The sequence below is a fragment of the Lytechinus variegatus genome, chromosome 3 (genome assembly GCF_018143015.1).
Source record: "Lytechinus variegatus isolate NC3 chromosome 3, Lvar_3.0, whole genome shotgun sequence".
In the NCBI taxonomy this organism is placed as follows: domain Eukaryota; kingdom Metazoa; phylum Echinodermata; class Echinoidea; order Temnopleuroida; family Toxopneustidae; genus Lytechinus; species Lytechinus variegatus.
The window spans coordinates 7,650,691-7,712,363 of NC_054742.1; the positions used below are offsets into that span (position 1 = coordinate 7,650,691).

At 34.8% G+C, this 61,673-nt stretch overlaps 2 protein-coding genes across 3 annotated transcripts; one reads left to right on the forward strand and one right to left on the reverse strand.

Annotated features, from left to right (window-relative positions):
• Positions 1–31,643: 31,643 nt before the first annotated feature.
• Positions 31,644–34,533, reverse strand: LOC121412174 (putative uncharacterized protein YGR160W). Its single transcript, XM_041605081.1, has 2 exons — positions 34,469–34,533; positions 31,644–32,498 (listed from the first exon to the last, which is right to left on the reverse strand). Exon 2 carries the CDS (start codon positions 32,483–32,485, stop codon positions 32,120–32,122), a length of 366 nt encoding a protein of 121 aa, XP_041461015.1. The 5' UTR covers positions 32,486–32,498; positions 34,469–34,533; the 3' UTR covers positions 31,644–32,119.
• Positions 34,534–42,277: 7,744 nt separating this feature from the next.
• On the forward strand, positions 42,278–50,415 carry LOC121410119 (WASH complex subunit 1-like). Of its 2 annotated transcripts, none has more exons than XM_041602002.1 (6): positions 42,278–42,394; positions 45,116–45,698; positions 46,820–47,043; positions 47,659–48,018; positions 48,715–48,888; positions 49,701–50,415. In XM_041602002.1, the coding sequence occupies exons 2-6, from the start codon at positions 45,175–45,177 to the stop codon at positions 49,862–49,864; spliced, it is 1,446 nt and encodes a 481-aa protein (XP_041457936.1). In that variant the 5' UTR covers positions 42,278–42,394; positions 45,116–45,174; the 3' UTR covers positions 49,865–50,415. The 2 variants fall into 2 exon arrangements, with proteins under 2 accessions (XP_041457936.1, XP_041457937.1); XM_041602003.1 differs by having other exon boundaries at positions 48,715–48,885.
• Positions 50,416–61,673: the final 11,258 nt, after the last annotated feature.

Here is a 61,673-nt window from a genome sequence, read left to right on the forward strand (position 1 = left end):
GCACACTAGGTAACCGTGTGTCAAATTAGACCCAGACTTAATACTACAGCTCTGCATTTTCTTTTAAATTGTAAAAATCCTCTATTCACAATGGCAGCTTTAGGGAATGAAGGTGTTAGCATGCTAGAGATGTCAATTATTTGTTATTCACTGGTGCATCCAAATGTGTAATCACTATTTGAAAAGAGTACAGTGTACTTGCAAATGGCTTCTACTTGAATGAAGACATTCATTTGATTTTGTAGTTTCCAACCAATATTTTTTCTTATTTTGAGAGATCAATTTTGGAAACTTTCATCAATTGATGAAATTCATGTTAGACATGCAAATATTACATTATGAACAATAAAATCAGATATAAAAGAATAGCAACTCAGTAATCATCGATTTAAAACATAATTCAGATATTCTGAAATTTTTAGAAGAAAAAATCAGCAATGCAGGAACATCAGCATAAGATGTATACAAAGTAGATAAGGCATGATACAGATATGTATCTAACCGAACCAAATAGATCAACATAACATAAGTTGTTCATATAATTGCAATCAAGAAAATCAAGAATGTAAACCACACTCACCATTCGCCAACTTTAACTATAGATGTAACTTTAACGTTTGAAAAAAAATGTGCTTTCAGTATAAGATGTAGACTTACTACAACTACCTTTGCTCTCTTTTACACAGCTTTCCACAACTGATGCACTATAGTACCTTGGTGTAACAAATAAAAATCCACCATTTTCTTTAATTTTTTTTTTCCAACTGTAAACAGGCTTCCAAAAAGTTTGAAAATTTGTATGTGAGTTATATTGTCGTATAGGGGGACTATGTATGCACACAAAATATAAGCAAAAATGAAGAAAATTATAGAAAGTGATCATCATTATGTTCTGGATAAAGCAACTTGCTTCACAAATTCAAATATTCAGAATGAGCATCCAATATAATACCAAATTGTTTTGTTGATAAACAGGTTAAAGTAGAAGAATTGGTGAGGATACTACAAGGATATATAAGTGTCCAAGAAGCCCTTAACAGGTGGTATGCCTGTGGGAGACTGGACAACAAACATGTGATTAATTGAAGAAGCTGAGAGGGTGAGTGAGAGAGATAAGAAAAACCACCAAGAAATCAACTCATCCATCTTGGTATGACATGCCATTTAAAAGCACTCAGCTCTTGGCAAACTTAAAACCATGCATTTCTCAAATATATCTATTGCACTACAAGGCCACTATAGACATGCATCACTATCACCATACTAGTAATATATGTTAAGGTATCATAGGTATAGTATGCAATGGACAATGGTATTATTAGCTTTCTCATCTTTCTCTTTTTCATTTCATTTCTGTTTTGAGTTATTCGTTTTTTGTTTTGTTCACATTTTAAAGAATGATTAAGAAAATATAATGTCATGGGTTCTCAGTATTCTATTCATAACTAAATTTCTAGGCAGCAATTCATTTTAGTTTCTGAGATGTGAGGGGATTTTCCCAGCAATGCCATACAAAGTTATAATAAAATGCACAAATCCCATTGGAAATGTGCACTGTAGCAGAGCGATACAACGTTTTGACTGAGCGAATTGAAATCGCAGTCAGGGTTGTTGTATACCCTATGGTCTTTCCAACCATGCATTTTTCTAGCATTGATTATGTTGTTGGGCTAAGGGAAGCTAGGAAAGTGTGGAAATTATAGTAAACTTTGAATTCGATTTTCTCTGAAATGTGTTTGCATCATCGTATGTGTAATTCAACGGTTCAGATGACCCACGATATCACCAGTTTATCTGCATATTACTGAAAAAATTCACCATTCTCATAATTAATAATTTCAATGCGCATTTCACTTAAGTATTCACTTTGCAGTTGAGTAAAAAGCAAAGACTATGTTATGGTAGGCTCCTTAATAAGAAGAAAACTAAATTTGTCCAAGACAAACTGTAAAGAAAAGATCCCACAAGCATCTCCTTTTTTTATCAAATTAAAATATAGTTGTGAGCTACTACTTTCACTCAAGAGAGTGAATGAGTGCAAATATTTGCCATTTATGAAATTACCCCACATAGGTTTATACCACACCACTCCGACTATTCTACCTCACACAAATCAATAGATTAAACACTGTAATACAGCATCGTTCGTCACAAGCATACATATCTAATATTCATTCTATTTTTACCACTGACCATCTTCCTATAATAAGTTCCCTTATGGAGTGCCTCTAGAGCTCTTCGTGCTTAGCAAGACAAATGAATTCCCTGCCTTATTCTGAGCAAAATCAATCTACATATCTTTTTTTGAGAGATCTATCTCCACCTTCAAATAACAATATTATAATAAAAACTAATTAAGCTGTACCTTACACATTTAGAAATACAAAATAAAACACTGTTTCACCCTTTTTTTATAGTTGATTCCTGTACCATGTACAAGCAAAGTGTGTTATACATAGCATGATGGTTATTATGCTGTTAGAAGGCAGGACTGCACTAGAGCAATCACATGCCTCGTCTACAGAAGATTACATTTCAGCAGAATGCAATGCATATTTACACCATCCAGTAATTGGATTTACTGAGATCAGTTTTTTTTTCTCTAATGCACTAGTAAGTAATGATTCCTGGGATACAGAAGATACTAAACCAATGAACATGAATAAGTCCACTACTTCAATTTCTGATTATTTTCTAAAACAAACCTACAGGTAAATTTAAAGCACCTGCATGTATTTCCTTGATTTGTTTTTTTTTCTTTCTGATAGTCTGATTATCAATATCTTTGGGTTACTAGTACTTTAAAGCTCATATCCCTTTTTAATATTTCCTTTTATATTTATGATAAGCATAGTGTCTACTCAAATGTATATAAAAATCAACCATCTCCTATGAAACATGCATAATATGGTCATCTTTGTCATCCTAAAATAAAATACTTCATTCATTAAAAATCACGCACAGTTTTATCATATACCAGTTTCATTTTTCATTCATGAAAAACAATGAATAATGTCATCTAAGATAAGCAAAATGTTCAAAAATATTTTTTTACATTTCATACATTTAGGCCTATTTTTATTCTTTATAAAAAAAAGCATTAAAATGTTTAGCTGTATGTATTAAGTCTGATACATCAATCAGTGTCTACAACTTTTATGAATTCATAAAATGCTACACAAATGCTATAACTGCATTAAAACAAATGGTATATCATACCTGTGAAAGCCATACTTCATGGGTAAAATAGAGATACCAGCAGTCTCTTTAGTTCCATAAAAAGCATGTGTTGAGTTGGAACACATTGGCGGCATATGGACTACTCTAATGGGTTTCTAAAAGCATCATCATTATGTAAAGTCATTGTAAAAGACTAAAGATCACTTGGGGAATAGATATAACATTACCGTATGGAATATCTAGATCAAAACGATTTAGCGGATAGTTTGGAAGCTATTATGATGCTTTTGCTGGGAACATTGCATATCATACACCATCAGAAATGTCAAAAGAATAGTGCATGAAATAAATGGATGTTTTACACAATTTAAATAGAAATTGACTTTGTACTACAGTACAGACATTTGGTAAATTTTTCATAATAGCTGTATTGTCTCATCATTATCTTAACCAGGATCCATTGTAACTGCATTGTCTCATGATTATCTTAACCAGGATCCATTGTAACTTCATTGTCTCATGATTATCTGAACCAGGATCCATTGTAACTGCATTGTCTCATGATTATCTTAACCAGGATCCATTGTAACTGTATTGTCTCATGATTATCTTAACCAGGATGCATTGTAACTTCATTGTTTCATGATTATCTTAACCAGGATCCATTGTAACTTCATTGTCTCATCATTATCTTAACCAGGATCCATTGTAACTGTATTGTCTCATGATTATCTTAACCAGGATCCATTGTAACTGTATTGTCTTAAGATTATCTTAACCAGGATGCATTGTAACTTCATTGTTTCATGATTATCTTAACCAGGATCCATTGTAACTTTGTACTACAGTACAGACATTTGGTAAATTTTTCATAATAGCTGTATTGTCTCATGATTATCTTAACCAGGATCCATTGTAACTTCATTGTCTCATGATTATCTTAACCAGGATCCATTGTAACTGCATTGTCTCATGATTATCTTAACCAGGATCCATTGTAACTGTATTGTCTTAAGATTATCTTAACCAGGATGCATTGTAACTTCATTGTTTCATGATTATCTTAACCAGGATCCATTGTAACTTTGTACTACAGTACAGACATTCGGTAAATTTTTCATAATAGCTGTATTGTTTCATGGTTATCTTAACCAGGATCCATTGTAACTGTATTGTCTCATGATTATCTTCAACAGGATCCATTGTAACTTCATTGTCTTATGATTAACTTAACTAGGATCCATTGTAACTTCATTGTCTCATGATTATCTTAACTAGGATCCATTGTAACTGCATTGTTTCATGATTATCTTAACCAGGATCCATTGTAACTGTATTGTCTCATGATTATCTTAACCAGGATCCATTGTAAATCTATTGTCTCATGGTTATCTTAACCAGGATCCATTGTAACTGCATTGTCTCATGATTATCTTAACCAGGATCCATTGTAACTTCATTGTCTTATGATTATCTTAACCAGGATCTATTGTAACTGTATTGTCTCATGATTATCTTAACCAGGATCCATTGTAACTGTATTGTCTTAAGATTATCTTAACCAGGATGCATTGTAACTTCATTGTTTCATGATTATCTTAACCAGGATCCATTGTAACTTTGTACTACAGTACAGACATTTGGTAAATTTTTCATAATAGCTGTATTGTCTCATGATTATCTTAACCAGGATCCATTGTAACTTCATTGTCTCATGATTATCTTAACCAGGATCCATTGTAACTGCATTGTCTCATGATTATCTTAACCAGGATCCATTGTAACTGTATTGTCTTAAGATTATCTTAACCAGGATGCATTGTAACTTCATTGTTTCATGATTATCTTAACCAGGATCCATTGTAACTTTGTACTACAGTACAGACATTCGGTAAATTTTTCATAATAGCTGTATTGTTTCATGGTTATCTTAACCAGGATCCATTGTAACTGTATTGTCTCATGATTATCTTCAACAGGATCCATTGTAACTTCATTGTCTTATGATTAACTTAACTAGGATCCATTGTAACTTCATTGTCTCATGATTATCTTAACTAGGATCCATTGTAACTGCATTGTTTCATGATTATCTTAACCAGGATCCATTGTAACTGCATTGTCTCATGATTATCTTAACCAGGTTCCATTGTAAATCTATTGTCTCATGGTTATCTTAACCAGGATCCATTGTAACTGTATTGTCTCATGATTATCTTAACTAGGATCCATTGTAACTGCATTGTCTCATGATTATCTTAACCAGGATCCATTGTAACTGTATTGTCTCATGATTATCTTAAACAGGATCCATTGTAACTTCATTGTCTTATGATTATCTTAACCAGGATCCATTGTAACTTCATTGTCTCATGATTATCTTAACTAGGATCCATTGTAACTGTATTGTCTCATGATTATCTTAAACAGGATCCATTGTAACTGTATTGTCTTATGATTATCTTAACCAGGATGCATTGTAACTTCATTGTTTCATGATTATCTTAACCAGGATCCATTGTAACTTCATTGTCTCATCATTATCTTAACCAGGATCTATTGTAACTGTATTGTCTCATGATTATCTTAACCAGGATCCATTGTAACTGCATTGTTTCATGGTTATCTTAACCAGGATCCATTGTAACTGTATTGTCTCATGATTATCTTAACTAGGATCCATTGTAACTTCATTGTCTCATGATTATCTTAACTAGGATCCATTGTAACTGTATTGTCTCATGATTATCTTAACCAGGATCTATTGCAAAAATTTACCTAATCCTATATATTTCATGTACATGTACATGTAACATCAAATTATCTCTTTATTTCACCATACCCCTTGATTGTAGAAAAATGTATGGACAAGGCTTTATGTGAAAATGAATCAATACTGTCTTGTGCACCATGCAAAGGCTTTCAGGTATACACAGTGAGCCTAAGAACTGCAACTGGTGCCAAAAGAAAAGCAACTTTGATAAATCATATACCAATCACCAACATAATAGCTACACAAAATAAAGCAATGCAAGGTTTATGCATTTTCTCAAATTGGCAGCTAAGTATTTTGCTTGAAAAAATCAAATAAGCTGGAGTCAAACAAACGCTTTATTGTGCTTTTCAGCAGCCTCAAATTATGTGGCGCCATAAGGAGTAATGTGATTCCTTAGGTTTGTACAGAAAAAAAAACAGGATATTAAGGAGCGCATTAAGCATAAACCATTAATACTACGCAGGCAAGTAATTAATATGCATTTGACTTATACATTGTCACGCTTTGTACATTAAAGGGTTTTGATCTATCAATTTCCTTTTAGCTACTTTTTAGATCTTTAAGTGGAGGAAGGGATTTCTTACAACTGAACTGCCACATCCTTGTAAAGTCATTCCCATTTGCTTTATTCATCATGTTATCCATGTGGCTTGTCAATATTTGTATCATTTCTAATTTATAAGCAAGTTGATTTCATTACATGCCAAGTACCACAGCAACTCATCCAGTACAAGCCATTCATACATTGTTCATTCATTCATTCCATCTTCAGCATCTTTGTATAGATCATTCTGATAATCCAAACAGGCAAACATGCTTCTTCTGGTGAGCAAGGTCACCCGATAACTACTCCTTTTGTATTTATTACATGATATATTTCTATTCATTATATAATGTGAAACAAAGGGTGGTTTAAGACCGCTTCAAAGTTGTAAGTTCCAGGTATTTAGGCAGTGTGAAAGAAAATGTGTAATCTCCCAGAAAGAAAATTCCTGCTAAATCATAGGTACTTACGAAAACTTTTACATAGATTTTTCCAAGGTCGCAGGTAATTTGGGAGTGTGAAAGCAAATTATGGGAACTTTTAGCCCAGTATGTGGTTAAGCGCGGGCGCCGTGGTTGGCTGCTGAGATAAAGAATTTGAACCTCACGCCTTACTTGCTCATCAGACCATACCGCTCATGCTCATAACTTCAGGGAACTTATCCCAGAGGATATGTTTCGGGGCAGTATGAATTCAAGAATAATTAACAGGTATTTTTTTACCTGAAAAAGTTCTTGTAATTTAACGGGGATTCTTGTGATCGAGGCGGTTTGAAACCACCTACTGTGAAGTGGGGTATATAGTGATTTTTTTTAGATGATTGATCACTGAGGAATAGCAAAGCAAACAATGCCCAATTATACACTCTAATGAACATTAGTCATGTATACACTGTACAATGGTTAGTCATGCTTTATAAGAACAGGATAATCAAACCTGGTATAAAGGAAGGTACTCCAAAAGTGAATAATAGTCAAATACACATATCATTGTACATGTTCTTAACTATATGCACAGCAGATATTGTAATAATAATAATACCAACATGCTTATATAGCGCATATCACTGCCAAATGCGTCCCTATGCGCTCCATTGGATATTATTACCCTGGCTGTAGCCCCGCAGCCTTTTACAGCGGGGTGGCATTTCAAGGAATAAATTCCTGCCAGGTACCCACTTACCTCACCTGGGTCGAGTGCAGCACAACGTGGACGAATTTCTTGCTGAAGGAAATTACGCCATGGCTGGGATGGGATTGTAAGCCTATATGTACATTTATATACCTCATAAGTAAATGTTCAGGAAGTATGTAGGCCAAGGGTCTTTAAGTGTTTTTCGATGTTCAAATGTGTTTGTAAAATTGATTTCTATGACAATATTTTATTAATACAAATTGGTTTGCACAGCAAACCTTGAAACTATATTTTGTAATTTGTCGATTTTTGCTCCTTGTATTTTTCAAGTTCGATTTTGTCACTTTCGTGCTACCATGAAGTTTTTGTTTATCTTTTGCCGATTCTGCTCATGAATGTGTAAATTTTAGATGCCATTTTGATTTTGTCAAGCACTGACGTTCGAGGGACGAAAGTCTCTTAATTTGTATCAAGTTGGCCAGGAAATGCCGCCCAAGAAGTAAGTTTGATGATTAAAATACTATATATTATATTAGTAATAAGATATAAAGATAATTTCCACAGAGTATTAAGAAAAAGTACGTTTAAGATAGTGTAGAGATTCTTGAACTGTAATAAACACGTGCGGCGTGTAATAAACGCTCGCAGTATGCGTGTCTGTGTAATGTACAGTAAATGGATGTGAAATGAACTTGAGTTGCGTTGCGCACTTGATTCGGCAAGGTAGTTGTACTCTATGAGCCGAAGTGTGAAGTTTAAGAGTATATTTGAACGTTATAAAGACATAAGCTTGATAGATTAATTCAGGAAAAGTAATATGAGAGTCGTATGAATATTTGAGTTTTTGAAGGGAACAAATGTTGAATTTAGCGGCGTGATGACGTCATAGGCGAGATTCGTTAGGGCAGGCATATGGGCGTGGTCTCATGTATTGATTGACGTTTGTTTTCGTTTTAATTCTACCAAAGATAGGTGAGGTGTATAAAGGCACATTTAAAAGGTTGTACAATGACAGTTTGAGTAATTATCCGATTTTTAGGAACTTTTAGTTCAGTAGTTTTGTCAAACAAACGAAGCTTTAATTTATGCAAGGTCAGTTCAGGGTCACCCGTTGCCTTTCTTTTGTGTTTTTAATGTTAGTTTGCAAACGCTAGCTAAGAAGGATGCCTGTTAAGTTGAGAATATATATTGAATGTTTTTAAAGGGTTTCTTATAAATTTAGTCGGGCTTAACTATTTATCTGGTTAATAAAGCTTTTTGGCAAGTTATCATTAGGCTCATTCATGATATAACTGAAATTAATAACGGATATATTTGTTTGTTAATTGTGTTATTTAATAGTAAGTTAAGAAATATGATATTGTAAACGGAAAGCTGATTTATTGGAAATTTATGAAGCATTTGACTAAGACTTAATGCAAATACATATGCAAATGAGGTTTATTTCTAGTCTCTTTTCAAGACGTTTTAAAGATTATGTGGATTAATTATAAACCGTTTTTTCTTATATAGATGAGGTTTTAGTATTTGTTTACATCATCCACTATATACAGATGAATATTTATATTTATATTTCAAGTTGTTTTAAAGAAGAAAAGAAGTATTTCTGGTATGTAATGACAACAGATAATTCTTTGCGTCAAATCATTGGACATATGTTTATGATGCTTTTCCGTTTTCTGTCTTTACAGATTGAATAAAATAAGGTATTGAGCCTGCCTGACTATACAGTTTAAAGCGGCCTTTTCTGGTGTCTGTTATCTCTGAGTCTTCGACGATCCATCAACAAAGCTTATCAGCTAGAAGCAGAAATTTGATCCATTCATAAATCAACCCAGTGCACATTGCATTGCAAAATACACATTAAAATTATCAATTTTGAATTTAGGCTCTACCTGCTACAGCTCACAAGATGTTTGATTTCTATGAATTCCCAACATACCACAAATAGTTTCGTTTTCAACAACAATGGACATGGACCCTGGCATTGTGCACTTGTCCATGTTTACAAAGGAGTATGGTACTGTTCATGACCCTCTGACCAGGTGAAACATAAAGACTACCTAATATCATGTACAAAAGAAAGGTCTCCCTTGGATCAATGCACTTTCACACACCTATGGCTGGATGCATGGGGGAAAGATATCATGCATCAATAGAGTGATTTCTTCTTTGAAAGTGCAATTTGACATCTACAAAAAGCTTCTCCCATCTTATCTGAAGTAAAATTCTTAGACCCTGTTCTTATCATGCTTTCTAAAACTAGTTTTCTGGAAACCGGTTCAGGAAACCAGTTTGGAAGATCACTTCGCTAGCGTTCCCATTTGATCACCGGAAAGTGGTTTTCAAAAGCACTTCACAATAAGTGATCTTGTTTCGCGTGAAATTTGAAACCGCAGCATAGGCATTCTACACACAGTGTGTGGAGTAGCGCGCTCAAATGTGCGAAGTCACTTCACTAAAACCAGTTTATCGAGGCAAAGCTATCTTGAAAAATACATCGCGAGGGGGTTTTATTAAACTGGTTTGGAAGATCGCTTTGACCATTCTCATTACACGTTAAACTAGTTTCCACTATATCTAGTTTTAGGAAGGTAATGAGAATTGTGTCTCATTCAACTGCAGAGAAAGGAAACACTTCAGAAATATCAAAAAGGAAGGAAAACTTGGGACTGGGAATCTTGGGATTAAGAGGAATTACACTCACATGTTTTCATTTGACTATTATACAGCTAGTGCAACAGGAAAGCAATAATATGTACCCTGTATGTACCCTTTATCGATCATGAATTTCATTTGATAATTAATACAAGGGACTAAGATTGAACTATCAGGCACCATTCATAGATCCTACCAGTGGCTGCGCATGACCCCGGGGGGGGGGGGCACTCAGTATATAATGCATAGTGGGTATGTGCCGCGGAGGGGACCCCCATTTTCACACTCAAATTTCCGTTCCAAGGCATAGCATTTTTGCCTTGTTGAGAAAAAGAACAAAGAAAGCCGCTCCAAGGCATAGCATTTTCTTCTTATCGAGAAAAAAGAGGGAAATCCGCTCCAAATTAAGCTTCGCATATTTTTCTTTACGCCGCTCCGATCGCATTGAATGAGCTGCAATTTTGGTGAAAAGCGGCCGCAGAGCTCCCCCGGCGGAGGCCGCGCTAGCTGAATCATGCACGCATGGCCGTTCCATAGGGATGCATACGCACTCACACGCTGGCGATCCGTTCCAAGGACCCCCGTTTTCACAAACATTTGTCGTTCCGAAGCCGTTCTGAGGACCCTCCTTTTTACAATAAGCCCGCTCCAAGGCCCCCGTTTTTGTCTCGCCGGCGGCACACCCCCACCACATTTTTGGTCGAGTGCCCCTCCCCCCCCCCCCCCCGCGCATGACACTGGCACTGATCCAAATATCCAAGACTGGTAAAATTTCTATTGGGCCAGTAACTTTTCACTTTCAGAACTAGCCAGATTTAATGATCTTACATGTACTTGACCAGTAAAAAGCAATCAAACTGATACTAACGATATTTTCTTCGCTTATGTAAATTATAAAAGTGACTCTGGTGTCTTAAAAAACTGGCTCTCTAGAATTGAGTAATGGCTCAAAACTGTGTTGTGTTATGTACATGTGTGTACTGTCTGTTTGTTTGTTTGTATGGGGATTTTTAGGTGGGCAATAAAAAGCAATAAAAGATAGCAAAATATACATGTACTCAAGTCTTCTTTTATATTTTTATTTATTCTAGGGGACCAGTAAATTTTGTGTTCAGACCAGTAAAACTGGTCCAACATGAACAGGTTGGACCAGTAGAAAAAAGGGTTAATGTGGAGCCCTGCCAATGGTCTGTGTACAAGTAGTTGTGGGAAAAGTCCACAGAGAAGAGTAGCATGCAGGGAAACAAGGTCAAGAGTTCAAATAAAGACTGCTTATTGACCTCAGCTACCCTTGTGACCTTATGAGGTCATGGGTTGTCAACAGGGTATCAAGTGGGTGTGGCCTAAGGGTGTTACTGTCTGGCTAATCTTACCCCCTTGGGAATCCTTATCACTGACTTTGTTGTCATCCTGTCTGGCTATTCTGGTAGTTTGTGTACATGCCAATTACAAGGAGGCTTTAAATGGTATAGATTTATAGCAAGGCAATAAAGCAGACTACATGTATCCTACAATCTAGATTGTGATCTGCTATGTTTGTCCATTGTACCATGGGTCAAGAGATCCATGGAACCATGATAAATTGATACTGGGTTGCTTTGCAACGTAATCTACGTGTACATGTCTTTGTTGTAATTATTGAATAAAGTATCTGTAACTTATCTACTTTCGGCATACAGAAATGAATGTATTGACTTGATGAGAACAGTTGAGGTCCCTGAAGTTTTAAGCAATATTGCTAATGAGGGCAGTTTGTACTGGGCCCTATTCATCATTTCCATATTCTTATCATCCTGAAATATACAAGCACAATGTAATTTTTGACAAAAAGCTTGACATGCTGATCAAAACATACTACATGTACAACAAAATAAAATACATGTATGAATACAGGTTCCAGTATACAAGTGAATGTACAATTTATGATCAGTCAAGCCTTAGAAACATAGAAGACTGATATGATAACAGGAAGTGGTGATAAAATAAAACAATCTCTTAGAGATGTGTGATGGACAAAACAATATTTCTTCCTTGTATGGGAGAAAAGCCTTGGATCTGGGTCTTAGGGGGAATTCCCTCTTTTAGTTTGCATATTGATTGTTGCCAATCCCAGCCTTTCCTTTCTTCTCTACAGGTAGTACATCAAGGTCTATCTATGACACAATTTACATAAGATTTTCCTTCATGTACAGGACATCCATAAGTTTACAATGCGGAATGTAAACATACCTTAATAGCTTGAACATACCTTGAACTTGAAGTATGAATACATCTTCATTATCTAGATGGACATTAATATGGCAGGGTTTGGAGGCTTTGTAGCCATTAATAAACCCAATTGGGATAGTCTTTGTTTGAAAGTGAAGTGTGTAGGTGACTCGATTCCTGGGATCTTATTCTAGTTATCAATGTTTTTCAAATCAACAATACTTAAAAAAAAATAAGTGTTAAAATTCATTTCATTGCTGTGATTTCTATTTATTCACAATGTTAACCAATTTGGCTCTATGGATACATACATATATCATTGGTCATATTGAGGAAGCAAAAGAAAGTACTCAGCCTCTGTACATAGTATTTATATTTGTGTACACAATCCAGGCAATTGTAAGACATATACATATCTATGGCTAGTTCAGGAATTGTTGAAAGACCAGTGGGATCATTTTCACCACAGGAAATAACAGTGGTATTCATTCATCTATCTACATCTAGCCTAAAAACCAGTCTCAACCCAAGTCAAAATACAGCTTGAGGCCATTACCATAGCAACCAAACCATACCTTCCAAGAATAGGAACATGTATTGTTCTATAGGCCATTTCTCTTTATATCTCATAAATTATTTTCTTTTTTTTCACTGCTCTAGTCCAATTACTGATGCATAAAAACCACAAGCTACCTGCTGAAAAGTTCGTGCACATTTTTCAAAGGTTTTCTGTCAGAAATCTCTTATTCTTTGTCTTTATATTATGACCATAATTGCATTTTCAGACTGGATTTCCCATCTCATGATCCAAACCCTTGTAATCATATCCTAAGTAAAAACACTAGTTCAATTTAGACAGCAGTAGACATACACTGTATGTAATAAAGTTGAAGTTCTAATGCCAAATAAATAACATGAAAACCTTTCTCTGTGTACATGTATAAGTAGGCTACATGAATGTATATCTGCACATACATCATTTTCACATACACATGACATTGTAAAACAAAGTCATTGGAAAGAGGTTGTATAGTAACATTTCTCTCTGTTTTGAAATCTAATTCTATCTTGTAAATGGTATTACCAGTAAGTACAATACACTGTCAAGATAAAAAATTGATCATCAACCCCAGGTTCCTCAAATATTGAAATGCATCTTACTGGTAAATCTCCATCTAAAAAAGGGGAAAAATACATGACCTTGTTGAAAACTGAAAATTTTATTCCAGTTATTAATATTGTGCTTGAGAGGGATTTAACTAGAAAGATAAAAACTAACAGGTACGGAAAAAACAATATCGCTTAAATAATTTGTTTTTAATGATTAATGGGCACATATGAAATTGAAACAGACTACCATGCAATATTCAGACCCGAACATACATACTGTACATTACAATCAATTTCAGAGTGGTCTATAAGTAGGGGAAGACGAGCATAGGGGAGCATAGGGGTAAGCTGAGCCATCACCCCCAGTCCAATATTGAGTCACACATTGTGGTGGTGTCATGTATTCATGACCCATTGCATAACCCCTAAACCCCATCATATTGTTTTCAATGTTGAAACAACATAACTTTTTCAGAGGGAAAAATACAAATTTATTTCAGTCAAAAAAGTAAACAAGTGGAGCAACTCTGACAGTCTCACCTGCATCACACAATTCAATATAGCAGCAGTGCTGACTTTGAAAACTACTATAAAATAATTCACAAAAAACCCATTAATAATAATATGATAAAATTATATGTTACATGTGTAAGCGACCCTATATATTTGACCTTGATCATGTGACCTAAGACTTGTCAGTGATACATATGTCCAAGTTTCATGAACTAGGTCCATATACTTTCTAGATTCATGCTGTCATTTCAAAAACTTAATCTTCGGTCAAGATTTGATGTTAACGCCACCGTCGCTGTCGGAAAAGCAACGCCTATAGTCTCACTCTGCTATGCAGGTGAGATAAAAAGGTGTGAAATAGATAAGCACTTTTTACCCACACAAATCTTTGAATACAATAAAGACATAAGAACAATATTGTTAGTCCAGGTATGGATCCTCATTCTTGTCAGTCTTTTACATGATGGATGGGTAAGAAATGTGTGGATGTGAAAATATCGCATTTAGTTCGGATTGGGGTAAGTTGAGCCAGCCAACATGGGGCAAGTTGAGTCATGGTATATATTATTTTATAAAACAAAACTTGAAATGTCATCGATATGCAGGCAGAAAGGACCAAATTCACAAGACAGTTGTTTTACTTTTTTAGAGGATATTATTTATAGAGAATTAGCAAGTGAAAAGACAAAAGACTTTTTAGTTTTTGTGACTCAACTTACCCCAGGAGGTGGCTCAATTAGGTAGGGCAAGTTGAGCCATTTGACATCTTTGTTTTTTCAAAGGTGACAGTGATTTTTAGTCTGGGATTTGAATCTAAAAATATCAGGTAAAAAATGTTTCCCAAGAATTCAATTTTAAGGCAAGGTACTTACATGTATTTCTACATGATTATGAATCAAGTTCTATTAACATGAAAAAAAAATTAAAAATGGCTCAACTTACTCGCCTTTCCCCTACATGTAAAGAAAAATTGATCTATCAGTATCATGTAATATATTTTCATGGATCTCATGTTGTCATCAATACAATGGGTTATAAAAACATAATTTATTTTCATAGTTGTCTTGTTTCTACTGCAGATCACTCTCAGTAATAAATAATATGTACTTTCCTCTATACATGTAATTAAAATTCAAGTTGTCATATCAATAGTACAACTCTCTATTTCAATGTCCTCCAAATTTTAGTTTCACAATCCTTGAAGCCTGGTAATCTATTTTAAAGCAAATTGACAGTTCTTTGAATTTCCCATCAAAATTACACTCGAATTCAAATAATAAAGCAAATATGACAGTATAATTTCTGAAACTGACATGTCAAACAGAAATGTAGTATGTAGGTATGTATAATGACTGCAGAAAAAAGGGTATGTAGTCTACAATGTATATAGGAAGAGGACAACAAATGAATTTGATTAAATAAATTAAATTCAGACAATATTTTACCAAGCTATACATACACTTAATTCTCAAGCAATTTTTTACAGACCATTTATCAGGGGGGGGGTGAATCTTTGCTATCAAAATATTTCACTAGAACCATACAAATTTATACAGTGTCCCAAAAAATGAAACCAAGAAGTAATGATAGCTACATGTAATTGTTCATGTAACTTATACCGTGTTTACACTTATCGGCTTTTGAATCGGCTGATGCAGCATCAGCTTTTTCAAAACGTGTAAACGCAATTAACTTGCATCGACTCGCGGTTCAGAACTGGCAATTTGCACCACCAAAGTAGTAGGTTCTGAACTGCAAGCCGATGCAGAATCTGCTTTTTTACTATGTGTAAACAGAAAGCCGATTCTGCATCGGCAATTTGTGCGCAATTCATTTACTTTACCATTGTGACATAATTGTAAGCGCACTGATCCAGCATTTTCTTTATTATGACGTATATCATTGGTGTGCGTATTATTTCAGGTTTTTGCATCGGCTTGCAGTTCAGAACCGTGTAAACGCAAACAAAAAGCCGATTCTGCATTGGCTTTTGGTTCTGAACCAAAGGCCGATCAAGGGTCAACACAGTCTTAAAGTTCTAGTCCACCTCAGAAAAACGTTGAGTTAAATCAATAGAGAAAAATCTGGCAAGGATAATGGTGATAATTTCATCAAAATCAGATGTAAAATGAGAAAGTCATGAATGACATGTTTCCCAAAATACATCTACTTACGTTTTTTATGTTTGAATTATACAATATTTCATTAAAGATTTGAAATAAGGACCAACTTGACTGAACCATTAAATATTAACCAATGATACTTCCACATACTCCAGGAGAAATAAAACTTTGTTTCACAGGACAATGAGAAAATGAGAATATTTCATATACCGGTAATAAAATACAAAAGAAATAGTGAGTGATGTCATCAGTTCCCTCATTTGCATATCGAACAGGATGTGCATATAACTTAAACAAAACTTTGAATTGAAATGTCATAACTTTCTTATACCCCTTTCATATTGTGCTTTTCACCGGCGAACTTCACCGGCGAAGTTCGCCAGCGAAGGGGAAAGTGTCCAGTATGAAAGGTACACAGGAGAACTTCACCGGTGAAGTTCGCCGGTGAACAAAATGCTGAAAATTTAATCAAAATTGGATAGCAAATAACAAAGTTATTGAATTTTTTAAAGTTTATCAATATTTTGTGAAAACAGTTAAATGCACATCGTCATGAATATTCAATAGGTGGGCTGATGATGTCACATCTCCACTTTCCTTTTTCTTATGTTATTACATGAAATCATAAATGTTTCGTTTTTTTCATGCATGTGTAAATGGTGTGTCTCCATTATGATGAAATAAGTTGCGGCAATAAATAACTAATGCACTTAATCAGTTGTCAATCCAATCGGTTTAGTTCTAGGTAGAAAAAATTTAAATAATCTGAATTTCATATAATAAAATACAAAAGAACAAGTGGGGAATATGATATCATCAGCCCACCTAATGAATATTCATAAAGACGTGCCGAGAACTGTTTCACCGGAATAATGCAAATATTTAAAATTCAATAACTTTGTTATTTGTTTAGATATAGATATTTATTTATGTAGATATAGATATCTCCAGCCTGGACCATCCTTTAAGGGCAAGTACACCCAAATAAAAAGTTGATTTGTATCAAAAGAGAAAAATACAACAAGCATAACACTGAAAACTTCATCATAGTCAGATGTAAAACAAGAAAGTTGTGACATTTTTAGGCTTCACTTGATTTCTCAAAACAGTTATATGCACATGTGCATATAACTGTTTTGTGAAATCAAGTGATGCCTAAAAATTTCACAACTTTCTTGTTTTAAATGATATACAAATGAGGGGACTGATAACGTCACCCACTCACTATTTCTTTTGTATTTTATTATACGAAATACATGTAAGAAATAGGCAATGGGCAATTTCGCACTCATTACAGCCCAAATCATCCCTTAAAGTCCCCCAAAATGCATGCTTTGGGGAGACCATTCTTTCTACAGTCGTCCCCAATATCTGTCACAAACAACATCACAGATTATTTAGAAAATCTATATTCTATCTATGGCAGAATAACAATATTTTTTTTACTTCATAATTGCTTGTTACGACTAAAAATTAAAAAAATAAAAAATAGCCCCTAATTTTTATAATTACCCCAGTGTAGAAAATAATAATAATAAAACTTGTTTCCTAGCCTGATGAAATATAGAATACTGCAAGTTTCTCCTCAAGGCATGTGAAACAAAGTTTTATTCCTCCCCGCATACACTTATGTAGAATTAATATTGTTTTATTATTATTCATACAGACAATTTTAGAGCCCAAATACAAGTGTTATTTTGTGCGGGTGCACTCGACCCACTTAAAAAGTTTGTTGAACTCGCCTAATATTTTTTCCGAGGTGACACAATATTGAAAATATTGGACAACTAGAAGGGGAATTCCCGAAGTGTACGCACCACTCATCGCGCGCGCATGCAATTTTCAATGGCAAATGCGCACTGTGTGTGGAACTACTGTGACTGCAGAGTGATGAACAATTCCTATTAAATTTTTTTCTACAGAGGCTGCAGTAAATCTCTAAATGCAGAGAAAACCAACAACTGTTAGGAAGTTTGGAGTTATATTCGCTTTAATTTCATTTCATCCTATAATAATTTGAACATATTTTAGAAATTGAGGCACAGGAAATATTTTTTTGCATGATAAATCGAGTGCGTAGCTTTAGGACCCCTTCTACATCGGGCGGCGAAATTAAGAGGTTTTGGAAAAACATGATGGTATTTTCGTATTAGTGAGTTTTGTGATATTTTCTACTTGGTTAATGATCTTTAGAATGTTTGCCACAAATTAGTGAAATATAATTTGTTGAAATATTAAAATTGGGACAGTTTTTATGGTTTGAAAACAAAGTGCGTAGCTTTAGGTCCCCCCCATCATACAGCAGAGTCAGAGTCTCAGGGCGGGAGGGTAAGTTAAAAATTATTTGCTAAAATTCTCTGTATGAATAATCATAATACTGGATGTCCCATTTTTCGGTCAATACAAGGAAATATAGGACTCGCTTTGCAAAATATTGGACTCGTCTTCGACTCGTCCAATATTTATGCAAAGCTCGTCCAATATTTCCTTGTATTAACCTCAAGGCCATCCAATATTATATAAATATTATATGGTTCAGTCAAGATGGTCCCTATGCCATATCTGTGAAAATGTAGAATTGTACAATCAAACGATAAAATACAAAACGAAAGAAATAGTGAGGAGCATACATGTAATCGACTGTCTCATTAATTTTGCTTAGTTGTGCATATAAGTTTTGTGAAAAATAAGTGAAAATTTGAAATTTCATAACTTTCTTATTTTACATCAGATTTTGATGACATTTTCAGTGTTATGTTTGTGAGTTTTCTCTATTGACTCAAATCAACATTTTTATGGGGTGGACTTGACCTTTAAGAAAATTATCAAAAAATACCAAAGTCCTGTTTATTTATCTAATGCTTGAATTGCAATAACTTTCTATAATGAAGAGATTTTACAGGTAAGTATTTGGATTTACTCAACACTCTATTTTGTTGACGATCAGTCATGCATTACATCTTGTTTTTTAGCAATGCAATAGCTATAGAGTATGGTAGTCAAACTGTGATACAGTTTCATAATGAAATTCTGAAATGTAAGCAATATTTCAAAGACAAAGATCATTATTTCTTGACCATTTCCTGTGATTGAGGTGTCAAATTACATTTAAAGAGCATATGTTGAACTGTTTTTTAGACTTTGACTTCCTTTTTGAAATTCAGATATTCACCCGCCAAGCAACATTATGGTATCCTTTCTTCAAATTCTTTTTATTCACTAATGCGTGAATGAGCCATTTATCTACATTATAACAGATGAAAGATGGGATTATAATCTAAGCTTAACAATGATAGGTCATTTGTTCTATTCATTTGTGATTAAGTTTTGATAAAGTCAGCAATGATTCTCAGTTTCGTTTTTGTGGGACACACTGTATTTCAAATTCAGAGGGCTTTGTGTGATAAATTCAATACAGGATGGTCATTAAATCGTCAATGCAAAATGCACAAAGTCCAATAAAAATTTCCTCATTCTACTTCATTTTTTCCACTCCCTTTGATATCTTTTATAAGGCACAAAGGGAAAAGGGTCATAATCTCCTCACAATTCAAAAACATCCTTGATGAGATTATCCTGGCAGTTCAGAGAGATATACTTTTTACTTTGTGGAAATACATGCAGAATAATTGGCCAAGTTATTACCACTCATGCATTCATGGCAAAGATATTGCAGGCTTTTGACTACCGGTACATACAATAATCATTCTAATAAGAAAAATGCATAATATACAAGTTAAAATCTGATGTGAACTTTCATTAACCCTATTTATTTCCATTGACAGGGAAACATAACGGAATGTAGTTTGAATTCTCTAGAGAGATTTAAACTACATGCACTGGTAAATAATCCCTTCAGCTTCAACATCTCAATATCTAAAAGAATTTATTACAAAAATTGAAGATGAATTTGAGTAACAAGTCACTGAATTGAGCAATGGAGTTACAAGAGAAACACTATAAATCCTGGTTAATTATTAGCACATTCAACATAACTAATACCTTGGTCACATTTGCTCTACTGCGGCTGTACGGCGAGTCGAAAACAGCCGTTTTATTCATTTTTATGCAAACCACCCATATCTAGCTCGTACACAAAATGTTAAAACGGCTGATTTCGACTCGCTGTACGGCCGCCGTAGAGCAAATGTGACCAAGGTATTAAGATGTACATGTAGGAAATTTTATACCATGGAAAAATTAACCATCTCTGTATAAAAGGCAGTAGAGGAAATATAGTATTGGCTATCCAACAAAATCTGTCACAATCTGCAAAATTACCAAATCCTATACACTGTCACCTAAATCATTATTTATATGCAATACAATCATTTTTTTTTTATTTGAATTTTTCTTTTCAATCACTCCATTGGCATTTGAGGAACTAAAGACATACATCAAAGCTAAAGCCATGCAGGATAGTAATACGCAGTGCTTCGAAACATGCATTGTCATATCACTGTTGCATATTATTACATGTACATGTATAAGGTTATCATTATCCATTATGTACAGAACATTGATTTGAAGTCTCCTTTTTCACCCCCTGTCCCCTATTCTCTCCACTCTCCTTTCAGCATCCATCCACCCCTCTCCCCCTCTCTCCCTTACCCCTATCCTCTCCTATCTCCTTTCAGCATCCATCCACTAACTTTCTCCCTCTCTCTCTATATCTTACCCTTATCCTATCTCCTTTCAGCATCCATCCACCCCCTCTCCCCTCTCTCCCTTTCCCCATCCTCTCCCATCTCCTTTCAGCATCCATCCACTCCCTCCCTCTCCCTCCCTTACCCCTATCCTACATGTATCTCCTTTCAGCATCCCTCCATCCCTCTCCCCTCTCTCCCTTACTCTCCTTTCAGCATCCATCCATCCCCTCTCCCCCTCTCCCCCTCTCCCCTATTCTCTCCCATCTCCTTTCAGCATCCATCCACTCCCTCCCTCTCTCTCTTTCTTCCGTTCTCATTTCTCTTCCAATGATAATGAGTCAGCAGGACACTCGCCCTCCCTGTACTTGGCCTTGCTTTGAATAATGCACATTATGCATAGAGAGTGTTCGTTTCCACTTGGGCTGGATTCACTACCAGTGGCCAGCTACCATGTACATGTAAGGGTGAATACACTATCACTCATTCACACATTTTACCCATCCTCTCACCCTCTCCTTTTCTCATTTCCCCGACAATTTTAGCAATAGATTTATTGGCATTACGACCAAAGACATTGTCACAAAGTTCACAACTGTGCTCTTGCCTGTAAGAAACTAACAATGTTGTATCAATCTCAGCTATTATTGATGAATTTTAGAATACATGCAGTTGGTTGTTTATCACTGGCTTTATAATATTTGCATGCACTAGTAGAAACTGCATCTTGTAATAGGCATCACCTTTCATAAATGAATTCCATACACGATTGCAAGAATTCAATGACTGGGTAATTATAATTGCAATGAAAAATGCTTAGAAAGAAAGTGTATTAAGTGCTACATAAATGTAACTAAATAGTAATAATAATTAACATTACTTGTATAGTGCTTATCAAAAAATTGTTTCTAAGCTCTGAATTATTCTCATTATTTATTGAAATTGAATAAATTAGCTTGACACACTTTTGATAATGGCATTGTAAACATTTGTAGAAAACCAAGAGGCCACAGAATAGACGTTGGCACTTACAACCAAATTCCAAAGTTAATCAAATAGTTACATGGTTAATACTTGGAAAGGAATACAGGACGAAATACTGTAAAGCAATAAATGAAAAATAAAGAAAAAATGTCTTGCTGAAAATGAGCTTAAAAATCTTTGAAAGCACAACATTACACTTGAAGGAATGTGAGAGTGAGTTACAAAAAAAATGAACCCCACTAATAAAGAATGCGAGAATAAATCTACATTCCGAAATGCTTTTAGATTTAAAGATGCATGTAAAAATCAGTCAAATATTGCAATGATTTTCCTTACAAGTATCTTACATCTTATTGTATATTATTTTATTATCTTACCTTATCTTTCTTTCATCTCACTTTAACACCATGTACCATATGGCTCAGAATGAAAGCATTTTCACCCATTGGCCCATATTCTAAATTAAGTTTAACTTAGACCATGGTCTAACTCTGTGCTAAAATCATGGGGAGCCAAAAATTCAATGATTCTGCTTATATTGTATATTTCTTACGTTTACAATTTTGTTTCATTTTGCTTTCATAATGAAGAAAAATACTTAAGTTATCATTCCCAGATGATTAATAAATTGAATGTGTACTGGTAGGGATTTGTGCTCCAACTGGCTCTCCATACTTAAACCACAACTTTAAACTTTAAACCCGAGTTCAGAATACAGGCCCTTGAGTCTGTGACAACAGCATGTCCAAAATTACATCTCATCTCCTCCCTTTCTTTCTTGATAAATTTCTTATTGTTACATGTACTGGGGAGACCAGGTACAGATTCAAGACAATATTGGAAATGAAGTAGCTCTGTATGTATGTTCATGCATATTCATATTCTGTTATAATTCTAGATATTCTATCAAACCCAGGTGGAACAATAAGTCTAGATGTACAGCATAGAAGAGAGCCATAAGATGTAATTAGCAGAAGCTGGCTTTTCAGGGCCAAGGGAACATGTGAAGTGAGAGAGAAGAAAACACACACAGCTATAGCTCCATGGAGAGAACATGAGGGAATAAGGAGAAAGACAAAAATGTGTGCATAGGTGTGCATAGAACAAAAAACTAATACATCATTCTGTGGTTTCTACAGGATCTTTAACATGACTGAAAAACTTAACATAAAATGAGCACACCACACAAAGCCCTTTGAGCCGCACATACTGATATCTTAATGATAAACATAAGGGGGGAAATCTAGGCAATTTTCAAGAATAAAGGCTGGGATGTGGTACATGGGGTTTTTTAGAGTTGATTTCATATGCATGTACTGTATGCAAGGTCATGTGTATATTCCTGAGCTGGCATCTCTTGAATCTTGTTAAAGCAAGCATGTACACTACCTAAAATCATTCTCATTTCAATTTACTTGTACAGTAATAATAACAAAAGAAATGAACCATTAAAATTTGAAGCAATAAGAATGTGGGATTTAAATGGTGATCAATAATATCCCCTATACAATGTAATTCTCCATATTTGTTTTTGTTCTGTTAGTGCTGAACTCAAGTCATAATCTCATTCTTATGTATGGTTAGACCTATTGTTCAATTAATAACAGTATCTGTCTCAAGTATTGGACTTAGTAAGTCATTGGAAATCTTGTATTTTGTGAATAATTATCATCTCCAATCTTCTGTAGTGAAGTTTAGCCATGTGATAAATAATAACCAACTATTCAGTGTAATAATTAAAGAGCCTGCAATGAAGAAGGCTCACATGTGTTCCAAATGCTTTTTGCACTTTTTGCACTCTGGACTTATTACAGCTGTACAATAAAAAAAGAAAAGATCTGCATCAAAGATGAGAATTTTTGGTCAATTACAAAGTAGGACCTGTGTTTGTAGTTCAGTCAAATAATTAGTTTTAATCTTAAACTGCATTTTACCTGCATCATACTAATATCTGAACATCATGATCACTATTCCAAGCATATATCAATATAACTTATATCTAATTTACAAATGCAGAATTGAATTCCGTACACAAACTCACTTTCTTCTTACAATGTATTTTTCACATCAAATATGATTTATAAGCCATCAGGGCCTAACAAAAAAGCTTGTTGTTTAATTCAAGCAAAGATTTATTCAGTTAACAATTCCATTGCATTATCTCTAAATCAGTTTCACTTCGCTTCACTAATATGGTGGTCCTACTTATTCTAATTTTATTCATTTATTATTTGAAGTTTGAAATTGTTTTGTTTTACTTGTGTCTAATAAAATGTCCTACTCTAAGTTACAGTACAATGATTTAAATTCATCGCCATTTTGCCATGCCACTATTTCTTTTAATGAATAATCCAATATATGGCTTAAATCTTTCTACTGTTGGATTATCACATTATTAGTCATTACAAATTATACTTGAGTCTAACTGACCAGTCCATTGGAGCCAGCAGACATTACAAAATAAAGAAATATAAGAACAATTCAAAGAGTAAGAGATTTTTGGTGGGCACCAGTAAACAAAAACAAAATTATGACTAAGGCCCATTACAGGCTCATCACAAAAACAGAATGTAGGCCTCTATGGAATCTGCAAAATATTGGTCATTCAATCAACTTTATACTTTCTCATTTTCAATGATAACCAAATCTTTAACAATCTTCTATTCAAAACCAAGTACAAATAAAATAAAAACTTTTCTAAAATGTATGAAGTAAAATCAAACCAAAAATCATTATTTTGGAAAAAATACAACATGCAAAACAGATTATATATATCCGAATGTGATTTTTGATGGATTTAATAATCCTTCTTCTTTTTCTTCTCCCCCTCCTTCTTCTTTTTCTCCTCTTTCTCCTACTCCTCCTCCTCCTCCTCCTTCTTCTCCCCCTCCTCCTCCTCCTCCTCCTTCTTCTTCTTCTTCTTCTTCTTCTTCATCTTCTTCTTCTGCTTCTTCATCATCTTCTACTTCTTCTTCTTGTTCTTCCGTTTAGTACAGTCCTCTTTATAGAGTATGGAGTCGTACTTCAATGAAGCCACAATCACAAACTATAAAGAGATATAGATTCACCTCAGAAAGGCATTGCAGAGCATTAAAATCTTTTTGAGTATTTTACTTAATAAAAGCTAAAAATACTCAAAAGGATTTTAATGCTCTAAAAAGCCTTTCCTACATGTAGGTGAATCTATGTCTCATACACTGTGCAATTAATAGTAAAATCAAATGACAAGAGCTGTACAGGGGAGGATCGAATCCCTCTTGCTTAGCCTGGCGGAAATCATCAGATATTGATAGATAGTACCATCATCAAACTAAACTAAACCAACCAACAACAAAAACATGTGACATTTGGTACAACAAAACTAAACTATAGTGCAAGTAAAACTTTGCATATCAACAGGAGAGCTAATGGAGGGTGAGTGGTTCCAGGTGGCTCCTGAAAGACTCAGTTGAAGGAGCCAAAACCACTATCATAGGCAGGACATTCCACAAGCAGATGATACTTGGGGAAAAAGCTGTATCGGTAGGGGAGGATTCTACAATTCTGTTGTTTGAATTGTAGGCAACGTCCTCTGGTTGGTTCAGAACTTCAGTTGGGGCATTAAGGCAAGGTGGTGTAGCTGGGATGGCAAGGACCGATTATACCACTGACCATTCTGTACTTTATGATGATATCATTGTGAGCTCATCGTTCATGAAGAGACTGCCAACATAGTCCTTTCATCATCCATGTGACAATGCCCTGTCGGTATCACCTTTTACAAATCTAGCTGCACACCACTGAACCATTTCAGTCTTAAAGAAAGCTCTTTGGTATCAGTCTCCCGACCCAAAGAAGAGTACTCAACAATTGCGCTCTCTCTTTTATGCTAGCTGGGCATTTCCTCAGGTTGCATAGAAGGAACCAGAAAGTGCTGCCTGTTACTCTTTTACAGATGATGTTGATATGGGGGTTTCCGGTAGTCACTTTCCAGCTGAGGTTTCATTGAAGTATATCTACAAGATACCTCACTTCATCAAGGGTGCGGAGAGCAGTTTCATGGCTGGAGTAAGGAGATGCTCCAATTATGAGATTTCTTTTGTTTGAAATCCTCAGATCATCACACTTGTCAGCATAAACGACATAAGCCATTTCCTCTCCCATAAATCCCCAACACAAAACTATTACATATGATATGACTATTTCAAACAATGGCTTCAACAGTATCACAAGAAAATGAATGATGAATAATGATGTTGATGTCATGATGCAATGCCAATAATGATGATTGAGACAACTATGAAATTATGATGATAATAATCATACCATTACACAGAATTACATTTCTAGGACTAGGCTACTTTCCTTTTCTTCAAACTCTGTTTTTCATTTACTTGTTTACTCAGTCACAAATAATTTTTCTTCAGACTTGCACAGTCTTCCAACAAATAACAAACACAATGTCTTAGAGTCACTCAGCATTGTATTTTGAAACATTAACAATGTAAAATCAACTTACAATTCTTCAAATGCATGGCATGCTCCTTCCAGTGTATCTTCCACTTTTCTCTCATAATCATCCCCAGTAATTGATCCATGACCAGCAACAATATGAGATGCATTGACTCTAACAGTTGATCCATCGCCTCCTCCTAAATTCCGTCCAACATTCCCAAATCTTGCTGGCACCGGCTGATTCTGAGTTATACCTAACGTTACACGGTTTCCACGATTAGCAACAGCAGCAGGAGCAGCGTTACCGGTCCTTGGAGGTGGGATCGGCCGGACACGTCGGGATGGAGAACCTTCAGACGGCACTGATCGCACAACTCCCGGTCCTACTCTCGAAAGTCCACGACCGGTGCTCGATTCTGAGTTCTCTTTCGAAGAATTCGATCTATCTTTTACAGCTTTATGTCCAAATGTTTCCATGGTGATTCAAACGATAAAACAAGAAAATACACCTTTCAGAATAATGTCATTATAAATGTTCGAGATGAATCATTCACCACCAACTGATGCCGTCCTGCTGATGTTGTGTGAATTGAATGAATTACCGAAACGGGTCGCGTGATGGCGCTAGCGTAATTTAGGCCAGTTTTCCTTCATCATTGTAAAGCATGCATCGTTTACCAATATGCTTCACATGTATTCATCTCGATAACATAAATAGTACTTCTTCCGCAGGTGATTGAGGCTTTGTCTCGTAAAAAAAACACCATACTGCATGTGATTATAGATATGAAGATCAAAAAGGGATCGGTGTCGGTTTAAGGTTTTAAAGGTTTTGCCAGTATAAAATAAACTTACATCAGGAAACTTATCAAAGAAAATAAAGTGGCAATAAAGAGGCAGTGGTAGAGCAAAAGTGAAATGAAGGATAAACTGTGTGTGCTATTATTAATATTTTTATTATTAATAAGATTAATATATTATTGTTTATAAGTAGCAGCAGTGATACTGGTAGTTAGTAGTAGTAGTCAGGGGCGTAGATAGCGGGGGGGATGGGGGGATGCATCCCCCCCAGAATTTTAGGTGGGGGGGTGGTGTGTACAATCATCCCCCCAGGTTTCTGTGGGGGAAGAAGCAAAACTATACAGTAATAAAGCAATGAATGCTAGTTAAAATCAATCAATAATAATAGCAGTAATAATCATAACGTACAGCAATGACAAACATGATCAAAATTGGACTTTTATTCAGAGTCAATCATCTTATATGCATTTACAACTTGCAAGTTTTAAGTAATAACAACTGTCTTGCGTCGTCATATACATTTAAGGATCGTTAGGCTGTTTTTCCTTCATGTTGGGCATTATAATCCTTTACTGTTAAGGACTGTTTTGCATAACTATATTGGGTGAAAATAAACGTCTTCCAGTTTCAAGAAGAAGTAAGTCGAGGCGCAATGTATTTTGGAATTACTTATACCAGTGATTTCTGTACGTGCGCAGTCTTCTAGGTTTAAGGGTTATAAACTGTTACATTTCCTTACCTATGTTTTTATCATAATCATCATAACAAGGTACATAATAAGAAATGAATCGAAATTATAACAAGTTACTATTTATACAGTTTACTTCCGACAACCCGGTGAGGTTTATTTCATTTCCATACTTAATTCAATCAAGCCTTTGTAATCATGGTAATTTTAAACAGAGTGTGCTTATCATTTTAGTGTCCGCATATCTGCACGTGGATAATAAATATAATGTTGAGCTTTTTTTTATTTTACCCCTATTACTATAATTGTAATTGATATTTTTTTTAGTTATTTGGCTGTTTATTTGTTTATTCCTTTAGTTGTTGATTCATTCGTTTGATCATCAACAATATCGCTACTTTTAAAAGAGTATACTACTATACTAGTAAAATAAGGAATACTAGTTATTCTAGATCATGTTTAGCAGGACTGTCATGACCAAGATGATAACTAGACATCCGACAAATGACATTTCTCTTATGATCATCTTTACTCATTGTCATTAATCAAACAAAAGATTACTGCCATGTAAAATGTGCAAGGAAGTTTGTTTATTACTGGATGCCCTGTTTATTGCTGAAAGCAAAGTGATTAAAAGACACACGAGATAATCCATGAGGCAGATCGTGTTATTTTGTTATCTTTAACTCGTCTGCTTTGGCCCATGATATTTTGTTTTTATCGAGTACGTTATCTCCTTCATTCTTTATATTTATATATTAATTATATATATATATGTATATGTATATATAAATATATATATAATATATATATATATATATATATATATATATATATATATATATATATATATATATATATATATATATATATATATATATATATATATATATATATAAAGTATGACCCAGCTAGGGATCATCCCCCCCCAGGTCTAAGGACCTGTCTACGCCACTGGTAGTAGTAGTAATAGTAGTAGTAGTAAGAATGAGGGATCTGAAATCAAATTTACAAGAAATCTGGATAAATGTTTTTAAGGCCTTCTTTGAAGGCATCGATATTTTCTAATAATTTCATGTGATGGGGAAGGGTATTATATTGAGATGCACCTCTGTATTGGATAGTGCGACGAGAGTATTCTGTTTTGGGTTTGGGTAAAGCAAAGTTGTGACAATTACGTAGTAATATTGATGGAAAGATGGCTGAAACATATCGGACATGATTGGAGACAACATGTTATTGACTGATTTATAAACAAATATAATGAGATTTTTCTTACGTCTAGATTCCAGAGAAGACCAATTTAAATCTGAATGAATTTGTGCATTAGAGATATGATCATATGGGTCGACTTTCATTATTATTCTGCGAGCACGATTCTGGAGGGTTTGCAATTGTTTGGTAAGTTTTTTATTGAATCAATTAAAATATCCGCATAGTCGAAAAGGGGCAAGATAATGGATTTGTAAATCAAATTTAGATTTGTCTCAATAAAATAGCAGAGTCTACCCGAATATTTGACTAACTTACCGACCGTTCTACATAGGTTTTCAATATGGACATCCCACTTCAGTTTATTGTCAATTACAAATCCGAGATATTTAACATTAGTAGACTGTTGAATTGCAATGTTATTGATATTTGCTTTTAAAACGTTACATTTACTTAACATATGTCTCGAGCCAGTAGTCGCAGTAGTAGTAGTATAGTAGTAGTAGTATAGTAGTAGAAGTAGTAATAGCAGTAGTAGTAGCAGTATAGTAGTAGTATAGTAGTAGTAGTAGTAGTAGTAGTAGTAGCAGCAGCAGCAGCAGCAGCAGTAGTAGTAGTAGTACAAGTAGTATAGTAGTGGCAGAAGTGGTGGTGGGAGTAGTAGTAGAAATATGAGTAATTGTTTTAGTAGAAATCAGGGAAAAATTGTATGTGTTACTATTATCATTATAACTAAAATTATCATCATTATGATTTTAATTTTTATATGTAGCAGCAGTGGTAGTAGTAGTCGTAGAAGTAGTAGTAGTAGTAGAAGTATATAGCAGTAGTAGTAGTAGTAGTAGTAGTAGTAGTAGTAGTATAGTACTAGTAGTAGGAGTAGGAGCAATATTTTTATTAGAACAAGTATTTCTATAGTGGTAGTGGTGGTAAAAGTGGTAGTGGTAGTATTAGTAGAAGTAGTAGTAGTAGTAGTAGTAGTAGTAGTAGTAGAAGTAGTAGTAGTAGTAGTAGTATAGTAGAAGAAGAAGTAGTAGTACAAGTAGTATAGTAGTGGCAGAAGTGGTGGTGGTAGTACAAGTAGTAGTAGAAGTGGTGGTAGTAGTAGTAGTAGTAGCAGTAGCAGTAGTTGTAGTAGTAGTAGGAGTAGTAGTATACAGTAGTATAGTAGTAGTAGTAGTAGTAGTAGTAGTAGTAGTAGTAGTAGTAGTAGTAGTAGCAGTAGTTGTAGTAGTAGTAGTAGTAGTAGTAGTATGGAGTAGTATAGTAGTAGTAGTAGTAGTAGTTGTTGTAGTAGTAGTAGTAGTAGTAGTAGTAGTAGTATATAGTAGTAGTAGTAGTAGTATAGTAGTAGAAGAAGTAGTAGTACAAGTAGTATAGTAGTGGCAGAAGTGGCGGTGGTAGTAGAAGTAGTAGTAGAAGTGGTGGTAGTAGTAGTAGTAGTAGCAGTAGCAGTAGTTGTAGTAGTAGTAGGAGTAGTAGTATACAGTAGTATAGTAGTAGTAGTAGTAGTAGTAGTAGTAGTAGTAGTAGTAGTAGTAGTAGTAGTAGTAGTAGTAGTAGTAGTAGTAGTAGTTGTAGTATAGAGTAGTATAGTAGTAGTACATGTAGTAGTAGTAGTAGTAGTAGTAGTAGTAGTAGTAGTAGTAGTAGTAGTAGTAGTAGTAGTAGTAGTAGTAGTAGTAGTAGTAGTAGTAGTAGTAATAGTATAATAGTATTAGTAATAGTAACAGTAATTTTCTTTGACTCCTACTTCAATAATATTACTATAAATCTCTATCTCATTGCTTTACCCCTGTACTCCTTTTCCTTGAAGTCCCATTTTACTCCTACTTTAATAATATTACTATAAATCTCTATCTCATATTCCTTTACTCCCTTTCTATCTCGCAGAGCCTGGGGGAGTCTGGGTCAGTTTTCTATAATTATGTACTGTCCTTTGTTAATTGCACTGCCCCTTTTTTACATCGTGTTCCTATATACTTATCTCTCTCTCTCACTATTTCTCCATTACTTTCATAACTTCATTATGTATCTCCCTATATTGTTTCGTCCCCTCTCGCTTCAAACCAGAGGGGTCCCACCCCCACCTCCTTCTATTTTCCCTCCTCCTCATAATTATCAAAATTATCACTATCATCACCTAGGCACGTACTTTCCCCTCCCCCTCTCTCTTTCTCTCTCCCTCTCCACTCCCTCCATATCCTTCTCTCTCTTTGAGTATTTCCCTTTGCATACTTGCATTTCTTTATTGCACATATTCTTAACCCCCCTTTCGTTACCTCTCATTCTGCATATAAATAATAATTTCCAGATTCTGAGAACAAAGAAAGAATAAAACGGACTTGTTTACCTTCATCCTTTTCTCATCTCATATCCCTCTGTCTATAAGTCAAAATATGAACTGCAGAGTCTCCTTTTTACTTTCTTATTTTTCTCACTTTTTCTCTCCCTGATAGACAATTGGCCCGTTTCATAAAGGGTTACAACTGTGATTTCTTTATCTTTATTACAACTACCAGGATAGTAACAGGGCTTAGTTAGTAGAGTTAATCAATCAGTTTTCCATAGTAGTTACAATAATGATAATGTTACTCACGTAACACTTAAAAGAAAGGGATCAATCGTCTGGTTTGTTATCCTATCATGAACTTTTTATTTTATCTTTTCCTCCTGATTTCCAAAAGCATTCGCCATGGAATCATAGTAGTTTACATTTTTTTCATATCACTCTCATCTCCATCTTTCTTCTTCATCTTTTTTTTTCTTGGCAGGCGGGGGGTCATACACTCTGTTGAACTTTTCTGTTATCATGGCGTGACACAATTAGTATTTCTATATCATCGGTGATTTTATTTCATATTTTGACCAGAGTTCTTCTCGAAAAACTTCATGAATGATTCAAAGAATAGAAAATGTATTTATGAAATCTTTGAAATTTCGAAGAACTGCTACTAACACCAAAAATAAAATTTTCTTTATATGTTGATATATCATATTTGGCCAATTGTGTAAATTTTTATAGACTCTATCATAAATGAAACGGCAACTTATCATGTACGATAATTCGACAAATCAGTGTAGGCCTATGTGGTGACTTTCTTATAACTATGCAGGCCAAATCAGTGATGACTTTCTTGTAGATGAAGACGAATCTATAGACGATGGTTCACTGTCACTTGATGACTCATTATCTTCAGAACTTCCTTCATCTTGGTCTTCTTCCACATCATCGTTGCTTTCGCTGTCATCGTCATCGTCTTCATTAGAATCGGACGTCTGATATTCTCCATCAGCATCCTCACCGTCATCGCTAGCTCCTTGATCTTCATTGTTGCTGCCATTATAGGTTTCCTCGTCCTCAGCAGTCGATCCACTCGAACTACTCGAACTACTCGAACTGGAAGCCTTCACTGAGTTTATTGCTAGGCAAGTGATGCCCAGCAACATAAGGAAAACAATGGTTGTCTTCATGTTTGGTTTGTTTCTGCACAAAAAAAATGAAAAGGGTGAATTTGATACAGTACTTAAAAGTTAATAATTTTTTGGTATTTATTGAACTTAAAAATACATGGATATCTTCATATGATATTATATATTATGCAGTTGTGAACACATAACAGACTATATTTTCAGTACAAAGTATATATATAAAACACACACACCCACACACCCATACTCAAACACCTACACCCACTATCACACACAATATACATGTGTGTGTGTGTGTGTGTGTATATATACATATATATATATATAATTATTATATATATATATATATATATATATATATATATATATATATACATAACTTAGCATGATACCGGCTCCGGCGACAATTGCTATGACGGAAAATCAGCCATCCAGCCAAGTACTAAAAACCTAACCACCAAAACTAAATAAACCCTAATCCTCATCTTTACATTTTTCGGAATCTTAATTCTAACTCTAATTGAAATTATCAACAGTAGCGTACCGTGGGTCACGGTATTGGAGGGGCACTAGCAAAAATTGGAGGCACTTAGTGGGCGCGCGAAGAGGGCTCAATTGCCAGGTATATTGTAGTAGAGAGATTTTAAGGACTCATCAAACAATACGAGCGCGAAAGCGCGAGCTGACAAACTTTTTATATTCAGACCTAAAAAGGGACATAATAAGCAATTTTTTATCATTATAAGTTCCTGTCTATCTAAAGAATAAATGTGAACACAAAGCGTGAGCTGAAATTTTGACTATATTGACCCCAAACAGGGATTTTTTAAGAATGCATTAAGAGTATTTCACCATAGTTATCTACTAATGCGAGTGCCAATCACTTGCAAATTATATACATATATATATATATATATATATATATATATATATATAAAATACAAAAGAAATAGTCAGTGGATGATGTCATCAGTCTCCTCATTTGCATACCAACAAGGAATTAATCTTTGTTTCACTTGACAATGAGGTGAAAATTAGAATATGCAGTATATATATACATATTTATATATATATATACATATATATATATGTGTGTAAAGCTTTACATGATTGTACAACAGCTTTTGGCAACTCTTTTTTTATTTAAATATTGTAAAGAAATGGATGAAGAGAACAATGGTAGGCGTAGCTTAAATCAAGGTTCCCCAGAGCTATCTACCCTTTAGAAAAATTGGTGATGCCGGGAATCGAACCCGGGCCCCCAGCTTTGAACGCCGGTGCTTTAACCACTAGACCACAGAGACGGGTTAATGGTTAGGGCGAGCCAGATCCGATTGACCGTCAGATAGACAGATTTTCGACACTATACCAATTATATTTTCCTTTGTCGGGTGAAGGTGAGTTTTGAACAATGACAAGCCGCCATGCCTCAGCTGGATCGGAGCTATTGCTTTGAGACAGTACACGTATGAGAGAAGAAATACAAATGTGTAAAGCTTTACATGTACAACAGCTTTTGGCAACTCTTTTTTTATTTAAATATTGTAAAGAAATAGAAAATTTAATATAAATTATAGATTTGACATTTATATATTTTTATGAAACGATGTTTGAAAATATAAAAACTAACAATAGAATACAATGGCATTTAATATTTCTTTTTTTCTTCAAAGAAAATTCCACCTGAAAATGAAATATACTTTGATCTCAACGGTATTCCAATCATGTGGAAGAGCTCAATACATGTATGCTCTTTCATTTGATACCAAATTCTTCATGGTAGTATTTATATTTCTGAAGATATAGTAAATTTAACAATGTTTGGCAAGTGAACGAATTTCATTGAATTCCATGGGTGTATGTAAACTTTCGGCCTCAACTGTGTATATATATGAGTAAAGAAAAAGCTGCATTAAGAAGGTAGGACCTGAACATGAATTTTGAATCTAGAAATATTTAAGGAAAATCTGCCCCCTTTAATGGTTTAACCATGATCCCCTTGAAGCTGTAAAAAAATATACTCACTAAACTCGGAGCTCGATCACAGGTATTCTGGCTCTCTTTGAATGGTGATGAAATGATTATAAAATTCTCAAGTTTATATACAGTACATCTCTCCAAGTTTCTCTTGATTGATTTTTTTCTGATCTGAAATCTAGCACAATTACAATTTGATACTAAGAGCTGCAAACATCATATTTACTGCAGTCTAGAAAAAAAAAATTGAACACCACCATGACCATGCGTGCTAATTCACATCTGTGTACATGGAGATAAACATAAAAGGAAACATTCGTTTGCACAACCCTGAAATCTCATTAAAAGTAGGTTTATCACAACATCGATCTACCCCTGTCCTAATATATTATATCTTACATGACGTATAAACATATCGACAAAGTACTCTTCTATTTTAATTTATGGAATAAATTGATAATAACTACGCGAAAACAATTTTGAATGTTAACAGATTACGTGTTGGTTACTGCATGGACTTACAAGGTGACAGTGCCCTTCAGTTTAAGAAAAAAAAAAACATATATGAATGAAGTGTTTATGCCTATATTATTAAAAAATGATTAATAAATTGAATTTAACGATATTCTAATGATTTAGGTTCCACAACTAAAATCCCGGACAAGCTTAATGTACAAGTATCATGGGTTTACTTTGTCAACAAATTCATAAGTTGGTTCTCGCCGACAAAAAAAATGACCTCCAGACCTTACAGACACGGCCTATGAGCCTACAGATACTCATCGTTAGGGCATATTGATCAAAAGGGAAATTGTTATTACAATCATTATTTTATTTTGTCATATTATCTTATAGGCCTTAACCACTTCAGTCATATATGGTGTCAGCTCTCATAACCTAGATCGTCTACAGAAATTACAGAATAAAGCAACAAGGGTCATTTACTGTCAATCATCATATACACACACAACCCCCCTCCCCTGATAAGAGAATTACACTAGCCGAAATTAAAAAATCGAATTCAGCATAAGTCTCTGATATGATGTCTTAATGAGGAAGCTCCACCGTATATATGGGGTGCGGGGCTTGGTTCCACAGCCAAGGGGGAAGAAAATAAAGATGAAAAGGACAAGAAATTAATTGCGGAAAAATGAAATAATTATGAAATATAATAAATAATTTTGATATACAGTGCGTCCCAGAAAAAACGAAACCGAGATTTAGCGATCATTTATCATTACTTAATCATAAATAAAATAGACAAATGACCTACCAATTTAAAGCTTAGAATCCCCTCTTTCATCTGATATTACTTAGATTATTTCTCAATCACGCATGAGTGAGCAAATACAATTTGAAGAAAGGATATCAAAAACTCATTTAGCGGGGGTATCTGGGTTTCAAAAAGAAAACCACATTTTTGAAAAGTTCAATATTTCCTCTTTAATTTGATACCTAAATTACAAAAAATGGTCAAGAAATAACAAATTTCTGGTCATTTGAAATAAGGCTTGAATTTCAATAATTTCATAAAATGAAGAGGTTCTCCAGGCTGGCTTTCAAACTCACTCAACACTCCGTTTTGTTGACGATCAGCCATGCATTAAATCTTTTGTTCACCATGCGAAAGCTTCTGTGGGAAACCGGTGAAAACTCGTTTATCTCATGAAATTATGGAAATACAAGCCTTATTTCAAATGACCAGAACTTTTTTATTTCTTGACCATTTTCTTTAATTGAGGTACCAAATTAAAGAGCAGACATTGAACTTTTCAGAAATGTGGTTTTCTTTTTGAAACCCAGATACCTCTCGCCAAATGAGTTTTTGGTATCCTTTCTTCAAATTGTTTTTGCTCACTCATGCGTGAATAAGAAATAAGCTAAGTAATATCAGATGAAAGAGGAGATTCTAAGCTTTAAATTGGTAGGTCATTTATCTATTCTATTTATGATTAAGTTATGATAAATGATCGCTAAATCTCGGTTTCGTTTATTCTGGGACGCACTGTATAATGTAAAAAACTGTCGCATAATTAGAATTTCATTTCAATTGGCCATTGGCAACAATTTCCCAGATTTGCTATATGTGCCACCTCAAAATATTACACCACTGCGTTGAAGCAATGTGTTGCGTCAATGGTATACCTGGGATTTTTTCTATAAGGTTTAAAATGGCTTTATATAAAGAAGTAACAAGGGTTCCGGCCCGGATCCGACTCGCATATCACACACAGATTGAAGGGTTCTAAAACTAAGAACTAAAAGAAAAGAAAGTAAGGATTTCATTCCAGCGTTCTACGAACCAATTTGGACGCCCCATATTGGGGGAGTCTGCCGAGGGGGGGGGGGGGTGCCCGATTACTTAAAGTGTCAGTTAAGTGTCATTTATGCACAAGTAAACTATTCAAAATATTTTCCTGTTGATTTCAGTCGGTTACCTTGCAAGCTGATCTAGCTCAATAGGGGTGGGTGGGGGCGTCTGCCGCGGGCGCCTCACCACTTAAAGTGTCAGTTAAGTGTCATTCATGTACAAGTGAACTATGCCGAACATTTTCCTGTTGGTTTCAGGTGGTTACCTTTCCAGCTGATCTAGCTCAATTTGGGGCCCCCGATTGGGGGCGTCTGCCGGGGTGCCCCACCACTTAAAGTGACAGTTGAGTGTCATTCATTTACAAGTGAACTATGCCGAATATTTTCCTGTTGGTTTCAAGTGGTTAACTTTCCAGCTGATCTAGCTTGATTTGGGGCCCCCAATTGGGGGCGTCTGCCGGGGGTGCCCCACCACTTAAAATGTCATGTACAAGTGAACTATGCCGAATGTTTTCCTGTTGGTTTCAGGTGGTTACCTTTCCAGCTGAGCTAGCTCAATTTTTGGCCCTCTTTTAAGGGCCCCTACGGCCACAGACGCCCCATTCATTGCATTGTGTGATATGGGGAATAGCTTCATTAACATGAAAATTGTCTACCCTTTCAGCTATGCTGACCCCTCCTGGCTCCCGTACTAGTAGTTTTCAGACCTTCTGAGTGTTCGGTCAATCAATGTACAACACTCGATCATCATCACCTCTCTTCACATCTCACGGACATTCAAACCAATCAGTCAACGGGCATTGTCGGAAATCTAGGGGGGGGGGAGACAGGGGGACGCGTCCCCCTACCCAAACTGGTAGGGGGCACAATTTCAAATGCCTCTCTCCTATTTTTGGTGGAAAGAAATACATCATTAAAAATCGAAATTAAACATGCATTTTGGATAAGATGACGTTGCTTTTTGGGTGATTACCTTTTTTTGCTTGTCAAATTGTCCAGCCCCTAGTCTCCCTACTTTTATGGAGAGATGGGTCAATAGGGGATATGTCATTTTATGTGTTTGCTCCAAAAATATTGGAATGCAGACATTATAAACTTAAACAATATCTTTATATTGATGTGTTTAAGAAAATACTCAAATCTTACTTGTTTTGATATATTGCAAGTAGGATTTCATTTTGTGTTGTTTTATTTTAAGTTTATACCGAATGTACTTTTTTGTAATTTTGTATATTGCTTTGTAACTTGTTTAAAAAAGCGCTTGATGAAAGTTATTATTAATAAAATTGTGCCCCCCAAATTTACGCTATTGAGACAAAATTGTGTGATTAAAAGTTGTGTATGTGTGTGGGCAGGGGCTGTGCCCCTGGCATATAAATAAAAAAAAAAAGAAGGGGAAAAGAGAAAGAAAAAAAAGTAGGAGGAAGGAGAGGACCAAAAATGAGGAAAGACAAGAGGAGGAAGAAAGATAAGTTTGTCTGGTCCCGTGATGTGGAATAGTCTCTCTAGCAACATCCATCAATGTTCTACAAGTATTAACAAACAATCTACAACTTATATCGTAAGGACTTCGAGTTTTTGGTGAGTAGATTTGTTTGTTGTCAATTGATTTAATGTTTCAGATAAACATTGCTGCTGTCTAATTTGTTGCCTTTCATCTTTTGATTTTTTAAAATGATTTTTGTTGTACATTGTAGCAACATGATTAAACAATTACAGTATAAAACACATGTATACATTTCATACAAAGAAATAAAGTGTGAATTACGAAAATTATCATTAAAATCATTTCAAATGAGATATTCAAGTGGGGACCAATTCTTATGGTGATTTTTTTGAGATTTTATACCCTACTTTTCGTTGCAATGGTATAAGAGACAGGGGGCACAGTGCCCCCCACTTACTGAAGCACTGAAAAGGTGTCCTTTTTACGCAATAAAAATGCCCCCTCACGAATGTGTACTGTGCCCCTTTCATTTGAAGAGGACCCGTTTTATGTGTTACCATGTGCTCTTTCTCGTATAGGTGCCATTTTTGTTGTTGTTGCAAAAATGCGCCCCTTCTCGAATTTCTAATGTACCCCTTTCACCTCAGAAGAACCCGATTTATGTGTCAGAAAGTGCCCTTTCTCGAATCAGTGCCCCTTTTTATCCAACTTCAAAGTGCCCCTCACGAACGTGTTCTGTGCCCCTTCATCTGAGGAGGACCCGTTTTAGGTGTTACTAATTGCCCTTTTAGGTGCCATTTATTTAGTTGCCAAAATGCACCCCCTTCCGAACGTGTTCTGTGCCCCTTTCACCTTAGGAGGGCCCATTTTACGTGTTAACGAGCTCCCCGAAACAAGAAAACAATAGTCTAATTTTATTCTATTCAGTTCAATTTGTATTTTTTCATTCTCGATTAAAAAACAAATATAAAATAAGATATGAAAAACTATTTACAAGCAAGAGTTTACAATGAACCGGGGAACTGCATAAATAAAGCCAAGAAGCCTTGTATAAGCGCAGTTCTTAGAACATCGTTAACATTACATGGTATACAGAAACGATGAGATGTAGAATTAAATATGATACAAAAACAACAACAAAAAGCACAAAGAAACAGAAAAAACATTTGAAGTGTCAATTTACAAGAGAAAAAATAACTAGGCCCTATATTTAAGATATAGAAACTGCTTGTTTTTATTTTATTAATAACTTAACAGACTTGCATTCCAAACCCCAGGGAAATTATGTCGTAAGAATTTCATGACATTATTAGTTTTCACTGGCCATAACTGGAACGAATCTCTAAAACGGGTATTGGAAGAGAGTCTTTTAACCTATGTTAATACTTCATGGTTTTATTACACGTATTGGAATGAAAATTTGAAATTCAAAATTGTTTGTCTGAATGAAATATTGATTACACATATTCGATTTAGCCCTATTTGAAATCAAAACAGTAGCTATAATGAATAAATACTAATACCTAACATTTATCATCGGAATGAAATTGTAGATTTTTTCGTACTGAAATACTGATTACTATAGTTATTTCTATACAATAGCTTTTTGAATTAATATCTTAATACTTCATGCACTTATTATTGAAATGTAATTTTCAATTGTTTGTAATGAAATATTTGATTACACACGCGAAATTTAAACCTATTTGGAGGCAGTACAGTAATTTTAAAATCAACATGTTAATACTTAACGCATTTTTTCTTATTGGAATGAAATTCTAAACTTTCGCTACTAAAATACTTTTTAATTATATGCAGTAACTTTTTCAAATAAGGTGTTAAAGTAATACTACATCATTGTCCATTGGAATGAAATTTTGAATAGTAACGAATTATTGATTACTAGTTATTTCTATACTAGTATTCCCCTTTTCTTTTGTCAAATGGAGGCTTAATTTATGTAAACGAGTAGCTTATAAATGTAATATAGTAATATTGACTTGAAGTTGTGAACAAAATGGATAAATAGTGACGATCTTGAACTTGAACTATAGGCCTACAGCAGTGGCGTAACTACGGGGGGACATGGGGGGCACGTGCCCCCCCCATCGGCTGACCAAAAAAAAACGGGGAAAAGGAGAAAAAGAGGGAGAAATGAAGAGGAACGTAGTGGGAAAGAAGAAATTATTATTCATTATAATGGTATATTACATTATAATCATGTTATGGAAACATTTTTATCATAAAAATGGGACCTTCTGCCTTCTTGCTAGGCGCTCAGCATTTAGATTGGAGAAGGGTAATAATAACATGTTATGTTATGCAGGGCCCGCTGGTAGAGCAGTTTCCTAACTGAAGTGGCTACCCTGGGTAAATAAAACATTATTATTATTATTATTATAACTTTGTGAAACATAATTTGCTCAGGGCCGATGTTGTCATTGTTCCTGGTGCTCGCATTGTCTGTTTAGGGAGAGATATACATTATAAACCTGTTGTACGAAAAACTCCCGTTTCAAGTCAATATAAACCAAATATATTATTATTTTATGTTGTGACATATGCTTCTTTTTTAATGATTACTTAAAATGATTGCCCCATGTTAAGATCTTAATATAAAACATTTCCTTCCGTTATTACGTTCGTATCAGTGGATTGGTGAGATAAGTCTGCTCTCTGTGAATTCCTAAAAAATCAGTCCTTAAAATGTCCCTTTTTCTGATCTGGATATCAAAAATTTTCAGCTCGCGCTTCGCGCTCGCATCATTTGGTTATTGAAATACGTATGGTCTTAGTGAATTCCTACAAGCAAGCCTTAGGATTCCCCGCCTCAGGTCTGAATTATCTAAATTTTCAGCTCGCACTTCGCGCTCACAATATTTGATTAGTGAGATGCGTATGGTAATCATGATTACAATGACTACACAAAGTGCTTCATGTGTTCAGATGTAATTCTTACAAAATCAGCAAGCGCTTTGCACTCGCATTAGATGACTGTGGTGAGATATATTAAGGGATTCCTAAAATCCTGTTTGGGGTCAATATATACAAAAATTTCGGCTCGCGCTTTGCGCTCGCATTGTTTAGAGAGACAGATACGTATTATGATTACAAAATCGATTATAATGTACCTTTTTAGGTCTGAATATAAAAAATTTTCAGCTCGCGCTTCGTGCTCGCATTGTTTGATTACTGAGATGCGTATTTTTATTCATGATTACAATGACTACAAATGCTTCCTTAAAATGTCTCTATTAGGTCAGTATACCTGACAATTGAGCACGCTTCGCGCGCTCACTAAGTGACTCAAAATTTTGGCCGGTGCCCGGCCCCCCAATGCCGTGACCCACGGTACGCCACTGGCCTACAGGATACCAATAAATTTAAATACTTTTTGGGTCATATTTTGAACATGAGTGTTCCATTGCATATGCAAATTAACACACTTTATCAGTTAACTTTGTCTATTTCAAGCAATGAATTATTGAGTTCCTCGTTGCAGACATGTTTCCACATATTTTTTTTCGCAGATGGGGTACGGAACATACATTTATTTAAGTCAATATCATGAGAAATAGCTAGGATGTGTCATGATATCCCCCCCCCCGGCCCGGCCGCTGCATGACGGTACACTGTAAAAACTGTGGTGTTAAATCTGACACCAATTTGTGTTAATAGAGGACCGACACCCTGAGGTGTTAAAATTACACCCTAGAGATTAAACATAACACCAAAGAGCGTAAATGTAACAACAAAAGGTATTGTAATGACACCTAAAGGTGTAAAACTAACACCACCAATTTAACACCGGTGTAAAGTAACTGGTGTGGTCCTCTATGACTATGTACACCGGTTAACACCACAGTTTTTGCTGTGTACGGTGTGCATATATCAGAGCCCAACTGAGTTCATTAGTTATTTGTTACCAGATTTTGATGATTTTTTCGATGTTTAACATTTTCTCGGTGAATTTTACTTTATTTTTATGAGATATAATAATTTTCAGCCAAGAGTGTGGGGCCTAGGAGCTCATAGTCATACACAGTGCAGTGCCATAAAATGCAGTTACAACGCCGTACGGTACCGGTACCCCGGAAGTGATGATGAGTCAACATGCTAGATTTGTTGCCTGTGCATGTGACCAACGTAAGTTACTGACCCGACATCGTTTGGCAGGATCCAAATAATAATATATTTCGTCTATTCTGCTGTGAATTGTAAGTAGTAATTTTTATAATGAAAAGTGCTAACAGTCATTGCTCATTTAAGATAGATTTATTAGCTGTGAAACGTAGTATGGCTCTACAGTAGTATCGGCGATAAGGTCACACAGGCACAGCTAGCCACAAGAGTTGGACTCCCTTGGGATCGGGGCAAAGTTCGTGCACTGTACCGCACAATCTACGCCCCCTTGAAAGAGTTTACAAGTAACGAAAAGACAAGGCCGCTTGCCAAGGGACTTGCACTTTTATTGTTTAGACAGTACGTTATGCCTAAACACATAGATTGGGACTGGGGGAAAGCTGCTGTGTGTGTGTGTATGTTTGAGTTTTGTCAGACGTGTATCAATCAGATATGATATTATTTACGTCTGGGACTGACCTTTAACGTCACCATCCGAAAGACGTGACCAGGGCTCGAACCCGAGGCTTGAACCTCTGCATCAATTTGTAACTTCCCCACAGCTTGGATTACAGGCGCTCGCCACAACGCCCAGTTGCTGTTGCAACTATAGACTAGTCTAGACCTAGACAGCTGGCAGCCGTCTGTTTCGAGGAGTTTTTTAACATTTTTTTTTATTTCTCCTCATACACAGACGGCTCGCTATCGTGCAGCCACCATTAGGGGACTTGCAATGCAAAATCCCCTCGTCGGGGCTTTTCAATTTTTGTCTTTAATGAATAAAAATTTCGAAAGTTATAGTGACCAGAGTGCAAATTTATATTCCCTCTTGGCATCAATTGCCAAAAAACTGAGAAAAATGAAGTTAAAAGGAACAAAAACAGTGACTTACCTCGGCTGTCGCGCAAATTCACTTCCCCGTTTTATCCGATCTTAAGTACATAAACATATGGCCATTGAGTCCCCTGTACAGATCGCGCTAGAACTTCGGTCTCTGTATTTGGTGAGTGAAGCCAACGAAGTTCAGCTGAACAACCAACAAAACAGAGACCGAAGCTTTTGGTCTAGTCTAGACCAAAAGCTTCGCGTTCGGTTTACGTCTCTGATTATTAATTCTTCTGAAAATCCATTGGCTCCATTCACCAATTTTGTACTGTAGCCATGTAGGCTACGTATTAATGCTAGACCGAAGCTCTCACTCGATCTGTACAGGGACTCGGTCACTGTTTTTCCCTTTTTAAGTTCATTTTTTTTCCTGTTCTGGTGCATTTCAGGCCAAAACGGAATAGATCTAGGCCCCCTAATATTTTAGTTCTTGTTACATATTTTTATGAAATAAAGACTAAAATCGATGAGCCCTGTCGTGGGGATTTTGCATTGTTAACCCCTAATGGCGGTGCACGATCGCGAGCTGCCTGTGTTGTGTGTATGAGGATAAATTTAAAAATAAAAAATGTAAAAAAAAACTCGAAACAGACGGCTGCCACAGTGCCAGCTGTCTGCTGCAACTATTGTTTCTCTCAGTGTCAGTTTATGCGTGGGTTTACTGTAGAATGAAAACTTATTGACAACATACAACATATATATTGCCAGACCTCCACTTGCTCACTGCGCAGTGCATCTAGCCAGGAATTTCCTAGAGAGTAAAAATCTTTCACCAACGTGTGCTTACTCTCCAAGGAGCCAGGGATTGTGTCTTGTTAATCTGCGTGTACTGCAAAAAACTGAAACTTTCGCCCCCAAGATTTCTGCTTTTTAAAGATTTCGCCCTAAATCATGTAAATGGGATACAGTTTACATTTCTATGATATTGGTTAAATTTTAAAACAAAGAATGCATAGAAAAATTGTCTTGAAAAGACGGGTAGACTTGCCGCGATGTTTGCATCGCCAAGGTATGTGACGCATAATTGAGGATGTTTTCTTTAAAAAAAAATTCCTCATTACTCCGTCTCTGATAAATGATTCATAATGAAAAGCTGCATGTGGGATTCCCGCACAAATGAATTACTCTGACTTGTGACAATCTGCTCTATATCCTACACTGTATGTCCATTTCTTTAAACAAAATGATAGTGAAATTCTGCAGATAAAACAGTGTGTCTTCAGGAACAACGAGGAAAAGTTTGCACCATTTTGCAATAGACCTTTACACATGTGTGGATTGACGTGCATTGCATATGTTGATGATCTTCAGCTGAGTTTTCTTACAACTTTGTTTACTTGTATTCTGATATCCTCTGAGGGAGGGCGCTATTATGTCGTCATATCTATTTATTTATTTGAACAGACTCCTTTGAATCAGAGGCACTCATAAAATATGGCGCGTTCATACAGATAAAAAGAAAACAAAATATGTACAATCAATAAGAACAAGCAAAACAATATACATAGGCAAATTATCAATCCCTTTACCCCAAATGTAACACTATTCAGACAAGGCTGGAACAGAGAAGGGGACAGCATCTGTCACCACGCAAATCAGCAATGGAGGACCCCCCCCCTCCCGCCACCTCTATTTGACTGTGGGGAGCTGTAGCTACAAAAAAAATATCCCGTTATGTGACATATGTTTAAATGTAAGATCTATTGTCATTTTAAGTAGTTGCTCAATGGATGGGCCTGTCGCTCTGCATGAAAATTGAAAACACTGTATGGTTTAAATTTTCTTATAGAGGGCTTAGCCCATTGAAGCCGTAACTGCTTCAATGGGAGAATCATACATGTACATGTACCGTATTTTAAAGTTTCTTATTTTGTATTCAGTCAGTTGCATATCAAAGTAATGTGTGAATTGTCATTCTTTTCTACATGTAGGCTGTACTGAATGTGTGAGCTGCCTATAGACAAGCTTAGTGGTTGAAGGGATTATCAGTATGCCAGGTCAGGTGTATAACATTCCTATCATTCAGCCTGATCTCAGGCGAGAAGAAACCATACATCAGATTGCTGACACCCTAGAATACCTGGAGAAAATTGCAAATGACGTCTTTGACCGCATTGAGAAGAGGGTGACTGACAATCACTCACGGTTAACAGACATCAACAAGCGACTTGACGTTGCTCAGGCCAAAGTTGACAAGATTAAGAACAGTCGTAAGGCTATAAAGATATTCTCTAGTGCTAAGTATCCTGCACCAGAAAAGAAAGATGTTTACCAGTCTGTATTTGCAGATAACACAGACTTGTCAAGTATTCCTAGACCATCTCGTAAGCTGGCTAGCAAGCATCAGACATTAGACAGTAGAGCTTTGAAAGAAAAGCTACAGTTTTATAATGTGCAATTGAATGTGAGGAAGAAAGATAAAGATGGAGAGAATACTTGGGAAGGCCTAGGAGGTCTTCCAAGGAACATTGAATCAATAACGTCATTGCTTCTCTTCAACACTAGTGAAAATCCGTAAGTATATTTTGATTTTGACATGTAGCATTCATTCTTCATACATGTATGATGGGGTGTCCAAACTTTGCCGACATTTAAAAAATATTTATTGGGCTAAACTTTGTTAAAAAAATATTCACATTTTATTTAAAAACCAATTCAAGTAATATTTATCAAATTGATGGCAAGAATTATGGACAATAATGTGAGGAAGGTCAAGGGGTTTCACCAGTATCGCAGTCTCAAAATTCTATTATTATCGACTACTGCATGCTGTGCTGGAAATCCGTTATGAAAAAGTGTAACCTACCTGTAACTTTGCTGACGAAAGTTTTGTGGAGATTTGGACATAAACTCAAGCTCAAACTCAAAATATTTACCGGTATATCAGATTGACAGCAAAATGCTTCAGAATTGGTCAGTACCACATCTTATTTTAATTCACATTATACATGTATATATATATATATATATATATATATATATATATGCTTGCAAAATGATGATATAGTGATGCTGTTGAGAAATTTAGATTTCTTTGGAACAGGCGCTATAAATGGTGACAAATATGCCAATCTTTTGTCAATATTTTCATGAATACTGAATAAACTTCAATCAAAGGGTAATTTTAAGTCGCTTTTCACGTTGATAATGTCAGATTTTAATGATATTGGCAAGTTTTTGAGACAATGACTGTCCGCGAAGTATGGACACACATGAATCTTGGACATGCTGCCATACATGTAGCGTTGGTTATATACATCATTATTGCATTCCTAAAGTTCGATTTGATGTGAAATATTTTCCTTAAAAAGTGTATACAATACGTACAATTTTGCACTTGTATGTAGATGTACTGTACATGGGGGTCCACTTGGATTTAAATTGAAGGAATTTCTTGAATGGTGTTATGACTGTTAAGATTTGTATCCAAGCTGAATCAAATATGTACTGTATAACAACATGAGCACTTTGCTGGATGAATATTGATGTTTAATATTAAATTGGTTGAAAATGTATTTCTTAAACAAAAAGAAATAATATTTACAAAATCTAACTTAATGGAATTGTGAATAAGAAATGAAATAATTTTGTTTTAATAAAATGATAATAGCCTCCTTTGCTCTCCACTCTGTTAGCTACAAGAAATATGTGATGATTGATCCGTTGGGTGCAGTCACAAAAACTAGAAAATCAATTGAAGATGAGGAGCAACGGACAGAGATGGGTCAGGCACCAACAACCATCTTACATGGAGAGCAATTAGATCATAACATTGGTGACAGAGATCCATTTAAATACACTCCTCATCTTGGTGATGTACCAGTTCTTGATGTGCCTAATGTTCTCCCTGATCTAACAGGTATAGCTTTACCCCACCCCCTCAATGTAAATGGTTATGTAGTGCCTTTGTGTTTAGCATTTACAAAATCGGTTCACTTGTTCTCTCAAACATCAGAATTGGTGATTTTACTCTTGAAGACAAGGTTTTCATTTTTTCATTTTGGACTAAAACTAATTATTACTGTTGTATGAGGAAATTATCAAACTGCATGCTTTTGTACATGTTACTATCAGGGTGCAGATATTATACATCCAATTGACCATTACTTTATTGAGAAAGGTATGGTGGTCTAAATATTTCAAAGTTGTTTTTTTTTTTATCTAGCATGTTACCAAGTAGTGGTATTGTAAAGATAAATGAAGACTTTGCAAAGTATCTCATTCAATTAAGAAAAAATATATCAATTTCATCATCATCAATGTACTCTTATTTTCTGAATCATTTATTGCTTCATTTTGTTCTGTTTTCATGGACATTGGTCTTTACAGAGCCTTCAAGTCATCTTTCACTGTAGTTAACTTTGAACCTCTGATATTCAATACATAAACTCAGTTTTTGCCTTGTGTATAATAGTCCATACATTCAGTTGTACCTGCCTCAATTGTAACTCCTGTTATTATCATGGATTTGTAGGTATTGCTGATGATGTGATCTTCCAGTCTGAGCTTGAAGGGTCAATAGCTCCTTCTCTTCCTGGAGCTCATATCCCGGAGCTTCCCAGTGTAACACCCCAACCAAGTAATCTTCCTGCTCTACCTGCTCCTGAAGGACCTAGTAATGTTCCTGCAATCATGCCCCCAGGAACAGCCCCAGGAGCACCACCACCACCCCCTCCACCACCCCCACCAGAGGTAGCAGCACCCCCTCCACCTCCCCCACCACCACCTGCTGCTGTTAATACTGTAGCTGCTACACCTGCTGCTCCGGCTCCACCTCCAGTAGCACCAACTGACACCGGTAGATCAAGTCTTCTTGAGTCCATCAGGAATGCAGGTACTTTCTTAAAAATATGCTCAATACAAATTGAAATTGTTTGTATGTAATCTGAGACTGCATGTATATGTGCTGGAGTCTATTTAAAACAATTTTAATAGCAAATCATTCAGTCTCCACGTGTTAAAAAGTGTTCTGATGTTTTGTGTAGGATCTAAAACCATCTGCTAAGATTATTTTTAACCAATGCCTATCAAGCAAAGCGTGTTATTTGGCAAGTCTTTTTGAGGATAAAGGTTCATTAGTTCATTCTGATTTCAGATTGTTTATTCTCTTTCATATGATAATTTTATATTGTGTATGAAATTAAAGATGTGAAATTATTAAATTCAATCTTTCATTTTCTGTATTTGCAGAATACCCGAAAAATGTGCAAAGAATTAAAAAGAAATCTATACCAAATAGAGATAGGTTCAAGTTTGAATAAATCGGACAAAGAATAAGAAGTTATGAATTTGTTTGAATGTTATAAAAACTTCGCCCACAGAAATTTTTAGAAGGTATCACCTCCTTTGGGAGTAAAGGAAGTGCAAACATAGTGTGCAGGCAAGCCAGGGTAATGGTATATGCTGAGAAAAGTCACTCCAATGTATTTAGTGCTATTTATAAGGAAAATATTATTATAACTTGTTCATGTAAAAGTTCTTTGCATTCACTTGGATTAGTAAATGATTGTATGACTGTTTTTAATTTCAGGTGGTGTGAAGAATCTGAAGAAGAGTGTAAGAGAGAAAAAAATAGAGAAGAAGCGTGAGAAAGAGCAGGCGCCACCCTCTGGAGGTGGAGATTTAATGAGTGATCTATTCAACAAGCTTTCACTTAGACGAAAAGGAATCTCAGGAACCAAGCAAGCTGGAGGAGGAGGAGGAGGTAAGATGTCTGTTTTATAAAGCTGTTTGGAAGTTATGCATAACTGGTGTTCCATTTGATGAGATAGCCAATATTGTTTTATTGAGGGAGTGAATTTAAAATAACCCTAATCAAATTTTGACATGTCATAAATGTTGCATTCAGAAGCATGTTAATATAGGTTTTAATCTACGAAGATTGGATTTTAACTGTAGTTGATAGGAATTAAAGTGATTGGAACCTAAGAATGTAACTTACAAACTATCCATGGTAGTATGCAAGACATCAGAAGATATTAGATAGAATCTGACAGGTAATGAAAACTGCACTATTGTTTAACTAAACGGGTAAAATTTCCTGTTATTTTCATCCAGTTTAATGTGACGTCACCTTCATCTATCCTGGAAAATAGAAAGCAATGCACTTTTGTACATATACAGTATAATGATTGTCTGCTAAGTTCAAACATGGACCTATCAAATACCCACTCAAATTCATAACTTCTCCAACAGTACCAAATGTAAACTTCTTTTTTTTCAGTTATAGCTCAATTATAATCATCAAAAGTTCAACTTTGAAAAAGGGAGTTGTGTTTAAGACAATCATGCTCAAAAATTGCGAAAGATGATACGGTTACGGTAGTTATTTAATGACTAAGATACTGTAAAATATTAACAAATTCTATCTGTTTACAAACTAAATTGCTTGATCTATGTTTGGATGACAGCAATGACTGCGAATATAATGATAGCAAATGAAACATGTAGAATATTGATCAACACCTTTTTGCTTTGTAGGAGGGGACTTTTAATTTTCTTTCTTTTATTAAACAGGTGGAGGAGGAGGAGGTGGAAGAACAGATGACTCTCTTCCTAATATCAACCAACCACCACCACAAACAGGTGGTGCAATAAACAAGCTAGCAGCTATGATACCTCCTCCTCCTAGACCAATGGGAGGAGGTGGTGTAGGAGATGATGATGATGATTGGGATTAAACTCAAAATGATGGTCAAATTCACACCAAGAATTAACCATGTTCAAACCCAGATTTACTAAAGTATATAACTCAATTACTTAACATGTTGTTTAAAGTTCCATTTCTTTCATCATCATGTTTAATTGAGCAATTACTTGCATTTGCTTTTGTTACTGTAGAAGAATATATTATTTAGTATTACCTGCCTAGAAATCGAGTATGATATTTCATTTTCCAGGATTATATTATGCTCAAAGTGCACAAGATTGAGGGAAAGTATTTTCTTGAGGGGAGAATACAGGTTTGAAAGAGAATGGAAATGTATTTGTAAAAGGTCAAGTCCACCCCAGAAAAATTTTGATTTTAAATCAATGGAGAAAAATCAGACAAACATAATGCTGGAAAATTCATCAAATTGGGATGTAAATAAGATTTTTCACAAAAGAGTGTTTGCATAATTTAATCATATGCAAATGACGGAGTTGATGATGCCCCTCACTATTTTTTTTGTTTAACAATATTTTAATTTTTACAGATTTCACAATAAGGACCAACTTGACTGAACCATAAAATGTTAAACAATGGTAATTCCACATGTTCAGGGGGGAATAAAACTTTGTTTTATAGGACAATGAAGAGAATATTAGAATATTTCATATGATGAAAAACAAAAGAAATAGTGAGTGATCAGTCCCCTCATTTGCATACTGACTGGGATGTGCAATTGTGCATAAAACTGTATGGTGAAATTAAACAAAATTTAAAAATGTCATAACTTCTTATTTCAGATCCTATTTTGATGAAATTTTCAGTATTATGCTTTGGATTTTTCTCTTTTTATTTATTACTTAAATCAATATTTTATCAGGTTGGATTTGTCATTTTAACAGATAGACTAGGTAATATATTTTACATATGGTCTATGTAGATTTGCTTTCAGTGTCTTCATTACAGTTGTTTTTAGCCAATCGAAATCAATCGAATGTTGATGAAACATTCCCGATATGGCTATGTCATAGAATAATACCCCTGTCCCAAAAAGAGAAGAAATCAAGCTTACTGAAAATTACATCCTTATTAAAAGAATGTAAGATATGATTGTATTACAAAAGTATTGAAATTCATTTTTAAAATCGAATATTGGAAATTATTTGTCCATGATTATGAAAGAAGTAAAAATACATGTAAGGTAAATTTACTTACAATTTCTTTACAGGATAACAGTTGCCTGTTGGTGCAAAAATACTGCTTAAATAGTTACCTATATCAAATCAATCTTCCATGTTCAGTCTAATCTTCAAAACAGGAAATAATTTTCCTTTCATCGCATCACAATTTGCTCCACATTTTTCAAAGTCTTCACAAAACGTCTTTTGTGCAGATTTCTGTCATAGGACTATAATGTACAGATCATACTTCAAACCTTTTCTTTTATGACCAAAAATGCTAATTTAATTTGGTAAACAAAATTATTCCCAGCCAGGTCACATCAAAGTTGTGGACAAAGCAAGTTTGCATAAAACTAATTCAAAAAAGATCAAAGTCCCTATGATAAATGGGCAAATTACCATGATAGTTGTATGTGTCATAGAACAGTTGAATGACTATAACAAACTTAATGTTTACCATTTGAATTTAGTGGAAGTATGAACAGAACTTTATGGTCTCAAAACATTTGAAATACATAAGTGTATGCATGGGATGGGTTTGATAACTTATTCTCGTGACTTTCATCGAATTCCATTTGATATTCTAATTTTACTCGGGAATATTCTGTTCAAGTCATGATATGTGTGCCTTATTCTTTAATATATTACCAAAGGACTTCTCAAAGTTCTACTAATCAATTACCAAACTTGTAAATGGTAGAAATAAAGAGTCTTACACATACATTTTTAGATGATTAAGTTGAAATGATGAAATATAATGGTAAAGTTGCATGATAAGGAGTGTATCATTCTCATCCTGTATTGTATACTATGTGTACAGGACAAATAATTGGTGTTCTGACTATCTAATTGCACTTCTGTTCTTTTGCTATGATGTTTACTTTTTCTTTTACAAATGGTTTAAACTGTAGGAAAGTAAAGGGTGTAAAGGTCTTAATGAATATTGCACATGCAAACATTTTTTTTAATGCAAACATGTTAGTCACATGAACAGGCTTGGCTGTTTCACTTAAACATAATTATTCAGGAATGTATCAATGTTTGTGTCAATGGTCTGATCATCTGATGTGTTTTGATTACCCAAATCTTTCTTAAGTGTAAATCTACATTATTAAGAGATGGCAAGAAAATAAATGCAGTGATGCCCATTAAAGTTGAACTGTTAGGGTAATATAAAACTTCTTAACTCCAATATAGACAAATAATAAAGGAGTATGAAATTCTGTGTAAGGTTATTTTATCTTCTTTCTTTTTTTTCTTTCTTTTACTAAGGTTTGAGCTCACAATCTTGGTATTGTAATGGTTAAAATACGAAGGAGAGAAGGTGCTTCCAAAATTTTAAGTTCATAAGAAAAATATAGAAAAAACACTATCTAAGAACAAGTTGTATGGTTTTTGGAACCAGTACAAATTTGTGTACACATTATCTCTAGTTTGATTGCAATGAGATATTATCAATGTGCTTTGCTTATATCTGATGTAGAACTCTTTTGTTATAGAAAGATATAACATACATTTTGGGATTTTGAATAGTTTTCAATCATCTTTATGTTAACCAATTTTTGCTGCACTCGACCCAGGTGAGGTGAATGGGTACCGGTAGGAAGAAATTCCTCGAATGCTCGAGCTCCTGGTCAATGTAGCCATGCTAAAGCCAGGGTAATAATAATATTATGTTAAGCAGGGCCTGCTGGGAGAACAGTTTTTGGAACTGAAGTGGCTACCCTGGGTATGACATTATTATTATCAACAAGGGGCAGAGAAAGTTGTTGTTTTAGAAGTTAAAGCCTGTCTTTAGTTTCAGTAAGTCTTTTAAAGCATCTCCCCAAAACAATGGTGTGAAGGATATAAACTAAAAATGTGTTCATTGGATAAATATGCTGATTTACACCAGGATTCAATTTCATCTGTTGCCAGATCAAAATAGAATATCTGCATTTTTTGTCATTTGCATAAAACATATTTGCAAGCATGGAATGGGCTCATAATTTAAGAATATAACTCTGCTAGTAGGTATTTAATATCTTATTACTAGATAATAAAGTAATCCTAACTGCTGGAACACTGCCATATTTCTAATTGGTAAAATTGCATTCAATGACTAGTATGTTTTTTATTTGAGTATAATACACATTATTGACACTTTACCAAAACTTCAGACAGGCTTTCATGTTACAACACCCATAATGTTGCAAAATAATCTTTCTATTGGAGATCACAAGACCATTAAGATATATGAAAAATATATTTAGACTATTGATTTCAAATGATAGGCATAGTAGAGTCAAATATCCCAGACCTCTCATAATATTTTTAATCCATTCCTTCCCCTTTTCTTCCCTGTTCTCCTTTAAAACACAGCTGGGAGGGGGGGGGTGCAGTCGCAGCCTCTCCTGTAGCGCCACTCCCGTAGCGCCACTCCCGATACTTGTTTGAGCTCATAGTACCTTTAAAAAGGGGACTCTTTTATAGTCTTTAATATGGTCCTGTATTCAGATATGCAAATAGTTTTGTTTTTTTTAGTAAGATTGCATGTTATACTTTGTTTGTATATACAGAATAAAGAAATCCACTTATAAACATGAATATTCACAATGTTAACAAATTTTATGTACTTGCCAAATTATGTTTGTATATTGTACATGATATATTGCATGTTCTATGTGAATTATCTGAATATTCCTAAAGAGCAAAATAAATTTACAAATTTATGTAAATAGATTCACATTATAATGTGTTGGTCAGAGTGAATTTAATTGTTTTGATAGATGTACATGTACATGCAAATGTGTTCAAATAGACACATAGCAAGTCATATTAAGAGATGTGAGACAGCCCAAACCCCATTGTTTTTTTAGGCAATTATTTTTTTAAATCTTTTGTCTATAAATCAGTTTAATTCATTTCATAAAATAGCATCAAAATGTTTGTTCACACAACTCATGTGCATCCACAAACACAAATACATGTAGGATTGAAATAGCATATCTGAACATGCCTTCATTACTAGTAGGTGATTGATTGAGCTGTCTTTTAAGATGAAATTATGTAGTATTGAAGTAAAATATGTTAACGTACCTTTCACAAAGAAAAGAAAAAAACCCAAAATATCTTGAGGAGATAATATTATTCCACCAAACATGAAGTGTTTATGATAGTGTGATAATAAGAAATTTGTAATGTCATAAAAACAAGATAAATCTGTATAATTATGAAAAATTATTAGTGTTCTTTTTCATCAAGTCTGGAAGGCTAAAAGATAATACTCTATGTGGTTGTGGAGGAGTGAAAATATAATTGTAAAGATTATTTGGTGATGGAATTCATATTGTAAAATTCCTTGTTTACAATCTGCCAATGGAACATGTTTGCAGTGTTTAGCATACATTGCAAGGCTTTATCTGCTGTGAATGTTACTGATGGAAGTAAAAATTTACCATTACACAGAATTTGATGTTTAGAATACTGAAGAATACAGACTTGCATTTTAGAGAACGGCAAATATACACTTGATCGTATTGGCAACATATCAACTGTCACCACCGGGGGGGGGGGGGGGGCACTTCCATTCACGATTGGATACCATGGCGACCACGAGATCTGAAAAAGCACCCTAAACACGTATTTTCCGTATTGGAAACAAAACGACACTATCGGCAAGTATTCCCTGAACTGAACCCCTAAACAAGCTAGTACAACAATTCAATATTATGCACGACATTGGTCGTCGGTTTTACCTTTACCTACATTGGGTTTAGTACAGCCCAACTCGCGCAAATTGTACTCTAAACACATAGTGTTGACTTCTGGGGCAATGAGTACATCCTTTATAAAAAATTTTAGTCTTGATTTTTGTATACCCTTGCAAATTTGACCCTAAACATGTCGCTTTCCAAGCAAAAATAGATACCCTTTTTTCCATTATTTTAGTGTTTTTGACACCCTTATCCTGTACGTACGTAACATGCCCTATCTTGAAAAAGACATCCTTTTTACATGTTTTTTGGGTCGCAAATGGTATTCACTCGTTAATGTAAGTGGCCCCCCCGGGCTGTCACCCAGCTGATCATTGTGGCACAGAAACAACATTAAACATTGCTTCAGGACTAATAAAATATAAATCTACGCTATGTCAATTTCACAAATTATTTAAAAGAAGTTTATTTTAAGAAATATAAATTGGTATAACATGATCCAATTCCCATTCACACTACAAATACATGTACACAGAAATTTAAATATTTTCATAATCAAAAGTTGCAAAACACATGAAAAACAACCCCCAATATATCAACAATATGACCATTTCTTCTAGTAGATCAAGTCCAATGATGTATTTCATCATCAAGATTAAAATATATTACAAAAATAACCAATCAGTGGAACTTCTGGTCATGCATAACTTTAATCTTCAAAACTCAAACGTACAGTATGCAATATTTGTTATGGTCAATAATCATCCCACAATACCTGGTGTAGATATTCTCACTATGACAACCTGGTGGGTGTTTGTCAGCACTGTTTAAATTTTCAGGGCTGGCAATTTAAGTGAAATCCTTAGTCTTGATTGGCACTTGCCTCTGACTGTTACTATGGAAATTGTGAGGGAAGGATAACTGTCAGGAAAGTTGTCAGTGCTGACAACTTTCATGAAATGGTCTCCCGGAAAAAACACTTAAAGAAATAGGTTATAAAACTCAGCATGTGGATATTATCGTTTTATGCAGAAAAGGCAACAACCCCCCCCCCAATAATTAATGAAAAGTCTATTTTGGGTGTTGCCTCCTCTTGCACAGAGTTAAGATATTCTGAGTGACTAAAAGAGGAATTGAATCTTCACAGATTTACTGCAGTAAGGCGACACCTCCTTTGAGCTGGCAACAAGACCAATGGAAACATATCCCTTTTTAAATTATCCAAGGAATAGAAAAGTCATGAAAATATCAACATGTGACTACTACAGAAATCATATCTCATAATCATACTCAACCCATCAATATCTAATATTGCACACATAAAATGAATATGAATGCTATAAATGACATTAAAAAGTAGTTAAAAACTCATGATATATGTATCATTGGCTGTAGAACTGGACTTAAAACTTATAAAAACACTATCAAAAGAAGTAACTTTGTACAAATGCTGCAGTTTTCATTCATTTTTTTCCCCGGTGGAGGTTGTAATTTATTTTACTTGTTAACACACAATGCTTTATACCGGTAATCATATTGAACATCACATCTCTCTTATAATCTCCAAATTAACTTTCCATAATATGAGGTTGGATAAACAAGTCATAAGCGCAAAATTGATTGACAATGTACATGAACCAGAAAAGATCACCTTTACAAATACAGACAGCAAACAGCAATCATAAACAGAATCATTTAGCAAATAAGATTATTGCTTCAAAAGTCAAATAAGAGGGACAAGTATATTAAATTTAGTGGCATGGGAACATTGCACATGGCTCTACTGGGAATATATATGGTAACAGATTAATTAAACAGCAGAATATCAGGTCAATTCTAGTTGAAAATTTTAAAAGGGACCAACTGGAGGCTCAGTGATCTTATGACCGAGAAGTTCTGAACAAAGTTAATTCTCTGGTACCCTTCATTCAATACTTAATCCTTACAGAGCAGTTGGCCTACTGTTTTCCCTGTAGGTCAAATAGTAGACCACTAGTCATGCAAGCCAAGGTCCAATGTTTAAATCCCAGTCAGGAAATGTAATTCTTTCATTTTGATTTCTATGATTATTTTCAATCTTCACAATTTTACTCTGATCCCCATAACAGAACTTAATCCACACAATTGAACTATATTGCCCGTCCCCTGATTATTTTATACAGGCATGAAAATATTCTGTTTTCATGGATTTCTGCTGTTCTTTAATATTATTTCATGTATCTTTAGTGCTACCATACTGTATATGAATGATTTGCCACTTGCAATTAGATAGTCTCTTGCACTAATCATTGTCAGAAAAGCATTAGAAAACCATCCTATTTTTGTAGTTTTAAGATTGTATAATTCTATTCAATCAATTAATTATATTAGATAGCCAAGACAGATAGCCAAGCATGATTGGTCCATAGCGCGTCACATATGACCAAAATCAATGTATTTTCCCAGCCGGTCCACCTTTTGATGAATATATTGACCAACCGGTCCATGAATATATTTTTCTACGTGTATGGCGCCCTCTTGTGGATTAGATGTTACCATGCATTATCGGCCTGCCTTGGGACCTGGACTGGGCTCGAACTTAGATTTAGATCTACGGCTAGGCCTAAACAAAGTTGATTTGATTAGAAAAGGGTCATTCACCGCGTTAGACTAACGTTACTTAGATATCTATAGATCAAGATCTAACGTTAGATCAATCACTGTGAATATCATAAACATGCTGCACGCATCGTTAGGCCTAACTTTACATTCATCATTAGAGGCTATCTAATACAACAGATATTGACTGATGGGATGTGTAAAAAAACATTCTTTGGTCCACCTAAAGGATTAATATTTTCCCTCAGCGCTGTGCGCTTCTGGGAAAATATAACCCCTTGGGAAAATACTAATCCGGCGGTCCAAAGAATGTTTATATTACACACCCCATCAGTCAATATCTGTATAATATGTGCTTTGGGCCTTATGGGTAAAGTGCATTTAATAATAATAATAGTGTACCATGTGGCACATGTCCATGGTAAAAGCACATAACATTTAGTTTTGGATAATCAACACTGACTTGCCTTTGTTTTTATTTTTTTCAAGAACTCAACAATGTCCTGTTTTTACTAGATTTTTTTATTAGAACATATCTTGAATCTGCAAGTATTAGATCTCTGATGGCATAGTAATCAAGACATTTGGAAGAGCTGATAGAAGAGAAGATTAAAAACAAAGAAAATGGAATAAAGTATCTCTAGAGATTGGATTGGTTGGAAACAGAAATACAGGATAAAGTCTGTAACTAGTGGAGGTTGTATGGAAGTTAAGATCAAATGCCTTTGTATTGTATGTGACACCGAAAACAAGTACTCCACATGAGACCTTCCAGCTTGAGATCAATGTCAGGGCCAGAAACATATACAAACAAAATAAAGTTGAGGAAGTACAGACTAGATTGGCATAAATATTCACATTTGAATGGTTAGTGCCTTAAAGGGGAATCCAGCCTTAGCCATAAAATGTTGTGCTTGGAAGGAGAAAATTAAATTAAACAGAATGGTGAAAGTTTGAAAGAAATCGGACCAGCAACAAGAAAGTTATAGACGCTTTAAAATTGAGATCACTAATACTATGTAGATTTCAAATTGGCAACTGAGTAAGTAAATTATGACAAGGGACAAGGACAACTTTCCCATAGGCCATGTACTTTATTTTCATGGATTTGTGGTTTTCTCCTAAGCACCCATTCCCCTGGGGCTGTGATCTAAATATAACCCAGGTAGTATATTGTTGTATGTCCTCATGAAAGAAAAATATAATTTGAAATAAAACTTTTTGGGAAAATGACATTTTAGCCATAATATGTATTGGAGTACATGGAAGAGTAGTCCTTGCCTTACATCACTATGACATCCCATATGCGGCCAATTTGAAGTCTCCATGGGTATAGTGATTACCAATATTTACATCTTTTAAAAATTCATAACTTTCTTGTTGTTTGTCCAATATTGTTCAAACTTTCACCTATCAACTTGTCTGATTTTTCTTTTCCTTATAAAACAAGTATTTATTTGGGTTGGATTCCCCTTTAAATAAATGGAAACTTAACTGAAAAGCAAGAAGTAAGCTGGAAATTTCTGGCATGTACCATGGTAAAATGCACTATTTTTGCCAATTACCCAACAATTTACTAATTTCTACTAATATTTAAATCAAGTATAACATATTACTTTCATGTATTACAAATACACACACATATACCTGATTTTAAAGAATTGTATTAAATCAAAATAAAACTTCAATGTACTTATTTACATATTTATTTTTTATTTATATTATAACGTACTTCAATTGCATATGAACATGATTTTAATTCAAATTCATTTGTGTAGTAGTACTTGTAGTCAATTTAAATAAATACCAAATCATGTAACAATATCACATACTATAATATTCATAATATGTAATATAAATTCAATAACATCATTTATAAAAGGCAAATTCATTCAAAGAATAATTCAAAAGTTAACATTTAAAATAAAAGGAGAATGTTTACTATCATGAAATACATGGGCAAAGTTCAGATTGACATTAGAGAGTTCAAATGTACATGTATAGAAGATATATTCCAGTTTTTGCCTATTACAATTAGTACAAGATAAGTGAAGCCTCTTTAGTAGTATAGACAGTATTGTTTTAAAAAATGTATGCAAACAATAGTATGCATTATCATAAAGCCATAAACAAAAAACAATAAATCAAGTCATGTCTAACTATATATTAAAATATTGTATGACGAAAGGACTTCTTTTTTTACAGAATTGGCACCCAATTCTGGTAAATACAAAAAACTAAATTATCTGCAGCTTCTGGGGTTTTCAGTTTTTAATCAATCATTTTATAAAAGATAAATTCTGATTGGTGAAACAATGACTAATGACTACTAGTAACAGAGTTTGAAAAGTGTGCCAGATATGGTCAAGTTTTAAAAGTAAACATGTATTTCGATAATTTCACTCTAGTTAGAAGTTGCTTTAACAGATCACCATCATGTATTTAAGAGAAATGTATACAAACTTGTTTTTATGATGCAAATATGGACTTTCATTAATGATATACCCTGATTGTAAAAGAACCCATGTGAACGTTTCCTCTAATTCTCTAAAAGCATTCAGCCTTCAAGGATTCAAGGATAGTACATATGCTGAATCCTGGACGGTTCATGTAAAGTCGGGCACTTTTGACTCTTTTCTCACACTTTCTTAATCACAGATTATCCCTAACCCTGTCCTGTAATTTTCCTGCTTGCTCAGACAATTTTTTCTGCCTAACCCTGGTTTAGGAAATACTTGCTTTTTTCACACAAACTCATTGATCCCAGACTAGTGGTAGTCATTTATGAGCACTTATCTCTGACTGGATGACAGCCGTGGATCTGTTATGCCTCGACATGTATGGAGAAACGTTCTTTGCTTGACAGGGTATTTTTCTCACAATGACTCTTATTCAACCAAGGACTTTCCTGCTACAGGGGGTATCTCACTGAGCAGTGAATAAATACTTACGAACGTTGTGAATTATGGATTCACCAGCTTTTCTGACAAGTGTTGCAAACTCTTAGGAATATTTGTTTGCATTATTGTTTATTAAAATCTTTATACTTAAATATGGAATACCCCCTTTAAAAAAGCTTTAAGTGGGTCATTGGGATAAATGTGGATGAAAATACTTTTTTTTCTGCCCCCCCTCCCCTATAGGCGAAAGCTGGATTTGCCCTTGATGAGCAAGGTCACGACTTACATGTCAAGTTTACATGTTGCATATCACGATTTTTACAAAAGATAGCATGCAGATCTACATTTGATTGAGAATGTCAATTACATGAAAGTTTTTTTAGAGAGCATTGATCCTGCCTATTGCTCTGTTTAATGCAATTGATGAGCAAGGTCACGACTTACAAGTCAAGTTTACATGTTGCATGGCTAATGATTGCTTTGCAAATAGTAACAAATGTTAAAAAACAAAAATAGATTTCCAAATAGAATTTGAACATGTTCATAAGTTCTTTAGCGACAAGAAAAATTGTTTGCAACAATGAAAACTGTTTACAAACTTTCTTGCGATGTTTTACAAATCTTTCGCAATCTTAAAGAACCCTGGCAAAATGTCAAATTTGAAAAGTTTGCAAGCATTCAATACTCGGTGAGATACCTACCCCTTAACAACATTGCCTCGCTAGCCATATTTTGCAGTGCTAGATAGTCTCATTATATCACAGGGTGGGTTAGCCCACTTTGCAAAAATAACGTGAGAATGTAAAGTGGACAAAAGCTGAGACTGTCTTGCCATTTAGCCCTACCTATAGTTAAGGGTCAAAGAAAATGTTGAACGTAAGAAAAAAGTATTAGAAAATTCAGCCATAGTACTTCTTTACTGGTCATGCTATGAACTACTACTCTCTTCTATCTGAGCACCACCCCCACATGTGAGTGAATCATTTAAGATGGCACCATATCAAAAATGTCTTTACATAACCCCAAAAAGTTAATAAATATGATGTAATGTATAATATCATACAAATACAGATAATATAACAATGATCAGTCAAACCTCTTTAAAGGCCATGTTTTGTGTTTCCCTTGGGTGAGTGGTCACTTTAGAAAGGTTTCACTGTATATGTACATAGGCTTATAGATATATAAAACAAAGAGAAATATAGTAGTACCATTTTTCAGCTCTCTTGTTTTTCAAAGTCAAGAGTTCTTCATTCAATTATCAATACAATGTGATACAGCATCAATTAAAAGTAAAACTGAACAATTACAGGTTTGAAAACAACAGACTTTTATCAAGAGTGGATTAAACCCCTTGTATTTGTGAAATTCAAATCTTCATTTTTTTTAAGGTACCATGAAGCACCCTTACATGCTGCTTACTTTTCCTGTGTTTCTATTGAACCTGGAAAAGAGTTGGTCACAAA

Coding starts and splice junctions, on each gene's coding strand:
- LOC121412174 (XM_041605081.1), bottom strand. CDS start 32,485: ATGAAGACAACCATTGTTTTCCTTATGTTGCTGGGCATCACTTGCCTA.
- LOC121410119 (XM_041602002.1), top strand. CDS start 45,175: ATGCCAGGTCAGGTGTATAACATTCCTATCATTCAGCCTGATCTCAGG. Junction 47,044..47,658: donor TGTTCTCCCTGATCTAACAG/GTATAGCTTTAC, acceptor ATGGATTTGTAG/GTATTGCTGATGATGTGATC. Junction 48,019..48,714: donor TGAGTCCATCAGGAATGCAG/GTACTTTCTTAA, acceptor TTTTAATTTCAG/GTGGTGTGAAGAATCTGAAG.